Genomic DNA, 72,089 nt, shown 5'->3' with positions numbered 1-72,089 from the left:
ATAACCTCTCACATGGCCTGTATCCTCTCCTGTATATAACCCCTCACATGGCTTGTATCCTCTCCTGTATATAACCCCTCACATGTCTTGTCTCCTCTCCTGTATATAACCCCTCACATGTCTTGTCTCCTCTCCTGTATATAACCCCTCACATGGCTTGTATCCTCTCCTGTATATAACCCCTCACATGGCTTGTATCCTCTCCTGTATATAACCCCCTCACATGGCTTGTATCCTCTCCTGTATATAACCCCTCACATGGCTTGTATCCTCTCCTGTATATAAGACCTCACATGGCTTGTGTCCTCTCCTGTATATAACCCCTCACATGGCTTGTATCCTCTCCTGTATATAACCCCTCACATGGCTTGTATCCTCTCCTGTATATAACCCCTCACATGGCTTGTATCCTCTCCTGTATATAACCCCTCACATGGCTTGTATCCTCTCCTGTATATAAGACCTCACATGGCTTGTATCCTCTCCTGTATATAAGACCTCACATGGCTTGTGTCCTCTCCTGTATATAACCCCTCACATGGCTTGTATCCTCTCCTGTATATAACCCCTCACATGGCTTGTATCCTCTCCTGTATATAACCCCTCACATGGCTTGTATCCTCTCCTGTATATAAGACCTCACATGGCTTGTGTCCTCTCCTGTATATAACCCCTCACATGGCTTGTATCCTCTCCTGTATATAACCCCTCACATGGCTTGTATCCTCTCCTGTATATAACCCCTCACATGGCTTGTATCCTCTCCTGTATATAACCCCTCACATGGCTTGTATCCTCTCCTGTATATAACCCCTCACATGGCTTATATCCTCTCCTGTATATAACCTCTCTCATGGCTTGTATCCTCTCCTGTATATAACCCCTCACATGTCTTATCTCCTCTCCTGTATATAACCCCTCACATGGCTTGTGTCCTCTCCTGTATATAACCCCTCACATGGCTTGTATCCTCTCCTGTATATAACCCCTCACATGGCTTGTATCCTCTCCTGTATTTAACCTCTCACATGGCCTGTATCCTCTCCTGTATATAACCTCTCACATGGCTTGTGTCCTCTCCTGTATATAGCCCCTCACATGGCTTCTATCCTCTCCTGTATATAACCCCTCACATGGCTTGTATCCTCTCCTGTATATAACCCCTCACATGGCTTGTGTCCTCTCCTGTATATAACCCCTCACATGTCTTGTATCCTCTCCTGTATATAACCCCTCACATGGCTTGTGTCCTCTCCTGCATATAACCCCTCACATGTCTTGTCTCCTCGCCTTTATATAACCCCTCACATGTCTTGTCTCCTCTCCTGTATATACCCCCTCACATGGCTTGTATCTAGAGATGGGCGAATCTGTTGAAATTCGTTTTGACCCAATTCGCCAAATTTTTTGAAAAAATTTGATTTGACCCGAATTGAATCATGGCGAATCACGTTAAAAACAGGCATTTCCTGGCTGGAGAAGAGGACCTGCTGGAGAAGCTCCACCTCTGCACCACAGCCTAATGCCTACAAAGTCTCCACATCCACCACACAAGGTGTAGAGAGTCCTGCACTGAGACTGACACAGCAGAGGACTAGAGACAGCCCAGAGGAGAAGAGGACCTGCTGGAGAAGCTCCACCTCTGCACCACAGCCCCAGAGGAGAAGAGGACCTGCTGGAGAAGCTCCACCTCTGCACCACAGCCCCAGAGGAGAAGAGGACCTGCTGGAGAAGCTCCACCTCTGCACCACAGCCCCAGAGGAGAAGAGGACCTGCTGGAGAAGCTCCCCCTCTGCACCACAGCCTAATGCCTACAAGGTCTCCACATCCACCACACAAGGTTCCTGCCTGCCCTCCATTACCATCCAGTGCCTGAATCCTGCAGCCACAAGCAGAGGCCTGAGTGCAGTTACTCAGAGTTGTGAGTAGACTTTATTGTTAGTAAGGAGTTTGCAAGAGAATTATTTCCAAGTGTACTGAAAGTATTAAGTGCACCAACATTACAGAAAGCGCGCCATCGTCTGCGGCAACAGGGCTCCAACGATTGGACTGTGTAAATTGCAGGAGTATAAGAGTATAATCCTCTGCAGGTAGAGAGTGCATGTTGTCACCCGCAGAGTGTGTGATAGTGACCAGGCCCGGCGCCAGCACTCAGCCAACCCGGGCAAGTGCCGGGGGCCCAGGGGTTCTGGAGGGGCCCATTCTGGCCCCCAGATCAATTGTACCAGTGTCGCTATAAGACACTGGTAAAATTGATCACCATCCGGATCGATCACTTTTCTGCCTCTATGCTGCGCTGGTCGGGAGCGCAGTGGGGGGTTCAGTGTGTCCGCAGGGGGAGGGAGGGTTCAGTGTGTCCGCAGGGGGGTGAGGGGGTCAGTGTGTCCGCAGGGGGAGGGGGGGTTCAGTGTGTCCGCAGGGGGAGGGGGGGGGTTCAGTGTGTCCGCAGGGGGAGGGGGGGGGTTCAGTGTGTCCGCAGGAGAAGGGGTGGTGGTCAGTGTGTCCGCAGAGGAGGGGGGATGGTCAGTGTGTCCGCAGGTGGAAAGGTGGCAGTGTGGCCACTGGAGGGCGGCCCAAGGAGGGGCCCACTAAGGCTCTGTCTCCCAGGGGCCCACTAAAACCTGGAGCCAGTCCTGATAGTGACAATTGTCATTTGTGTTGTATTCTGATTTATCCCCATTGTTCCTCACAGAGCTCTTTATTTAAAGGGACCCCCCTGCACCATTATACCAACCAGTGCAGTTACCCTTTGTTGCCACTAGCAGTACACCCTACTTTATTCCTGTTTATGCTTTTCCCTGTTTGCATTCATTGCACTTGGCCCATACCTAATTCCTTCCTTTACAATAAACCTGCCAAGTTGTTTTACCCTTACCTATTGTGAGTGTGTGTTAAGCTTAGGCAGGGGTTTCCTGAGTCAACCCCTGGCAGAAGGGGAAAACCCTCCTGCTTACCTACAGAGCTCTGAAGGGGTGTTACATCTGTTCATACAGGCGGTCTAACATATGGAGGCTGGAATTCCAACAGGTAGAAACATTGCATATCAGACTATGTTGGGGGAGGCCGTTCTGCCACAGCAACTCGAGGAGTGTGTGCTTGGCTTTGTAAGAATGGTTGAAGTGCATGCACAGTGTCCTGGCCATTTATAGAATGTCTTGCAGATGGGTGGAAGACTTCAGAACCCTTTAAAAACCAGATTGAACATGTGCGCCATGCACCTGTCATCCCTCCTCGGTGCAGCTAGGACACCTTGTTCCTCCCATTTTCACCATGGCTCCGATTTGCAGTTGTCATGGATTAAGCCACACATTGATTTCTTCTTGCATTACGTGGAGTAGTTCCTCCCTTGTGTGACTTTGTTCGCCCCGGCAAACCAGGTGTAAAACTGCGTGACACCGCTGTACCCTGCACATGTGGTATGATGGAGCAGCACTTAGACTTGTTCAGGCTGAGTTGGTGGTGAAGAAGGAGGAGGCAGACATTGGCGCAGGAGCAGCAGTTTGACAACGTGGAGAAGAAAGCGCCGTCTCCTGTTCAAGTTGTTGGTGTGGCTGGGCGGGAAGCACATTCATCCATTGGGCCGCCAAGGACATGTACTGGTCCTGACTGGCCCACCTTCTGTTCTACATATTAGTGAAGAGCTGGTACTGCCTTCTTGGAAAATAAATTTTGGCTTTGAACTCTGTCCACAACTGCAGTACCAACAACTTGGACAGGAGCACGTTCAGCTTCTGCACCTTAGGATGGGTGGACGCATACAGTTGTCTCTTTGTAATCGCCTCCCTCAATGACTGCTGGCACCATGCGTAGCGAGGAGCATCTGTACCGGGAGAAGTTGTCAAAGACAAACAGCTCCCGTTGGCAGAGGTGCCAGAGCCTTGACTGGCTGAAATGGCATGTGTGCCACTAGGTGCTGCTGCTATTGCTGCGGCGGCAGGATGCACCTCCACATCTGAATCACTTTTTTCCCAGACCATTAGATGGTGACGCTGCATGTGTTGAGGCGGGGCCATGGTGCCAACGTTAGCTCCCTGGCCACGCTTCACTTTTTGCCCGTAGATTCTACATATACACATGCTCGGCTCCACCGCCGAGGTGGTGATTTTACTGCCAACACTCTGCACTAAGTGACTACTACCGCCGCTGCCTCACTGAGCCCCTGTGCCACTGCTTACTTGGACCTGCGAATGGGGATTTGTACCCCGCGGACGTTTGGCTCCCATCCTCACACTGCTGCCACCCTGCTGACTCACGGCCCAAGTAGCGACTTGTTGCCTGCTTTGCTGCCTGATATGGAAGCTGACTCCCTCTTCTCCTGATGATGATGATGCCCTTGCTTCAACCGGCTCCCAAGTGCGATCGGCTACATCCTCATCGATTTGTGTTTCGTTGTCACTGCTATTCTCCTCAATGATCTTAGTATGCACAGCTTGACTACTTGCCAGTGCAACATAACCTCCCGTGCCACTCTCCACATCTCTACTTTCCCGCCTACTGCACGAAGCAGCAGATGTCTGCCCCACCTCTTCACTGCCAAGCAGCTGCTGACTGTCCTCAAAAAATTCAGACCACCTAGTAGTTCTCTTGCTGAGAGAAATGAACTGGATAGAGGCTGGTTGACCACAGGTAAGGGCCGCTGACCTGCTCCTGGGCCATATAACTGACGAAGCCACAGACTATTGTTTTATGTGAGGAAGTGGATGACCAAGTGGTTAACCAATCGAGAACCTTTGGGTTGTTAATCAACATACTGCCACTAAATGACACCGGCAGTTCTGGCCTCACAGAGACACCCTGGCTGCGAAGTCCCCTTACTGTGCTGCCACCTCTGCCTGCTCCTCCTGCCACCTCTCTTTCTGACATATTGGTTAATCAACTATGTTGATTTGACACAAATTTCTTGATATCAACTTTAGCAACAAAAAAAGAATTGAAATTTGGGGATTACAGAACCCCAGGACTTTGAGCAAAAATCACTCCATCAGCTACTGCGTACAAGCAGCTGGATGCTACAGACAGAACATGAAAATGGCCATATATTTTTATAGGGCTGTGACATCACAATCGCTGATTGGCTTACATGTTTGCACATGTGATCGAGGGTGTTCCTTTCTTCTTCCCAGAGTTCACTGCCCCATACAGTATAACACATTGGGGGTCATTTACTAAGGGCCCGATTCACGTTTTCCCGACGTGTTACCCGAATATTTCCAATTTGCGACAATTTTTCCTGAATTGCCCCGGGATTTTGGCCCACGCGATCAAATTGTGGCGCATCGGCGCCGTCATGCACCAGCACTGTGCATGCATTCACCGAATCCACCGCAGAGAACGCGCCGCTGGATCACGAATGGACCGGGTAAGTAAATCTGCCCCATTGTGCTCATTGCCATTTTGATAATAAAGTGAAAAAGAATTTGTTCCCACAAATCACCGTAAAATTCCGATTCGTGCTGAACCGAAGTTTTCCTGAAGTTCGGAATGAATTCTACTTCCTTAGAATCAATTCGCCCATCTCTACTATCTACCCGACCCAGGGGCGGACTGGGAATATAAAATGGCCCTGGAAAAAACTATAAAAGTGGCCCCATTTTATGGGCGGAGTCAAAACAAGTGGGTGTGGTCAGATAATGTGGGTGGGGTTACTACAGACAAATTGTTGGTAGATGGCCTTAATGCAAAACAAGAACATCTTTTGCTAGTAAGTGAATCTAATGCGCAAAGAATGTGACCTGTGGATCAGTAAATGATGCAAATACACAGCCCGATAAGCCTTAAATACCTTTCCCCTGTGCCATACATGTACAATTCAAAGAAAGAATATATACTCCTATGTTCAGGAATAATGCTACAAAAACACATTCAATCCTGTCTTCTATATACAAAATAAAACTACTACAATACCTTCTCCCATATACAAGCCAACTACTATAATACTGCCCCCTATGTACAAGAATATAACTACTATAATACTGCCCCCTATGTACAAGACTATAACTACTATAATACTGCCCCCTATGTACAAGAATATAACTACTATAATACTGCCCCTATGTACAGGAATATAACTACTATAATACTGCCCCCTATGTACAAGAATATAACTACTATAATACTGCTCCCTATGTACAAGACTATAACTACTATAATACTGCCCCCTATGTACAAGAATATAACTACTATAATACTGCCCCTATGTACAGGAATATAACTACTATAATACTGCCCCCTATGTACAGGAATATAACTACTATAATACTGCCCCCTATGTACAAGAATATAACTACTATAATACTGCCCCCTATGTACAAGAATATAACTACTATAATACTGCCCTCTACGTACAAGAATATAACTACTATAATACTGCCCCCTACGTACAAGAATATAACTACTATAATACTGCCCCCTATGTACAAGAATATAACTACTATAATACTGCCCCCTATGTACAGGAATATAACTACTATAATACTGCCCCCTATGTACAAGTATATAACTACTATAATACTGCCCTCTACGTACAAGAATATAACTACTATAATACTGCCCCCTACGTACAAGAATATAACTACTATAATACTGCCCCCTATGTACAAGAATATAACTACTATAATACTGCCCCCTATGTACAAGAATATAACTACTATAATACTGTCCCCTATGTACAAGAATATAACTACTATAATACTGCCCCTATGTACAGGAATATAACTACTATAATACTACATATATATATATACACAGAAGCGAACATGAAAAAAAAATCAGTATTTATCATATACAACTACAGAAAACACATGAGATCCTCACCTATTGCATCCAGTGACATCAGGTGACGTATCCCCGGATTGTTCTCGTTCCTCTTCTCCATTAGTTCCACCATCACCTTGTCTCTTCCTCCAGGTACACAGCATTCCTGCAGAGTTTACCACACAGACGTCTTATGTTCTGCACTTTTCCATTGTCCCTTCTTCTGCTACCACCAATACTGTGCCCCAAATACTGTAATAGAGCCCCCTGAAATATTAGTACCACACAAATAGTGCCCCATAATGTAACATACTGTAATGGTAAGGATATTTTATTTCTTCTTTCTCTCCTTTAACCCCCTTAACCCCCCCACCCCCACCCCAGTATTGATAGAGCTCCTACAATGACCCTGATGTAATAATAATGGCCCCAGCCTACCCAAGACATAGAATTTATGCCCCCAGCCTACCCCAGACATAGAATTTATGCCCCCAGCCTACCCCAGACATGGAATTTATGCCCCCAGCCTACCCCAGACATGGAATTTATGCCCCCAGCCTACCCCAGACATAGAATTTATGCCCCCAGCCTACCCCAGACATAGAATTTATGCCCCCGGCCTACCCCAGACATAGAATTTATGCCCCCAGCCTACCCCAGACATAGAATTTATGCCCCCAGCCTACCCCAGACATAGAATTTATGCCCCCAGCCTACCCCAGACATGGAATTTATGCCCCCAGCCTACCCCAGACATAGAATTTATGCCCCCAGCCTACCCCAGACATAGAATTTATGCCCCCGGCCTACCCCAGACATAGAATTTATGCCCCCAGCCTACCCCAGACATAGAATTTATGCCCCCAGCCTACCCCAGACATAGAATTTAATGGCCCCAGCCTACCCCAGACATCAAATTAATTGCCCCAGCCTACCGCAGAAATAGAATTAATGCCCCCTGCCTGCCCCAGACATAGAATAATGCCCCCCCCCCCAGACATATAATAATGCCCCTTGCCAGCCCCAGATATAGAATAATCTCCCCCCCGCCCCAGACATATAATAATGCCCCTTGCCAGCCCCAGATATAGAATAAGCCCCCCCCCCAGACATATAATAATGCCCCTTGCCAGCCCCAGATAAAGAATAATCCCCCACCCCAGACATATAATAATGCCCCCTGCCAGCCCCAGATATAGAATAATCCCCCACCCCAGACATATAATAATGCCCCTTGCCAGCCCCAGACATACAATAATCACCCACCCCACCCCAGACATATAATAATGCCCCCTGCCAGCCCCAGATATAGAATAATGCCCCCCCCCCCCGCCATATAATAATGCCCCTTGCCAGCCCCAGATATAGAATAATCTCCCCCCCGTCCCAGACATATAATAATGCCCCTTGCCAGCCCCAGATATAGAATAATCTCCCCCCCGCCCCAGACATATAATAATGCCCCTTGCCAGCCCCAGATATAGAATAAGCCCCCCCCCCAGACATATAATAATGCCCCTTGCCAGCCCCAGATAAAGAATAATCCCCCACCCCAGACATATAATAATGCCCCCTGCCAGCCCCAGATATAGAATAATCCCCCACCCCAGACATATAATAATGCCCCTTGCCAGCCCCAGACATACAATAATCACCCACCCCACCCCAGACATATAATAATGCCCCCTGCCAGCCCCAGATATAGAATAATGCCCCCCCCCCGCCATATAATAATGCCCCTTGCCAGCCCCAGATATAGAATAATCTCCCCCCCGTCCCAGACATATAATAATGCCCCTTGCCAGCCCCAGATATAGAATAATCTCCCCCCCGCCCCAGACATATAATAATGCCCCTTGCCAGCCCCAGATATAGAATAAGCCCCCCCCCCAGACATATAATAATGCCCCTTGCCAGCCCCAGATAAAGAATAATCCCCCACCCCAGACATATAATAATGCCCCCTGCCAGCCCCAGATATAGAATAATCCCCCACCCCAGACATATAATAATGCCCCTTGCCAGCCCCAGACATACAATAATCACCCACCCCACCCCAGACATATAATAATGCCCCCTGCCAGCCCCAGATATAGAATAATGCCCCCCCCCCGCCATATAATAATGCCCCCTGCCAGCCCCAGATATAGAATAATCCCCCACCCCAGACATATAATAATGCCCCTTGCCAGCCCCAGACATACAATAATCACCCACCCCACCCCAGACATATAATAATGCCCCCTGCCAGCCCCAGATATAGAATAATGCCCCCCCCCCCGCCATATAATAATGCCCCTTGCCAGCCCCAGATATAGAATAATCTCCCCCCCCGTCCCAGACATATAATAATGCCCCTTGCCAGCCCCGGATAAAGAATAATCCCCACCCCCACCCCAGACATATAATAATGCCCCCTGCCTGCCCCAGACATATAATAATGCCCCTTGCCAGCCCCAGATATACAATAATCCGCCCACCCCCACCCCAGACATATAATAATGCCCCCTGCCTGCCCCAGATATAGAATAATCCCCCCCCCCCTGCCCCAGACATATAATAATGCCCCCTGCCTGCCCCAGATATAGAATAACCCCCCCCCCCAGACATATAATAATCCCCCCCTTCCCCAGACATATAATAATAATAATTCCCCCCTGCCAGCCCCAGATACAGAATAGTCCCCTCTCCCCAGACATATAATAATGCCCCCTGCCCAAGATAGATAGAACAATGCAATCCCCCGCCCCAGGCATAATTAATGCTACCCATTCTATAATTAAAAAAAAACAAAACAAACATAATACTCACCTCTGGCGCAGGTTTCTTCCCGTCTCCGGTCTTCTGTAGCTTGGTGTAGAGGCGCGGGATAGTGACGTCACTGCTCCGCGCCTCCACACCAAGCCGCGGAGCTACGGAGGGCCGGAGAGCTGACAGCTGGTAAGTGTCAGCGCTCCTCCACGCTACACAGGTCGCGCAATGATGTCAGTTGCGCGACCTGTGTAGCTGCCTGTATACACAGACGCAGAAGCAGCGGTGCTGCGCTGCATCTGTGTACTAATCAATAGTACCTGCATCGTACGATGCAGGTACTATAGATTAAATCAAAAGTTGTAGGAAGTGCGGACCGGCCCCGGACCAGCTCCGGACCGGCCCCAGACCAGCCCAGGACCGACCGGCCCACCGGGAAAATTCCCGGTGGGTACAATGGCCAGTCCGCCCCTGACCCGACCTCATATTTGCTGGACTTCTCGCTTGATGTCCATTAGCTTGCTTATTACCAGATGTAGAACTTTTTCAATTATCTTTTGCATAGACTCGAGCAAGATGTGTAAGAAGTCTTGTTGTGTGGGTCTTGTATCTGTATCTCCATCTGAAGAACCACCAGCTTCTGAAGGTTCAATGGATGGAGCTGGAGAACCATGTCGGTGGCTTTTTGGAAAGTGATTTATTTTTATTTTAGGTTGCGAAAAGATCTGCCTTGTTGCCTTTATCCAACATGCAGAAGAGTGGTCCAAGATAGCCTGGTGGGATTCTGAGAGATTACGGAAGTTGAAGACGTATTCCTCCATGCATGCCGAGGGGCGTCTCAGTTCGGGTTTAGAAGCTCATCCTTTTAATGTCACTGAGGTAAACAAATGGTATTATAGCAGATGTAGACATAGAGCATGGGGAGTCAGGGTCCACTTTCCTGATTGTCAGGGCTCGGTGTCAGTGAACCCCCTGGACCACCATGGACGAAGACACAAGTCGACACCTGGGACCGGAATCTTAGTGGCACCCGGTCTTCACCAGAGACCGCCAAAATTATGGGCAGCAGCATGGCCATGACAGAGGCAAGAGAGTGGCATGGCGACATACCCTAAATGGACTCAGGCTTCAAACCAATTTTAAAAATTCCTTTTGGCGAGGATAACGTGTAGCACTGTATGTATCAGTATTTGGCCTGGTAATGCGGCAGAGAGGAACCAAAGGAGGACAGCAAGAAGCGCTGAAATGACTTCCTATGTGAACAAAAGGTTGACGGTATATTTAGGCGATAACACAGCATGGCAGCGACAGAGTGACCAAGTTCCATAACGTATCTGGTGAAACACTCGAAAAATGAGCCTGACACAGCTCGTTTGCTAAGGGGACGACATGTGGAGGCAGCTATGGAGATGACTTTTGGAGGCAGCTATGGAGATGACTTTTGGAGGCAGCTATGGAGATGACTTTTGGAGGCAGCTATGGAGACGACATGCGGAGGCTGCTATGGAGACAACGTGTGGTGGCAGCTATGGAGACAACGTTTGGAGGCAGCTATGGAGACGAAGTGTGGAGGCTGCTATGTAGACGACGTGTGGAGGCTGCTAGGTAGGCAAAGGGGAGGGTTATGGCACCCGAGGTGAATGTAAGGAGGTGAGAAAAGAGGAGTGAAAAGATAGATTTTAGAGGTAAAAGGTTATAGTAGTAGATTAAAGTTGCTGCAGTTAAAACTATGTTAGTTGGATCTTGGGATGGAGCTGGCGGTCCGCTGCCAGGCGAGCTTTCGTCTGTCCAAGCCCCTGCCTTTTGGCTCCTCCCCAGCCAAAATTGACCTGGGGGCCCGAATTGTTTACTTTGAAAAAATTCTCATTTTTAAAGCAGGTGGGGTCATTTGAATACTTCATCTACGAATAATGGAATAGCATAGCGGTTGTTAAAACAACCCAAAATTTTGCTGGACACAGCTAGTTTGCTAAGGGGATGACGTGTGGAGGCAGCTATGCAGACGACTTTTAAAGGCAGCTATGGAGACAAAGTGTGGAGGCAGCAATGGAGACAATGTGTGGAGGCAGCAATGGATACAACGTGGGGAGGCAGCTATAAAGACGGCGTTTGGAGGCAGCTATAAAATTGATGTATGGAGGCAGCTATAAAAACGACGTGTGGAGGCTGCTATAAAGATGGCGTGTGGAGGCTGCTATGGAGACAATTAAATTTGGATAGTGCCTGTATGTGGCAGTCCAAAAAAAGTTTTCAAAACAGAGGACCGGATAGGTGGCCCTCCAAAAAAATTAGATAGATAGAGTGCCTGTATGTGGCAGATCAAAAAAGTTTTCAAAACAGAGGAGCGGGTAGGTGGCCCTCCAGAAAAATTAAATAGATAGAGTGCCTGTATGTGGCACTCCCAAAAATTGTTTAAAACAGAGGACCGGGTAACTGGCCCTCCAGAAAAATTAAATACATAGAGTACTATAGCTAGAGCCAGTTGGCCCTGGCAAAAAATAGCCAGTTTCCTCTGCTTTAGTGTACAAAGCGGAGGAGAAGGAGGACAATGAGGAGGAGGAGTGCATGCATTATTCAGGTTGAACTTCTTTCACCTGGTGGAGAATGGAAATCCTGAGAAATCCAGACTTTATTCATCATGATAAGCGACAGCCTGTCAGCGCTGTCAGTCGACAGGCGTGTACGCTTATCGGTGATGATGCCACCAGCTGCACTGAAAACCCGCTCGGACAACACACTAGCGGCAGGGCAGGCAAGAACCTCCAAGGCGTACAGCGTCAGTTCGTGCCACATGTCCAGCTTTGAAACCCAGTAGTTGTAGGGAGCTGTGTGATCATTTAGGACGATGGTATGGTCAGCTACGTACTCCCTCACCATCTTTCTGTAAAGATCAGCCTTACTCTGCCGAGACTGGGGACAGGTGACAGTGTCTTGCTGGGGTGACATAAAACTGGCAAAGGCCTTGTAAAGCGTACCCCTGCCAGTGCTGGACAAGCTGCCTGCTCGCCTACTCTCCCTCGCTACTTGTCCCGCAGAACTACGCACTCTGCCGCTAGCGCTGTCAGAAGGGAAATACTGTTTCAGCTTGTGCACCAGGGCCTGCTGGTATTCATGCATTCTCACACTCCTTTCCTCTCCAGGGATGAGAGTGGAAAGATTTTGCTTGTACCGTGGGTCCAGGAGAGTGAACACCCAGTAATCGGTGCTGGAATAAATTCTTTGAACGCGAGGGTCACGGGATAGGCAGCCTAGCATGAAATCTGCCATATGCGCCAGAGTCCCAACGCGTAAGAATTCACTCCCCTCACTGGCCTGACTGTCCATTTCCTCCTCCTCCAACTCCTCTTCTTCTGCCCATACACGCTGAACAGTTAAGGACTGAACAATGGTCCCCCTTCTGTCTCGCCAACATTCTCCTCCTCTTCCTCCTCATCCTCCTCCACCTCCTCCGATGTGCGCTGAGAAACAGACCTAAGGGTGCTTTGGCTATCAACAAGGGAATCTTCTTCCCCCGTCTCTTGTGACGAGCGCAAAGCTTCCGACTTCATGCTGACCAGAGAGTTTTTCAACAGGCCAAGCAGCGAGATGGTGAGGCTGATGATGGCGGCATCGCCACTGACCATCTGTGTTGACTCCTCAAAGTTACTCAGCACCTGACAGATATCAGACATCCACGTCCACTCCTCATTGTAGACTTGAGGAAGCTGACTGACCTGACTACCAGTTCTGGTGGAAGTTGACATCTGGCAGTCTACAATCGCTCTGCGCTGCTGGTAAACTCTGGATAACATGGTTAATGTTGAATTCCACCTCGTGGGCACGTCGCACAACAGTCGGTGAGCGGGCAGTTTGAGGCGGCGCTGCGCTGCCCTGAGAGTGGCTGCTGGACTTCCTGAAATGCGCACAGATGCGGCGCACCTTCGTGAGCAAATCAGACAGATTGGGGTATGTCTTGAGGAAACGCTGAACTATCAGATTTAACACATGGGCCAGGCATGGCACATGTGTCAGTCTGCCGAGTTGCAGAGCCGCCACCAGGTTACGGCCGTTGTCACACACAACCATGCCTGGCTTCAGGTTCAGCGGTGCCAACCACAGATCAGTCTGCGCCGTGATGCCCTGTAATAGCTCTTGGGCAGTGTGCCTTTTATCGCCTAGGCTCAGCAGTTTGAGCACCGCCTGCTGTCGCTTAGCGACGGCACTGCTGCTGTGCCTAGAGCTACCGACTGATGGCGCCATGCCCACGGATGGTAATTCGGAGGAGGAGGTGGAGGAGGGGTGGGAGGAGGAGGAGGCATAGTAGGCCTGAGAGACCTGGACCGAGGTAGGCCCGGCAATCCTCGGTGTCGGCAGTATATGACCAGCCGCAGGGTCAGACTCGGTCCCAGCCTCCACCAAGTTAACCCAATGTGCCGTCAGCGATATATAGTGGCCCTGCCCCGCAGCACTCGTCCACGTGTCCGTGGTCAGGTGGACCTTGTCAGAAACGGCGTTGGTCAGGGCACAGATGATGTTGTCTGACATGTGCTGGTGCAGGGCTGGGACGGCACATTGGGAAAAGTAGTGGAGGCTGGGGACCGAATACTGAGGGGCGGCCGCCGCCATGAGGTTGCGAAAGGCCTCGGTTTCTATCAGCCTATAGGGCAGCATCTCCAGGCTAAGCAATCTGGAGATGTGGACGTTGAGGGATTGGGCGTGTGGGTGGGTTGCACTATACTTCCTTTTGCGCTCCAGTGTCTGGGGTATGGAGAGCTGAACGCTGGTGGATGCTGTGGAGGATCGTGGAGGCGATCAGGTTGCACACCACAGTCCGTCGGTCATCCGGTGTTTCTTTAAAGAACCTCCAGACTTCCAAAAATCTAGCCCTCCCCACGGGAGCTTGACTACGTGAAACATTTGGCGCTGTTGCACCAGCTCTGGCCCTGCCTCTCCGTCTGGCCCCACCACTGCCTCTTCCAACCTGTTCTGCTATAGGACTCAGAAGCACTGTGTTCATCCGGCCTATCAACCCAGCTTGGTCTGTCACCTCATCATCCTCCGATCCCTCAGTCTACTCCCCCTCGGACTTCCTGCCCTGACAACAACTTCACCACTGTCTGACAACAGTGTCTCCTCATCGTCGGACACCTCTTTACACACTTCTTCCACTACGTCAAAAATGTCATCATCACACACAGACTGCGACTGGTGGAAAACCTGGGCATCGGAAAAGAGCTCAGCAGCAACCGGACAAGTGGTTTGTGACTGTGGGAAGGGTCCAGAAAACAGTTCCTCAGAGTATGCCGGTTCAAATGCCAAATTTTGCTGGGAGGGGGCAGACTGGGGGGGAGGAGGCTAAAGTGGAGGAGCTGGAGGAGTGCCGATTTTGGTGACAATGGTGGACTGCGTGGAAGACTGACTGGTGGACAAATGGCTAGAAGCATTGTCCGCAATCCACGACATCACCTGTTCGCACTGTTCTGGCCTCAACAGTGCTCTACCACGAGTCCCAGTAACTTGAGACATGACAGCAGGTGGTGTCTCACCCCACCCAGGACCATGGCCTCTGACCCCTGCAGTAGTTGGACGCCCACGTCCACGCCCTCGTCCTCTACCCCTATCCTCGGGTTCAACATTTTCAAAATTAAAGTGTAAACTGTAAATTTTTGGGGATTTTTTTTTTTTTTTAATGTTTTTATTGTGTTTTTTTTTGTGTGTTTTTTTTTTTTACAAAACGATGCTATCCTATTGCTATGGCTAGTTTCTAACCTACACTGACAGCACACAACTGGATTTTGTGCTGTGCCTGATGACTTTGAGTTATAAAAAAAATAAAAGTAAAAAAATAAATCAGCAGACTGTGCCTAATTCAATCAAACCCCTAATAAATTGTCCCACTTTGGTGTTTGAGGTGGATATGTGTGTCACAAAGAGCTAAACACAACGGTCACAAGTCTCCCTGCAAATTCCTCACATATGGTACTAGCTGCACTACTAGTGCCAGCAAGCCCAGCCACAAGCAAACAAAAAAAAAATAAAAATAAACGTTATTGTAGCCCTAAGAAGGGCTGTTGGGTTCTTGTAGAATCACTCCTGCCTAACACTATTCTAATAGAACACCCTAACGCTTTCCCTGACCAGCAGCAGCTCTCTCCCTAGCGGCATCCAGACAGAGAATGATCCGAGCTCTTTTTGGGCTCTTTTTTAAACTTTTGAACTCTTCAAATTTTTGAACAAATGCTCATAAGACAAAAATGACTTAATAAATAACATTCGCCGTATGTCTGCTTTGTGCTGGAAATATTTTTTTAAATTCTTTTGTATCTGTAGGAAGGTAGAAGGCTTTGAAGTTTAGTAGATATTTTTAAGAAAATGTCCAAATTCATTTTATTAAGGGCAATTTCATTTCTCAAGTGATTTTAATGGACGTTAACAACAGAAAACACATAAATTACACCATTTAAGAAACTACACCCCTTAAATTATTCAAAATGTCTTTAAGGAGCTTTATTAACCCTTTAGATTTTCTTCAAAGTTAAATCAAAATGTAGAGGAGAGCACAGATGGGAGAGGTCTGCAGCTGGGCAGTGAAGGGGTTAATTGTATATGGTGTGGTGTGATTTATGGTGTGGAGGGTCATTGTTGGCAACTGATCTCCTTCCTCTGTGAAGGAGAATGAGGAGATCAGATACTGATAAGGTGAGTTCAGCCAGGGAGTGCTGCTTTCTGCCGGGATTTGTCTGTCTGTACTAACTGACCAGTCACAGCAATCACTTGGGGGGGCTGCCATTCTGCCGCCTCTGATATCCGCCGCCTGAAACAAGATTTTCATCCTGCCTCATGGCAGATGCGGCCACACATGCGCGTTTTTGTCAGGCACGGCTCTTCCCTTCTTCCTTACACTCATTCCTTCTCGCTTCCTAAACCAGCGGTGCTCCGATACGCCTTCTCCTGGGCCCAGTATGAGATACTCCCTGATGTCTTGTCTTGCACTCCAGATTACTTTGATGTACTAATTTGTCTCATCATTTTACTGTTTTATGCCCATCTGTCACCCCTATGGTCTCCTATGTCATTGTTTTTTGGGTCTCATTATACCATGTTCATAGACTTTACTTATCATGTTATTACTCGTAGTCCCTTATATCTGGTACATACTGGGGAGCATTTACTAAGGCTTTGTGCCGCATTGCGATGCACTTTTTTCAGACTGTCTTCTATTTTCAAGGGGAAAATGGCAATAGCTGGTGTGTTGTGATTGTGTCACACGCAACCCTTTTTTTTGGCTTCCATGGGACACAATTTATGGGGCGTGGCATCAGACCATCCGACTGATTTGGACTGAGCGCAGGATTTAACTTTCATATTGTGTCGCAAGACCAAGCCCTTACATGCACCAGGAGGAAGAATTCCAGGGACCTGAGCGGGGAAGAGACACATGCAGGATATCAGGCACAGGATCTTAGTGACCCCCCGCACAGCGCATTATACACGGACAATGCACTTACATGCACCAGAAAGAGGAAGGTGAACTCCAGGGACCTGAGCGGGGAAGCGACACATGCAGGATATCGGGCGCAGGAGCTTAGTGACTCCCCGCACAGCGCATTATACATGGACAATGCACTTACATGCACCAGGAAGAAGAAGGTGAACTCCAGGGACCTGAGCGGGGAAGCGACACATACAGGATATCAAGAGCACGATTTAGTGACTCCTCGCACAGCGCATTATACACAGACAATGCACTTACATGCACCAGGAAGAAGAAGGTGAACTCCGGGGACCTGAGCGGGGAAGCGACACATGCAGGATATCGGGCACAGGAACTTAGTGACTCCCCGCACAGGGCATTATACACAGACAATGCACTTACATGTGCCAGGAAGAAGGTGAACTCCAGGGACCTGAGCGGGGAAGCAACACATGCAGGATATCGGGGGCAGGATCTTAGCGACTCCCTGCACAGCGCATTATACACGAACAATGCACTTACATGCACCAGGAAGAAGAAGGTGAACTCCGGGGACCTGAGCGGGGAAGCGACACATGCAGGATATCGGGTGCACGATGTTAGTGACTCCCTGCACAGCACATTATACACAGACAATGCACTTACATGCACCAGGAAGAAGAAGGTGAACTCTGGGGACCTGAGCGGGGAAGCGACACTTGCAGGATATCAGGAGCACGATTTAGTGACTCCCCGCACAGCGTATTATACACAGACAATGCACTTACATGCACCAGGAAGAAGAAGGTGAACTCCGGGGACCTGAGCGGGGAAAAGACACATGCAGGATATCGGGGGCAGGATCTTAGTGACTCCCCGCACAGCGCATTATACACAGACAATGCACTTACATGCACCAGGAAGAAGAAGGTGAACTCTGGGGACCTGAGCGGGGAAGCTACACATGCAGGATATCGGCGCAGGATCTTAGTGACTCCCCGCACAGCGCATTATACACGGACAATGCACTTACATGCACCAGGAAGAAGAAGGTGAACTCCGGGGACCTGAGCGGGGAAGAGACACATGCAGGATATCGGACACAGGATCTTAGTGACTCCCCGCACAGCGCATTATACACGGACAATGCACTTACATGCACCAGGAAGAAGAAGGTGAACTCCGGGGACCTGAGCGGGGAAGCAACACATGCAGGATATCGGGCGTACGATCTTAGTGACTCCCCGCACAGCGCATTATACATGGACAATGCACTTACATACACCAGGAAGAAGAAGGTGAACTCCAGGGACCTGAGCAGGGAAGTGACACATGCAGGATATCGGAAGCAGGATCTTAGTGACTCCCCGCACAGCGCATTATACACGGACAATGCACTTACATGCACCAGGAAGAAGAAGGTGAACTCCGGGGACCTGAGCAGGGAAGAGACACATGCATGATATCGAGCGCAGGATCTTAGTGACTCCCCGCACAGCGCATTATACACGGACACTGCACTTACATACACCAGGAAGAAGAAGGTGATCTCCAGTGACCTGAGCGGGGAAGCGACACATGCAGGATATCGGGCGCAGGATCTTAGTGACTCCCCGCACAGCGCATTATACACGGACAATGCACTTACGTGCACCAGAAAGAAGAAGGTGAACTCCGGGGACCTGAGCGGGGAAGCGATACATGCCGGATATCGGGTGCACGATCTTAGTGACTCCCCGCACAGTGCATTATACACGGACAATGCACTTACATGCACCAGGAAAAAGAAGGTGAACTCCGGGGACCTGAGCGGGGAAGCGACACATGCAGGATATCGGGTGCAGGATCTTAGTGACTCCCCGCACAGCGCATTATACACGGACAATGCACTTACATGCACCAGGAAGAAGAAGGTGAACTACAGGGACCTGAGCGGGGAAGTGACACATGCAGGATATCGGTGCAGGATCTTAGTGACTCCCCGCACAGCGCATTATACACGGACAATGCACTTACATGCACCAGGAAGAAGAAGGTGAACTCCGGGGACCTGAGCGGGGAAGCGACACATGCAGGATATCGGACGCACGATCTTAGTGACTCCCCGCACAGCGCATTATACACGGACAATGCACTTACATGCACCAGGAAGAAGAAGGTGAACTCCGGGGACCTGAGCGGGGAAGCGTCACATGCAGGATATTAGGCGCACAAGTGAATCATGGCATAGCGCATTATACACGGAAAATGCACTTTCGGTAAGTAAATGTGCCCCACTATACATCTGGATGTACGTTGCTTTTATGTTGTATGTAATACGCCCAGTGCTGTCATTTATCCTTTTTCCTTTTGCATTGTTCACAGTTTACGTTGCAATAAAGATTTGTCTCAAATTGCAAACAAGTCATTGGTGTCTATTTGTTCTGTCTATGGAAGTAGAATGACCTCCCAGAGCACCCACGATCCAGTATAGGAGTGTGATTGGATTTTGTTATCTGGCTACTTGGAACAGAACATAAGAAAGGTAAATGTGTGAGTATCAACAAGCACAATGGGGCTCATTTACTAAGGGTCCGTGGACCACGATTCTGACGGGTTTCCCGAATAATTCCTTTTTGCGCTGATTTGCCCCAGGATTTTGGCACACACGATCAGAATGTTGCGCATCGGCGCTGGCTTGCATGCGACAGAAATCGGGGGGCGTGCCGTCGGACAACCGACGGATTCTGACGAACCACGGAATTTAAAAACTAAATTGTGTCGCAAGATCAAGCACTCATATACACCGGGAAGAAGAAGGTGAACTCCGGCGGATCTTAGCGGCAGCTCCAAACAACGCACGGCGGGATCGCGACGGGACCGGGTAAGTAAATTTGCCCCAATGTGTAATAGTATCTGAAATGGCAGCAATTACAAAATAAACTGGAATAGTTTTTGGCCTGTACTTGGCTTTGTGCCTAAGAGAACACAAGATATGCAAATGATGCAGGGGTATCAGAAGGCTCACGGGGTAATACTAGAACCTACACGATAACTGGACGAGTTTCTGGTAAATGGAAGCACTTTCCTCTTTTCCAATTACCTACCGGCACTGATGAGTTGTAACCTAACACTAGAAATCTTCACTGTCCAGTTGACTCTTGTCCCTGACCACAACTATCCTTTGTTAAAATTCCCAACCGAGTACCAACAATATCCAATTCTTCTTCTTACTAGCCCTAAATCTCTCCCAGGCAGATATGGCTGAATCGCCCAGGTCTACTCCGCTTAAGGTCCTCATTGCTTCCCGATGAGCCTCTGCCTGGTGTTCATCTCCGGAGTGACCAGGATGATGTAACACTTGGGGATGAAGATACAGCCCAGCAGCCCTGCACTAGAGGTCAGGATGGCAAATACCTCCACCGCCACCATGTATTTGCCCTTGGTGCTGAGATATGCTGGGATGAAGGAGATCCACACACTGCAGACCAGCAGCATGCTGAATGTGATGAGCTGGGCCTCATTGTAGCTGGCCGGTAACTTCCTCACCAGGAAAGCCACAAGGAAACTGAATAAGGACAATAATCCCATGTAACCAATCAGAATGTAGAAAGCCACCGCAGAACCTTCATTACAGCGTAGTTTCATCTTCTTACTGTCTGATTGCAGGTCATAGTCTGGAAATGGTGGAGAGGAGATCAGCCAGACCATGGATATGATGAGTTGTCCCACCGAGCAGAGGACAACTACACTGATGGGTACACCAGACCCCACCCAGTCTTTTAACTTGCTCCCAGGCTTGGTGGCCCTGAAGGCCAACACAACCAAGAAGGATTTAGCCAGAACACAAGATACAGACACTGTGAAAAAGATCCCAAAGACGGATTGTCTCAGCAAACAGGTAATTGCCATGGGACGTCCAATGAATAATAAGGAGCAGAGGAAGGAGAAGAGTAGAGACACCAGGAGGACATAGCTGATCTTCTGGTTATTGGCCTTCACTACCGGAGTCTGGTGATATTTCCAGAAGATCCCCAGCACAGCACAAGTCATCATACAAAGGATAATGGAGAGAAGAGCCAAACACATTCCCAGTCCATCATCATAGGAGAGAAATTCAGTGGTCTTCAGGAGGCAGGAAGTTCTCATCTCATTGGAGTAGTGATCTTCAGGACACTTCACACATTCATCTGCGTCTACAATATAAGATAAGATAATCCTTTATTAGTCCCACAGAAGGGAAATTCACAGCATTACAGTAGAAGAGAGAATACAGAGAGCGCAGGACAAACAATGACAGAACAAAAGGGATAAAAAGACAAATAGAAGAAGAGAAGCAATGATCGGCAGTTTGGTATTCAGTCAGTCTGTGGATGGGACCTGCAGGGACGGGTTAGGTGATGGCACAGGTTGGACCTTGTTTGTACAAGTGTAAAGTTATGAGAAAAGTAATTGAAGACAAAGGAAACTACATATGCAGAAAACATTCTGTCCTTACTACTTTGAAAACTGGTTTACTCCTTTTATGGCAGCTTTGATTGTTTTTAGCCACACTCATCTGTCTCCTGTGGACTCTGAACTGGTTTACTAACAGTTGACCTGGTGTGATCGACAGAATCGTCGCTGTCTGTCTGATGTCAGAGAACTGATCCAATCATCTTATAGACTGGGGTTCTGGCATCTCATAAAGGCTTTATTTACTACTGGTCTCTGCACATGATAGTATTGTACTGAGGCAGCTACTGTTTATTCTCTTTTCCATAGTTTTGGACGTTTGCTTGATTCTCTGACTATCATTCTGCCTTGTGATTTTGTATTGCATTATTTGGCAATTATTGCTCTTTCTTTGTCTTCATGTTTGCACTTGGCTTGTAACAGTCTTACACACTTGATCCTTTGCCTTCACGTATGTGTATATTTTATCAAGATGGAAGATTAGTATTTTTATAATCCTGGTTCCTGGAGTCCTTTATTGTTCTTCTTCCTTGACTACCCGCAGCCCAGGACCTCCCATGTTAGTGAAACGGCATCCATTGAAAACAGATGAGCTGACCTTCAGTGTGTGTTGTGTGTTGACGTTGGCACTTTGGTTCGGAAAAGGATTGTCGACCAGTTGACATGTACTGCTTACCCTGAATTACAGTTTGGGTGTTATTTGGCCTCAACATCATCCAACATTTTTGACAAAATAGAACCTCTATTAGGTCTAAAATTTGTGGGGAAGATCTGCACTGAATACACGGTAATTGGGGTCTTTGTGTTGATATTTATATACACTTCTACTAGTCTGCATTATGGGATCTACCCAGACACATTTAGTTCCTCACCTGAGGTGTTGGAGATCTCCCCCTCAGAACATACGACACAACTGTAGCAACAAATGTGGAAGCTCTCGGTCCTCTTCCGGTATCCGGGTTCACAACTCTCACTACACGATGATCGAGGGATCTGGAATGATTGGAAAGATAGTGGTTTGTTCATGGAAAGTGAGCTGAAGCTTCCTTAGAGGTAGGTTGGAAAAAGCATGGGACCCTTGAAAAAAACGTAGGCTAGAATAGATATGGACGCCGTACTGACTAAGACAATCTATGATCACTGCACTGAGGACTTGGGGTCAGACAATCTTAGGGACGTGATACAACTAGATAAATGGAAGCTCTCTGCATACAACTCAGGACTTGCTTTCTATTATTCTGTGCATCCAACATAAGCCCCCGAATAGGCACATGGGCTACCCCCCCTTTACCCTTACCCCCCAATCCCACCATTCATGGTCCTTTACCCCTCACCACTTCTTTCCCATTGGTTATAGGCAGGCATGTTATACTGGAAGATCTGGCCAGCGCTTGGTTCTAGCAATGATGTTACTTATATTGTACGTGGTATAGGCATCTGTGTAGCTTTGAACTTGATGAAGGAACACTATTTGTTTTTATCCTGTTCTTTATACATTTTTGTGTATTATTGTATATATGTCCTTCTTACCAATTTTTTGTAAATATTTAATCTGAAAACTGTTTGTCTTGTGTCTGCAATGCACATCATTGTATTAAATCTTTTAAAGCCTTATAGGACTCTGCTTGTAGACTTAAAGGAAATCTACCACCAGGATGAAGAATTGTACACCCAGCACAGTGACATACTGGTGTGTCCCCCTCTGGCAGGATCCACTCTTCTTTTAGCTTTTTAAGTTATTAAGCCAACAAAAGTTTTTAAAAAGTATGCAAATGAGTCTGAGGGGCTCCAGGCTTTATTGACATCTATTGAGCCAGGAGTCCCTCTGACTCATTTGCATAATTTTTAAAGCCATTTTTTTCTTTAAAATAAGGACATGAGAAGCTAAAAGAAGATCGGACCCTACCAGAGGGGGCACACACCTGTATGTCAGTGTGCTTGGTTTACAATAATTCATCCTGGTGGTAGAAAAAAGCGTACTAGGAGCTTCTTACTAAATCATGTATACGCCGGAGCAGTGTGAACTTGGTCTGGTGTTCTGAGGGCTATGGCAGTAGCGTGTTTGCTAGTGTTATCGGAGGGTTCTGATAAAGCTAGCAGTTTAATTTTCTAATAATGGGCTCGTGCCTTAGTAAGCAGCTCCTGGGCGCTTTGTTAGGGTGACAGGACCTCTTTAAAGACGTTAAGTTTTTTAGGGATAGAGATAATGATAATAATTTTGAGGAGTTGTGTAACTAATTGGGTTATGTATATTTAGTGTTGTTGAGGGATTTATGTAGATAGATGTCCTGTGTTTTTAATGTAAATGTCAGGAACCAGCGGTAGTGGACCCACTGGACCACCACGTCGATGACGTAAGCCATCACCTGGGACCGGAGTCTAACTGGTACCCGGTTTTCACCAGAGCCCGCCGCAAGGGGGTTGGACTTTTTGCGGCGTGGTACCACCAGGTTGTTCCACAGGCGCGACCTTGTCTTGTGGCTGCCAAGGCGTAGTACAGAATCGTCAGGCAAACTCGTGGTTGGGGACAGGCAGGAGGTCGAGACCGGAGGCAGCACAGGATCAGAGTCGGGGACATAGCGGTAATTCAGGACAGGCAGCACAGGATTGGAGGTGGGGATGTATCGGCAGGTCAGGACAGGCAGCACAGGATTGGAGGTGGGGATGTAGCGGCAGTTCAGGACAGGCAGCACAGGATTGGAGGTGGGGATGTATCGGCAGGTCAGGACAGGCAGCACAGGATTGGAGGTGGGGATGTAGCGACAGTTCAGGATAGGCAGCACAGGATTGGAGGCGGGGACGTAGCGGTAGGTCAGGACAGGCAGCACAGGATTGGAGGTGGGGACGTAGCAGTAGGTCAGGACAGGCAGCACAGGATTGGAGGCGGGGACATAGCGGTAGGTCAGGACAGGCAGCACAGGATTGGAGGTGGGGACGTAGCGGTAGGTCAGGACAGGCAGCACAGGATTGGAGGCAGAGATGTAGCGGTAGGTCAAGACAGGCAGCACAGGATTGGAGGTGGGGATGTAGCGGCAGGTCAGGATAGGCAGCACAGGATCAGAGTCGGGGACATAGTGGTAGGTCAAGACAGGCAGTACAGGATTGGAGGCGGGGACGGAATTGAGGTCACAATAAGAAATCAGGATAATCACAAGGAGCATGGAACAAAGCTTTTTCTTAGGCATGGAAGCACAAAGATCTATCAGGGATCTTTGTGATTCTACACAGGAAGGGGCTGGGAATTTATCTAGGCAGGCAGCCAGCGCCAATACTCGGCCCAGGACAAGGGAGTGAGTGCGCTGGACCGCGGGGAGCAAGGAGACCGCCGCTGGAGCCAGGAGAGGTGAGTCAATGTCCGGCAGGCTCCGGGGGCATAGTAAAGCGCACGGGATATGGATTGCAGGGGCACCGTGACAGTATACCTCTCTTACTTTACATTCTGGTGCCATGCTGGATTTTCACCTTCTGTTCTGCCAATAGTTAATCGCAGACAGGAAAATGGCCGCCTACACTTGTGAAGCGGTGCTATGGAAATGGGGAAGACGCCTCCTGCTCTACTGAAGACGCAGCTAATATCCTTTACAAATCATAGGGGACAAATACAAATATAATAGAACATGACAGAGCACAAACATTTGTATGGAACAAGAAGAGTGAGGTCCCTGCTCGCAAGAGCTTACAGTCTATGAGTGTCAAGCTTCGAGGTTGTGGATCCTCTGGACCACTGCGGACGATGACACAAGCCACAACCTGGGACCGGAGTCTAAGTAGTACCCGGTTTTCACCAGAGCCCGCCGCAAAACAGGTTGGTCTTGCTGCGGCGTGGTACCACCAGGTCGTTCCACAGGCGTGACTTGTCCGCAATGGCAACCAGGGTCGAGGTACAGAAACGGCAGGCAATCTCGTAGTCGGGGACAGGCAGGAGGTCAGAACGGGCAGCACAGGATCGGAGTCAGAGACGAAGCAAAAGGTCAAGGCAGGCGGCAAAGGAGCAAAGTCAAAGGCAGAAATGGGGTCACAACGGGAATACACAGAAACAGCACAGGCATAAACAAGCTTTTTCTAGGGTACAGGGCACAATGATCCGGCAGGGATCACAGGAAGAGGCAGGGATAAATAGATTACCTGAAATGGCCAGCGCCAATTAGTGGCATGCTGGCCCTTTAAATCTGCAGAAGTTGGTGCGCGCGCGCGGCCTAGGAGCCGTGGATGCGCGCACGGCCGAGGACGAAGGAGCAGCGACAGCTGGAACTGAAGAGACCAGGGCAGGAGCCGTAAGTTGCGCTTGCGGCACGCGAGGGGCGAGAGGCGCCGGTGACCCCACCATCCGCGATATGGATCGCGGGACCACCCGTGACAGTACCCCCTCTTCGGCCTGCCCCTCTTCCTGGGCTGAAGGAATCTTTGCAAGAGGTCCTGGTCCAAGATATTGTCCTCAGGCTCCCAAGATCTCTCCTCAGGCCCGAACCCCTTCCAGTCAACCAAGAAGAACCGCTTACCCCTCACTGTCTTCATATCCAGGATTTCCTTAACCTCATAGATGTCAGAGGAGTCGGCCACAGAACCAGGAGGGGAGAGTTGTCGGTAAAAGCGGTTCAAGATAACAGGCTTAAGCAAGGAAACATGGAAGGAGTTCGGGATGCGCATGGTGGGAGAGAGACGCAGCTTGTAGGAGACTGGATTGATGCGATTCAGCACCTCGAAGGAACCCAGGAAACGAGGACCAAGCTTGTAGCCAGGAATCTTAAGTCGGGCATACTTGGAGGACAACCAGACTTTGTCATCAGGATTGAAGACAGGAGAAGGCCTGCGTCTTTTATCGGCCTGGGACTTGATTCTAGCCGAAGCCTGTAGTAAGGAAAGACGAGTTTGTTCCCAAATGGTCTTAAAGTCCCACACCAATTCCTCAACAGCAGGAACTCCTGGCACGGCAGGGGTAGAGGAGGGCGGGGATGCATTCCATAATTAACAAAAAAAGGCAGTACAGGATTGGAAGCGGGGACGGAATTGAGGTCACAATAAGAAATCAGGATAATCACAAGGAGCATGGAACAAAGCTTTTTCTTAGGCATGGAAGCACAAAGATCTATCAGGGATCTTTGTGATTCTACACAGGAAGGGGCTGGGAATTTATCTAGGCAGGCAGCCAGCGCCAATACTCGGCCCAGGACAAGGGAGTGAGTGCGCTGGACCGCGGGGAGCAAGGAGACCGCCGCTGGAGCCAGGAGAGGTGAGTCAATGTCCGGCAGGCTCCGGGGGCATAGTAAAGCGCACGGGATATGGATCGCAGGGGCACCGTGACAGTATACCTCTCTTACTTTACATTCTGGTGCCATGCTGGATTTTCAACTTCTGTTCTGCCAATAGTTAATCGCAGACAGGAAAATGGCCGCCTACACTTGTGAAGCGGTACTATGGAAATGGGGAAGACGCCTCCTGCTCTACTGAAGACGCAGCTAATATCCTTTACAAATCATAGGGGACAAATACAAATATAATAGAACATGACAGAGCACAAACATTTGTATGGAACAAGAAGAGTGAGGTCCCTGCTCGCAAGAGCTTACAGTCTATGAGTGTCAAGCTTCGAGGTTGTGGATCCTCTGGACCACTGCGGACGATGACACAAGCCACAACCTGGAGTCTAAGTAGTACCCGGTTTTCACCAGAGCCCGCCGCAAAACAGGTTGGTCTTGCTGCGGCGTGGTACCACCAGGTCGTTCCACAGGCGTGACTTGTCCGCAATGGCAACCAGGGTCGAGGTACAGAAACGGCAGGCAATCTCGTAGTCGGGGACAGGCAGGAGGTCAGAACGGGCAGCACAGGCATAAACAAGCTTTTTCTAGGGTACAGGGCACAATGATCCGGCAGGGATCACAGGAAGAGGCAGGGATAAATAGATTACCTGAAATGGCCAGCGCCAATTAGTGGCATGCTGGCCCTTTAAATCTGCAGAAGTTGGTGCGCGCGCGCGGCCTAGGAGCCGTGGATGCGCGCACGGCCGAGGACGAAGGAGCAGCGACAGCTGGAACTGAAGAGACCAGGGCAGGAGCCGTAAGTTGCGCTTGCGGCACGCGAGGGGCGAGAGGCGCCGGTGACCCCACCATCCGCGATATGGATCGCGGGACCACCCGTGACAGTACCCCCTCTTCGGCCTGCCCCTCTTCCTGGGCTGAAGGAATCTTTGCAAGAGGTCCTGGTCCAAGATATTGTCCTCAGGCTCCCAAGATCTCTCCTCAGGCCCGAACCCCTTCCAGTCAACCAAGAAGAACCGCTTACCCCTCACTGTCTTCATATCCAGGATTTCCTTAACCTCATAGATGTCAGAGGAGTCGGCCACAGAACCAGGAGGGGAGAGTTGTCGGTAAAAGCGGTTCAAGATAACAGGCTTAAGCAAGGAAACATGGAAGGAGTTCGGGATGCGCATGGTGGGAGAGAGACGCAGCTTGTAGGAGACTGGATTGATGCGATTCAGCACCTCGAAGGAACCCAGGAAACGAGGACCAAGCTTGTAGCCAGGAATCTTAAGTCGGGCATACTTGGAGGACAACCAGACTTTGTCATCAGGATTGAAGACAGGAGAAGGCCTGCGTCTTTTATCGGCCTGGGACTTGATTCTAGCCGAAGCCTGTAGTAAGGAAAGACGAGTCTGTTCCCAAATGGTCTTAAAGTCCCACACCAATTCCTCAACAGCAGGAACTCCTGGCACGGCAGGGGTGGAGGAGGGCGGGGATGCATTCCATAATTAACAAAAAATGGGGCGAAACCCGCGGATGTAGAGTCCAAGGAGTTATAAGAGAACTATGCCCATGGTAACAGAGTGGACCAATCGTCCTGACGGGCAGAAACAAAATGGCGTAGATAGCAGCCCAAGGTCTGATTAACTCTTTCCACTTGTCCATTAGACTGGGGGTGATAAGCGGAAGAGAAGTCCAATTTCACCTGAAGTTGGTTGCAGAGAGAACACCAGAATTTCGAGACAAACTGAACCCCACGGTCAGAGACGATGTGCTGGGGAAGTCCATGGAGTCTGAAGATGTGATGGAAAAACTGGCTGGCAAAACGCGGAGCAGATGGTAAACCTGGAAGAGGGACAAAATGGGACATCTTCGAAAATCAGTCAGTCACCACCCAGATAACGGTATTGCCAGATGAAGGCGGTAGGTCCGTAATGAAGTCCATGGCGATATGAGTTCAAGGACAGCTGGGTATCGGCAACGGCAGAAGAAGACCAGCAGGCTTGAGACGTGACGGCTTATTCCGGGGACAGGAAGCACATGAACCCACAAAGTCCCGAACGTCCTTGGCCAGATCTGGCCACCAGTAAAACCGGGAAATGAGGGTGATAGAACGCTGCACCCCAGGGTGCCCAGCCACACGTGAGCAATGTCCCCAAGACAGAATCTTCCTATGTAGAGCAGGTTGTACGTATGTCTTGCCAGGGGGTAGTTGACGAAGATCCACAGGCGAAGCCAGTACCAGTCGGTCAGGAGGGATGACATGCTGAGGAGCCGGTTCCTCCCCAAGGACATCCGAGGCACGAGAAAGGGCGTCAGCCTTGATGTTCTTCTCGTCAGGGCGGAAATGAATGAGGAAATCGAACCAGGTGAAGAAGAGTGACCAGGGGGCTTGACGTCGATTGAGTCACTGAGCAGTTTGGAGGTAGAGAAGGTTCTTGTGGTCCGTATAAATGCTGACCGGAAACCGAGTTCCCTCCAGGAGGTAACACCACTCTTCTAAGGCGAGCTTAATCGCCAACAGTTCACGATCTCCTATGGAATAATTCCTCTCAGGTGACAGTTCGACCTTTGGAACCCTTCTTGGAGCACTGCACCGGCCCCTACCGAGGACGCATCTACTTCCAGATGGAAAGGCTTCTTTGTGTCGGGACGTACCAGTACTGGGGCTGAAGTGAACTTGGACTTTAAGTTTGTGAAGGCCTCCTCAGCAGATGAATGCCAGATTCGGGGGTTAGCACCCTTCTTGGTGAGGGCCACAATAGGGGATACCAGCGAGGAGAAGTGTGGGATGAACTGCTGGTAGTAATTCGCGAAGCCTAGAAACCGCTGTATAGCGCGTAGTCCTACTGGACGGGGCCACTGAAGAACCGCAGACAACTTTGCAGGATCCATCTGGAGGCTTCTGTCAGAGATAATATAGCCAAGAAACGGGATACTCCGCTGATGGAATAGACGCTTTTCTAGTTTGGCGTAGAGGCAATTGGCCCTTAAACGACTAAGGACTTGCCGTACATGAACTTGGTGGGTCTCAAGGTCCGGAGAGAAAACCAGGATATCATCCAATAGACATAAAGCAAGTCTCTAAAAATGTCGTTAACGAATTCCTGGAAGACGACTGGTGCGTTACAAAGTCCAAACGGCATTACTAGGTACTCGAAATGTCCATCACGGGTATTAAAGGCGGTCTTCCACTGATCTCCCTGGCGGATACGAATGAGATTGTAGGCCCCTCGAAGATCCAATTTGGAGAAGATCTTAGCTCCATGAAGACTATCAAACAACTCCGGGATCAGCGGCAGTGGATAGCGGTTCTTAACTGTGATCTTGTTAAGTCCGCGGTAGTCAATGCACGGTCGGAGTGACCCGTCTTTCTTGGTCACGAAGAAAAAACCTGCACCAGCCGGAGAATAGGACTTATGAATGAATCCCTTTTGCAGGTTTTCCTTGATATAGTCAGACATGGCTGCTGTTTCAGGTACTGAGAGGGGATACACACGACCCCGCGGAGAAGAGGGGTGAGGACGGTGAGGCGGCAACGTCTCGGCTTGCTTCTTTGAGAAGATGTCAGAAAAGTCCTGATAGCAAGCAGGAAGACCCTCCAGGGCCTTGGGAGCCACAGAAGAAACCAGGACTGGTACTGGAAGAGACATATTCGCACAGCGAGACTGACAATTAGGTCCTCACTGAAGGATCTCCCCCGACTTCCAGTCAAGAACGGGTGCGTGGAGCTGCAACCATGGTAGGCCCAACAGGATGGAGGAGGTGGAGCGTGGAAGTACATAAAAAGACAAACTCTCCCTGGGTTCAATGGCTGGAAGACTAGCCGGGGTAGCGGGAGCAGTCACAGGAACCTGTTGTTGGCTAGCTGTTGCTGCAGCATGGTGGTAACATGTTCCAGTTGTTCACGTTGGGTGGCAATCTCCCTGGATTGCTGGACCACGAAGGTAGCCAGAGTCTGCCGAGTGGGAAGCGGAACCTCGGCGGGATCCATGGCCGGATCTTACTGTCAAGCTTCAAGGTTGTGGATCCTCTGGACCACTGCAGACGATGACACAAGCCACAACCTGGGACCAGAGTCTAAGTGGTACCCGGTTTTCACCAGAGCCGGCCGCAAAGCAGGTTGGTTTTGATGCGGCGTGGTACTACCAGGTCGTTCCACAGGTGTGACTTGTCCACAATGGCAGCCAAGGTCGAGGTACAGAAACGGCAGGCAATCTCGTAGTCGGGCACAGGCAGGAGGTCAGGACGGGCAGCACAGGATCGGAGTCAGAGACGTAGCAATAGGTCATGGCAGGCGGCAAAGGAGCAAAGTCAAAGGCAGAACCAGGGTCACGGGAATACACAGAAACAGCACGCGGCATAAACAAGCTTTCTCTAGGGCACAGGGCACAAAGATCCGTCAGGGATCACAGGAAGAGGCAGGAATAAATAGATTACCTGAAATGGCTAGAGCCAATTAGTGGTGCGCTGACCCTTTAAATCTGCAGAAGTTGGTGCACGCTCCCTAGGAGCCTGGGACGTGCGCGCACGGCCGAGAACGAAGGAGCAGCGGCAGCCGGAACTGAAGAAGAGCCGGGACCCGTAAGTTGCGCTTGCGGCGCGCAGGCGAGGGGCGAGAGGCACGGGTGACCCTGCGATCCGTGATGAGGATGAGGGGAGGACACAAGAGCTTACAGTCTATGAGGATGAGGGGGTGACACAAGAGCTTACAGTCTATGAGGATGAGGGGGTGACACAAGAGCTTACAGTCTATGAGGATGAGGGGGTGACACAAGAGCTTACAGTCAATGAGAATGAGGGGGTGACACAAGAGCTTACAGTCTATGAGGATGAGGGGCTGACACAAGAGCTTACAGTCTATGAGGATGAGGGGGTGATACAGGAGCTTACAGTCTATGAGGATGAGGGGGGCACAAGAGCTTACAGTCTATGAGGATGAAGGGGTGACACAAGAGCTTACAGTCTATGAGGATGAGGGGGTGACACAAGAGGTTACAGTCTATGAGGATGAGGGGGGACACAAGAGCTTACTGTCTATGAGGATGAGGGGGTGACACAAGAGCTTACAGTCTACAAGGATGAGGTAGGACACAAAAGCTTACAGTCTATATGGATGAGGGGGAGACACAAGAGATTACAGTCTATGAGGATGAGGGCTGACACAAGAGCTTACAGTCTATGAGGATGAGGGGGTGACACAAGAGCTTACAGTCTATGAGGATGAGGGGGGGGCACAAGAGCTTACAGTCTATGAGGATGAAGGGGTGACAGAAGAGCTTACAGTCTATGAGGATGAGGGGGTGACACAAGAGCTTACAGTCTATGAGGATGAGGGGGGACACAAGAGCTTACAGTCTATGAGGATGAGTGCGGTGACACAAGAGCTTACTGTCTATGAGGATGAGGGGGTGACACAAGAGCTTACAGTCTACAAGGATGAGGGAGGACACAAAAGCTTACAGTCTATATGGATGAGGGGGAGACACAAGAGATTACAGTCTATGAGGATGAGGGGTGACACAAGAGCTTACAGTCTATGAGGATGAGGGGGGACACAAGAGCTTACAGTCTATGAGGATGAGGGGGTGATGCAAGAGCTTACAGTCTATGAGAGGAGGGGGACACAAGAGCTTACAGTCTATGAGGAGGAGGGAGGACACAAGAGCTTACAGTATATGAGGAAGAGGGGATGACACAAGAGCTTACAGTCTATGAGGATGAGGGGGTGACACAAGAGCTTACAGTCTACAAGGATGAGGGGGGGACACAAGAGCTTACAGTCTATGAGGATGAGGGGGAGACACAAGAGCTTACAGTCTATGAGGATGAGGGTGTGACACAAGAGCTTACAGTCTATGAGGAGGAGGGGGGACACAAGAGATTACAGTCTATGAGGAAGAGGGGACACACACGAGCTTACAGTCTATGAGGATGAGGGGGTGACACGAGAGCTTACAGTCTATGAGGATGAGGGAGGACACAAGAGCTTACAGTCTATGAGGGTGAGGGGGGACACAAGAGCTTACAGTCTATGAGGATGAGGAGAGGACACAAGAGCTTACAGTCTATGAGGATGAGGGGGACACAAGAGCTTACAGTCTCTGAGGATGAGGGGGAACACAAGAGCTTACAGTCTATGAGGATGAGGGAGGACACAAGAGCTTACAGTCTATGAGGGTGAGGGGGGACACAAGAGCTTACAGTCTATGAGGATGAGGAGAGGACACAAGAGCTTACAGTCTATGAGGATGAGGGGGACACAAGAGCTTACAGTCTATGAGGATGAGGGGGGACACAAGAGCTTACAGTCTATGAGGAGGAGGGGGGACACACGAGCTTACAGTATATGAGGAAGAGGGGGGACACAAGAGCTTACAGTCTATGAGGAAGATGGGGGTGACACAAGAGGTAAAATAATGGTCCAGCCATTCTTCATAAGGGAATAGAACAAAAATATTATAAATGGAATTGCTGTCGCTTGACCCAGTCATCAGCCGCATTTTATATACAAGGTCCAGGGTGAATGGGACTGCAGAGAAGTCTGGTGCCTGCTGGTTGCGGGAAAAACAGATGGGAGGATGACACAGGACGGGTTAGTAAAAAATAAAGAGATAAAACTTCATGCAGTTAATGAGTGTTATAGGCTTGCCTAAAGAAATGGGCTTTAAGAGCACGTTTGAAACTTTGGAGGTTAGGTATTAGTCTAATAGTCCGGGGCAGAGCATTCCATGGAATTGTTGCAGCTCTAGAGAAGTCTTGGAGACGCGAGTGGGAGGTCCGCAGTAGGGTAGAGGTTAATCTAAGATCACTGGCGGATCTAAGAGCACGAGTTGGGCGATAGCCTGAGATAAGAGAGGAAAGGTAGGGGGGTGCAGCATTATACAGAGCTTTGTGTAAGGGGGTATTATTTTAAACTGTATTCGAAAGGAGACTGGCAGCCAGTGCAGCGACTGGCATGAACTGGAGGCATCTGTGAAGCGTTTAGTCTGAAAGACGAGCCTGGCTGCTGCATTAAGAATCAATTGGGGAGGAGAGAGTTTAGCAAGTGGAAGACCGGTTAGTAGGGAGTTACAGGAGTCTAGACGAGAGGTAAGCAACAGTCAGCATTTTACAGGTTTCAAATGTGAGAAATGGTCGGATTCTAGAGATGTTTCTGAGATGCATCCGGCAAGAGCGAGCGAGAGATTGAATGTGTGGCTCAAAGGAGAGGTCGGAGTCCAACACAACCCCAAGATAGCGGGCCTACTGCTTTGGGGTTATGGTGACCCCACAGACTGATATGGAGAGGTTAGGAAAGGCTCTGTTAGTAGATGGTGGAAAGACAAGAACTTCAGTCTTAGAAAGATTAAGTTTCAGGAAGAGAGAGGACATGATGTTAGAGACAGCAGAGAGACAGTCACTAGTGTTCTGGATTAGGCCAGGGCTGATGTTACATGCAGAAGTATACAGCTGGGGACATCAGCAGAGAGATGATACTGGAAACCAAATCTGCTGATGGTTTGTCCAATGGGGGCAGTATAGAGGGAGAAGAGAAGAGGACCTAGGACTGATCCCTGAGGAACCCCGACACTGAGAGGAAGATGAGAAGAGAAAGATCCAGAAAAGGAGACAATGAAAGTGCGGTCAGTGAGATGGGAAGAAAACCAAGAGACTGCAGGGTCCTTCAGGCCAATGGAGCAAAGCCTCCTGAGGAGGAGCCGGTGGTCCACAGTATCAGACGCTGCCGATAGATCCAGAAGAACAAGGAGCGAATAGTCACCTTTGGATTTTGCAGTGAGGAGATCATTGGAGACTTTAGAAAGAGCAGTTTCAGTAGAATGCATAGAGCAGAAACCAGATTGTAGGGGGTCAAGGAGCGAGTTAGCTGAGAGAAACCGGGAATGTCGAGGATAGACCAGGCGTTCCAGGAGTTTGGAGATGAAAGGGAGGTTAGAAATTTGTCGGTAGTTTGCAGCCCTGGATGGGTGCAGAGAAGGTTTCGTTAGTAATGGAGTAACAGCTTGAAAGAAGAGGGAACGACACCAGAAGAGAGAGAGAGGTTGTAGATTTTAGTGAGGTGAGAAGTGACTGCTGGGGAGAGAGACTGTACCAGATGTGAGGGTATGGGGTCACTGATGCAGGTAGTGGGGTGAGGGTATGGGTCACTGATGCAGGTAGTGGGGTGAGGGGATGGGGTCACTGATGCAGGTAGTGGGGCGAGGGGATGGGGTCACTGATGCAGGTAGTGGGGTGAGGGGATGGGGTCACTGATGCAGGTAGTGGGGCAAGGGGAAGGAGTCACTGATGCAGGTAGTGGGGCGAGGGGATGGGTCACTGATGCAGGTAGTGGGGCGAGGGGATGGGGTCGCTGACGCAGGTAGTGGGGTGAGGGAATGAGGTCACTAATGCAGGGAGTGGGGGCGAGGGGATAGGGTCACTGATGCAGGTAGTGGGGCGAGGGGATGGGATCACTGATGCAGGTAGCGGGGCGAGGGGATGGGGTCACTGATGCAGGTAGTGGGGCGAGGGGATGGAATCACTGATGCAGGTAGTGGGGCAAGGGGATGGGGTCACTGATGCAGGTAGTGGGGCGAGGGGATGGGGTCACTGATGCAGGTAGTGGAGTGAGGGGATGGGGTCACTGATGCAGATAGTGGGGCGAAGGGATGGGGTCACTGATGCAGGTAGTGGGGAGAGGGGATGGGGTCGCTGATGCAGGTAGTGGGGTGAGGGGATGGGGTCACTAATGCAGGTAGTGGGGCGAGGGGATAGGATCACTGATGCAGGTAGTGAGGCGAGGGGATGGGATCACTGATGCAGGTAGCGGGGCGAGGGGATGGGGTCACTGATGCAGGTAGTGGGGCGAGGGGATGGAATCACTGATGCAGGTAGTGGGGCAAGGGGATGGGGTCACTGATGCAGGTAGTGGGGCGAGGGGATGGGGTCACTGATGCAGGTAGTGGAGTGAGGGGATGGGGTCACTGATGCAGATAGTGGGGCGAAGGGATGGGGTCACTGATGCAGGTAGTGGGGAGAGGGGATGGGGTCGCTGATGCAGGTAGTGGGGTGAGGGGATGGGGTCACTAATGCAGGTAGTGGGGCGAGGGGATAGGATCACTGATGCAGGTAGTGAGGCGAGGGGATGGGGTCACTGATGCAGGTAGTGGGGCGAGGGGATGGGGTCACTGATGCAGGTAGTGGGGCGAGGTGATGGGGTCACTGATGTTGGTAGTGGGGCAAGGGGATGGGGTCGCTGATGCAGGTAGTGGGGTAAGGGGATGGGGTCACTGATGCAGATAGTGGGGCGAAGGGATGGGGTCGCTGATGCAGGTAGTGGGTTGAGGGGATGGGGTCACTGATGCAGGTAGTGGGGCGAGGGGATGGGGTCGCTGATGCAGGTAGTGAGTTAAGGGGATGTGGTCACTAATGCAGGTAGTGGGGCGAGGGGATGGGATCACTGATGCAGGTAGTGAGGCGAGGGGATGGGGTCACTGATGCAGGTAGTGGGGCGAGGGGATGGGGTCACTGATGCAGTTAGTGGGGTGAGGGGATGGGGTCACTGATGTAGGTAGTGGGGCGAGGGGATGGGGTCGCTGATGCAGGTAGCAGGGCGAGGGGATGGGATCACTGATGCAGGTAGTGGGGTGAGGGGATAGGGTCACTGATGTAGGTAGTGGGATGAGGGGATGGGGGCACTGATGCAGGTAGTGGGGCGAGCAGAGGATAGGAGCCTAGCCACTTCTTCCTCTGTGACTGGCTCTAAGGAAGAGGGTGAACAGGGTAAGATACCAGAGTAAAGGGGAATTATGGAGTTAGTGGCCTGAGAAATTATTTCCTGGCAAATGCAGTCGATTTTATCTTTAAAGCAGGTGGCAAGATCCTCAGCCCCGAGGTCTGTGACCGGTGGCTGTACCTCTGGTGTTAGTAAGGAGTGAAGAGTATTGAAGAGCCTTTTGGAGTTGTTAGAGAGAGAAGATATTGGATTAGTAAATAGACCTGTTTAGCGAGATGGAGAGCAGAGTTATAGGATTTGAGCATAAATTTAAAGTGAAGAAAGTCAGCGGAATTGCCTGATTTTCTCAACAGAGGTTCGGCACTCCTGGAGCACTTACGAAGGAAATGGGTTTGTGCCGTGTGCCAAGATTGTCTACATCTGTGTCCAAAGGCTCGAACAGACGGTGGTGCCATCTTGTCTAGGGCACTTTTGAGAACATCATTATAATGATTAGTAGCCAGGTTAGGACAGGAGAGAGAGGAAATGGTGGACAGCGATGGCTGCACAGTTTCTATGAGGTGGGGAACACTAATGGCACGTGGGTTCCGGTATGTGTGATAAATGGACTTATTCTGTACAGGACAAGAACTATTTACAGTAAAAGAGAGAAGGTTCTGGTCTGAAAGTGGAAAGTCATTGTTAGTAAAGTCAGAGACAGAAGAGAGTCGGGCAAAGACCAAGTCAAGGACGTTTCCCTCTTGATAGGTAGGAGAATCAGAGAGTTGTACGAGTCCCAGAGAGGTAGTAAGTGATAAATGCTGAGAGGCTGAAGAGGAGATGGGGCTGTTCATAGGGATATTAAGGTCTCCATGGATGAGTGTTGGGAATTCACACAATAGAAAGTGAGGAAGCCTGGAAGCAAAGTGGTCAAGGAACTGGTAGGTTGAGCCGGGAGGACGGTAAACTCATGGAGAGAGAATGGGCAGAAAAGTCTGAGGGTGTGAACCTCAAAGTGTGTGAGTTATAAAAAGCAAAGTCTGGAACATCATAAGATAGGCTTCTGCTGACCTTGGGGCCACCAGAGTTGTAGAGAAAAGCAAGATGGACCCAGAAGAAGAATCAAACTGCAAATTATGAGCGGTGGCCTGTCCTTCATAAACAGAAGAGAAGGTAACTCACCCCGGTAAAGCTCTGGTGCCAGGAGATGTGACTGTCATTGATGACCAGCCGCTGGTCCTCAGGAGCTGAGAGGTTGTAGGTTCCCACATCAACAGCAAGAGCCTGAGCATCTTCTACAATAGTGGAAAGTTCCTCTCTCCAGTCACTAGACTTAAGGAACCAGTTCTGGAGCTGAAGATCTCTGGGGACCTCTCCATATTCATTAAAATAAATGTCATCCCCGGAGACAGAAGTAAAATGAAGCCTCTTCAGATATCTATTGAGCTGATAGTAAAGACACCAAACACAAGAGTAAAGTGTATATATATATACCATGGTATGAGATAAAATAGCACATTATCAGTCAGAATATCATCATACACAAAGGTTTCCTACTGTCTTGTTCCCAGGACAATCAGTATATAACTCATTCAGTAGAGAATTGCAGAGAATCCTGCTCAGAGTGGATCCGGCACTGATACTGGTAATGTTATTATACAGACAAGTGCTTACTGGTGCAACTGAGTCTAACTGGTGCTGCAATATACTAAATACCTCCTATCATGGTATTAACAAAGAAATACAAACAAATGTGGGTTCTGTGTATCGCGCTCCTCCAATATGAAATGATAGTTTTTACCTTTTGCTGTGGTGTTCTATTCCCGTCCAACAACCTGGAGGGGAAGTGAGCGGTAGATGCACTGTTTCTCCTTCCAGCCCCGGCCGGTGAACGCGTTCGGATGTGTGTGGACACTGTTCGAAGTTCTCCTGTGTCTGCTTCGGTGACGCCACCACTAGAGCTACGGAAAGAAATGAGGAACAAATTTCGGAGACAGGAACGGTATCCTTCGTCAGGGATCGTTACACTCGTTCAGAGGTGTCCTTATATAGCTACTTGTCCTCACCTTTGAACTTCTCACAGCTGCTACTGAGTGCACCCATCAGAGGTAAGTCTCTAAAAAGCAAATATTTCTATTCCACTGTTTAGTCCCACCGGGGCAAGGGTATTTAGGGTGTAGATCCATCTACTTTCAGCTCTCGACATTTTGTTGATGAAGTTTCCCCCCCTTTGATCAGGGGGGATGATTGCAATACCGAAGATGGAAGTTCCGGATAATTGTCCTGAGTGTTTCTCCATGAAGTGTCCGGACAGCAGGTGCCCTTTGTTCTTTTTCCTTATGTTCCGTATGTGTTCATTTATTCTCTTATAGAGGGGGCATATTGTTCTTCCTACGTATCATTTTTCACACTTACATTTTAGTCCATATATCACCCCTTTGGTACTTTTTGGTACTTTTAATTTCAAGGTTTTACACATAGAACACCTTTTACATGGGAAGAATCCATTTGGCATTTGCATCTCAAAGATGGTTTTGTTTGTATTTTTTGGCGACACCTTTTTATTCTTTTTTTTTTTTAATGTGAAAAAGTTTTAAAGGGATCCTGTCATAAGAAATTGGCCTAATAAACCCCCACCAGTACGTTGTCAAGCTGCTGAACAGCCTCCAGACCACGTCTCCCTCATGACCCAGCCCATCATCCAGAAAACCTTGAAACGAGATGCAAGCTGGATGCATAAAGTCAAGTAGGCGGAGAGCCAAACACCGAAGTCAAGCTCTCCCCACCTCTGAACACCCCTTCCTATGCGATAGACATCATGCGCCAGACTTCAGGAGATCTGATCAATGATGTCCCTTGACGCAGGACCATCTATTACAGAAAAGGGGGTGCTCTAAGGCAGGGGGAGCCCGACCCCAGTGCCAAACTCTCCGCCCCCTCAACTTCTCAAAATCAACCCACATCTCACTTCAAAGCTGATTTTCTGGATGATGCCACCACCCTGGGCCACGGAGGAAACACCCTCCAGAAGCTGCCCAGCCCCCCGCCAACCCACTGCTAGTGATCCCCCAGGCCAACCTCTTTTTTTTTTAATTAAAATTTTTATTAAATTCTTACAACATAACAAAGGTAAAGACATACCGATGACCCAATGGGCCACCTTACAGTCATTACATACAAATGAGCACGGTCGTATTACAACTAGGTTTTACAATTCACACTTAGTCATGCTAGATATTAGTGTTCATTTGTCTCAATCCCGCTAGAACCCCGTTTAGGGCCTACTGATACGGACCAAGAGGGGGGTCCAGCAGGGCTTCATATACATTGGCAATGTAATTTTCAATTCCGCCTTGGGAGGCATGTAAGGTCCAGTATTTTCAATACAGAACATAACATATATTAGGTAAACAATTTAGTAAACAGTCAAACGTACTAATAAGCGTATAATCAGGCCTAAAGGTAGTTACAAGTTCCTTGTTATTCTTGGTAATTGCAATTGAAAAGTTTTAAGCTTATTTGTTTGTATTGCAATATCCTATTGACCTGGATGATTACTTCACCTAGTTTTGGACAATCTGGATCTTTCCAATGTCTTGTGAGGACCATTTTAGTGGCAAGGAGTATATGGGCCATTATGGTTCTGGTTTTGGATGGTAATTCCTTTAAGCCTATTAGAAGGAGTGCAGTAGCAGGAGGAGGGGTGATGTTTCTTATGCCAAGATTATGGAGTAATTCGAAAGATTGATGCCAGAGTCCCTGAATTTTGGGGCACTCCCATAATGTGTGTAGTAGGGTCCCCTTTTGTCCACAAATGCTCCAACATCCCGGGGGTAAAGAAGGGAAAATTTTGCTTAGTCTCTCTGGGGTGAAGTACCACCTCATGTGTGTCTTTACTATTGCCTCAATGTGGGAGATGCTACGAAAGGTGCTGTGGATTAATGATAGAGTTTGTTGCCATTGGGTAATTGTATATGTGGAGTTAAGATCTTTTTCCCATGCTAGCATGTGTGATGGAATAGAATCCATTTTCTATTGTGTTCACATACCATGTGTTTACCATGCTTAGTACCATCCCCCACGTACACAGATCATTTTACACTGATACATCCTGTTCAAGGCAGAGGAATGTGACGCATGCTCAGTAGGTTCCTTTGTGCCAAGAACCTATAAAAACTGTCTGCTACCTAAATAAATTGGAATCCTCTCAAACAACATGTGAAGGTCTGAGTGGTTCACCGAGCAGCTCGTACTATACAATGATTTGGAACCACATCACATCAGAGATGGGGATATTTCCCTGACACATGTATGGGAGTTTCCCCATTTTATTCTTATTCTCTAGGCAGTTATAGAAGAAAGTTCTTCCCTTTTTCTCCAAGGGCATACCCTCTAACCAGGAGTGCACCTGTTCACCAGCACATTTTTGCTTGCTGAATTTATTTTGTAGAAAGTTGCGGATTTGTGCAAGTAAAAAATTCTTGGCTAGTGAGGTGAAAGGTTTCAGTTTCCCCTCTTCAATCAAGAGCTCTAAAAAGCAAAGTCTGGAACATCATAAGAAAGGTTTCTGCTGATCTCGGGGCCACCAGAGTTGTAGAGAAAAGCAAGATGGACCCAGAAGAATCAAACTGCAAATTACGAGCAGTGGCCTGTCCTTCATAAACAGAAGAGAAGGTAACTCACCCCGGTAAAGCTCTGCGTTCTCGATCCCCTGTTTCTTCCAGTTGGTTAGGTTTATTCCTTGTATGAAAGTTTTTTATTGGCTTGACTGGATGTGATTAGTGTTTTCCATGCTTGGTCAGTAGCTTGAGTTGTAAGAAATGGGGACGGAGGGGGTTTAATCTGCCATAAAATATTGATTATTCTCATTTGTAAAGGGAACTTATTGTTTAGGTGCTGTTCTATTGTGGTCCATTTGATGTTGTCCGAGTGTTTCCGCCAGTGTCTTGATTGGTCTAGTATTGCTGCTGTATATTAGTCTTTAACTTCTGGTACTCCTAATCCTCCACATGTTTTGGGTCTGACTAAGGTGTGAAACGAAACTCTGGGTTTGGTGTCTTTCCAAATAAATTTTCTAATTATAGATCTAACTCTCTTAAAATAAGCTTCCGACGCAGGGATGGGGAGAGTCAGAAGAGATAGAGGAGTTTGGGGAGGGTCATCATCTTGAAAGCTGCTATTCTTCCGCACCAAGATAAAATTCCTTTGGAAAATTCTGCTAACTCTTTTCCTATTTTATCTAGCATTGGGACATAGTTGTGTTTAACTAGATCGGCCGTTGGATATGCCAGCTCGATTCCCAGGGACGTGATGTGTCCTTTTTCGCAATCTACTAAGTAGTCGTTTTTTAATTATTTAATTGTTGTTGGGTGTATGTTAATCAGTAGTATTTGGGATTTACTTTTATTTACTTTATAGTACGAGATATTCCCAAAAGCGTTTAGTATCTCAAAGATATGTTGTAGTGATGTTTCCGGATTTGAGGATGTAAGGATTATATCATCTGCAAAAAGGGTGATTTTATGCTCCTCTTTGCCTCTCTGATGGCTTCCGCTGAAGGTTCAATTGAAAGAACGAAAATTATGGGGAATAGAGGGCATCCTTGCCTAGTGCCATTCACTTGGGATAGCGTGCCTGCTGATGGACATGAGTAGAGAGCTCTAATAGCCATCAGTATATGGCCTTCCAGACCAAATTTTTGAAAAACATAATCCCAATTAACCCTGTCAAACACCTTTTCGGCATCCACTGTGAGAAATGTGGCAGGAAGATTGTTAATGTCACAGTTTTGGAGGATATTAATCAGTTTTCTTGTGTTGTCCGACGCTTGCCTACCTGGGGTGAACCCTGACTGGCCGTAAGCTATAATGCCTGGTATGACTTTCTTAAGCCTATTTGCTAATATTTTTGCATAGAGCTTAATGTCCTCATTCAATAGGGAGATGGGGCGGAAATTACACAATTTATCCGCCGGTTTCCCTTGTTTCGGGAGAGCCACTATAAGTGCTGAGAGCATTTGTTTGCGACGCTTTTTCGAATAGTCTACGTAGATATGGAGTGAGAATATTAGCATATTTTTTGTAGTAGAGACCAGGAAGACCATCTGGTCCAGGGGCTTTGTTAGATTGGATGCTCTTAAGAGTATTAAGGATTTCCTTTACGCTGATGGGAGTGTTACGTTTTTCAAGGTTTTCTGGTGAGATTTTGGGGAGTTTATCTAGGAATTGTCGGACAAGTGTCGTTATGTCCTTGTCGAGATTATATAGTTCTGCGTAGTAGGCCATAAATGCGTTCGCTATGTATCTCTTTTATTCTATCCCATAATTATTTTTTATATGATAATAAATTTTATCTACAAACATGGGGCTCGGCCATGGGGACCAAGTTGGCTCCGTGCTATGCTAATCTGTATGTAGGCCGATGGGAGGAAACTGCCATCTATGCCGATATGACGGCACGGACACACTTGTCCCTATGGCATCGTTTTATAGACGATATTGTTTTTATATGGAAAGGGGGTGAACATTGTATTACAATTTTTTAATGAAATTAATAAAAATGAGTTTTATCTACATTTCACTCCCACATCTAGTAAAGAATCTGTCAACTTTCTGGATCTCACAATATTCATCAAGGATGGAAAAATCCTCACAAAATCCTACAGAAAACCAACTGACAGCAACAGTTACATACCACTAGACGGCTGTCACTTATCCTGTTTGGCTACAAAACATCCCCCAAGGCCAATTTACAAGAATACGTCAGAATTGCACAGATATTGAGGACTATTGGAAGGAGGCTGAGGTTCTATGAAAAAAGTTTGAGGAGAAAGGGTATAATGAAAAAGAACATAGCAGACATTACAAGAGAAAAAACACCAAAAGCACAGACCGAATCCCCAGAAATGAAGATCCCCTTTTTAATTAATCATACGGTACATGGGGGCTTATTTAAGAAGATCATCAAAAGACACTGGGACATCCTTAAGGAGGATAAGGTCATAGGTGAGATAATCCCTGAAAACCCCTCCTTCACTTTTAAAAAAGCAAAACATTTAGGAAATCTAATAGCCCCCACCATCAAAAAATACAAACAAAACCATCTTTGAGATGCAAATGCCAAATGGATTCTTCCCGTGTAAAAGGTGTTCTATGTGTAAAACCTTGAAATTAAAAGATCCAGTCCATGAGGTAAAAATGTGCGGGTGCCAAGTCTCCTTTCCAATTAAAAATAAAATAAATGGCCGTACCAAAGGGGTGATATATGGACTAAAATGTAAGTGTGAAAAATGATACATAGGAAGAACAATACGCCCCCTCTATAAGAGAATAAATGAACACATACGGAACATAAGGAAAAAGAACAAAGGGCACCCGCTGTCCGGACACTTCATGGAGAAACACTCAGGACAATTATCCGGAACTTCCATTTTCGGTATTGCAATCATCCCCCCTGATCAAAGGGGGGGGGGGAAACTTAATCAACAAAATGTCGAGAGCTGAAAGTAGATGGATCTACACCCTAAATACCCTTGCCCCGGTGGGACTAAACAGCGGAATAGAAATATTTGCTTTTTAGAGACTTACCTCTGATGGGTGCACTCAGTAGCAGCTGTGAGAAGTTCAAAGGTGAGGCCAAGTAGCTATATAAGGACACCTCTGAACGAGTGTAACGATCCCTGATGAAGGATACCGTTCCTGTCTCCGAAACACGTAGGAAATTTGTTCCCTGTTTGTTCCAGTAGCTCCAGTGGTGACGTCACCGAAGCAGACACCGGAGAACTTCGAACAGTGACCACGCACATCCGAACGCGGTCACCGGCCGGGGCTGCTCCGGATCCGTGGCAGGAGAAACAGTGCATCTACCGCTCACTTCCCCTCCAGGTTGTTGGATGGGAATAGAACACCACAGCAAAAGGTAAAAACTATCATTTCATATTGGAGGAGCGCGGTATACAAAATCCACATTTGTTGGTAATGTTATTAATATGTTGCTTTGTGTCTTTTCTTTAGATGTTCACACCTGATCCCCTGTCGGAGGCCTCTTTCAGGAGTGGAAAACGGAAGAAAAAAGACGAACACAGAAGGGGTCATTTACTAAAGGCCCGAATCACGTTTATCTGAATATTTTCGATTTGTGCCGATTTTCCCTGAATTGCCCCCAGATTTTGGCGCACACGATTGGATTCCGGCGCATTGGCGCCGGCATGCACGCGACACAAATCAGGGGGCGTGGCCGTAAGAAAACCAGACGGATTCGGAAAAACCGCCTCATTTAAGAAAAAAAAAAGTATCGCTTGACACGCACTTACCTGCACCCAGCGTAGGACGGTGAACTCCAGTGAACTCCGACGGACTTCAGTCAACATTGACACCTGGTGGACATCGGGCGCACTACCTTTGTGAATCGCCGGAAGACCCAAATCCTCCGCAGAGAACGCGCCGCTGGATCGCGACAGGACCGGGTAAGTAAATCTGCCCCAGAATGTTTAGTAAGTGTGAGCAACCACTGCCTGAAGAGGCTGGTACTAATGTGTGTCTGTCTCGCTCGGCCTCTGTAGGATCTAACCCTTTAAGGGCTGAGGCTGAGGATGATTATGAGGATCTATATCTCCTCCGGCGGTGGAGGAGGCGGTAAAGGCGGTGAAGGCCAGGGGATAACAGGAATGGAAGGCTCCTTCTAAGCATCTGGTTCCAGGTGACAAATTCAATTTGTCCTACAAATTGGATCCCCAATTCAGTTCAGAATGGGAATCAGTTCCTAAAATGGATCTACCAGTGATTAAGCTTTCAAAAAGGTTGTTTTTTCCCTCTGAAGAGGCCATATTACTGCCAGACCGAGTGGACAGAAGGACAGAAGCTTTTTATAGGAAAACATTTGCACCTGCCTCAGCAGCCTGTAAGGTAGCTCAGGCCTCTGTACCGGTGGCTAGGGTACTAAGGATCTGGCTCAGCCAACTCACTCAGGATCTCAAAGATAATGGGGCTCATTTACTAAGGGTCAAAATCTTGCACTTTCGTCGGGTTTCCAGACGATTTCCGCTTTGCGACGAATTCCCCCGGGATTTTGGCGCACGCGATTGGATTGTGGCGCATCGGCGACGGCTTTCACGCCTCAGAAATCGGGAGACGTGGCCTCCGGACAACCCGACGGATTTGGCAAGACCGCGGAATTTAAAAAAGAATTTGTGCCGCTAGATCAAGCACTCACGTACACCGGGATGAAAGAGGTGAACTCTGGCGGACCTCGGTGCAGGTCCCGGCAGACCCGAATCAGTGTCGGACAACGCGCCGCGGGATCGCGACTGGACTGGGAGTACCTCATCAATTTCAAAACATAAAAAATTTCAAACCCGACAGGGAGGCAACTTCTATAAGAAGAAGCCAGTCAATCCTAAACCCTCAGAATTATGCCACCAGAATCCGGTCACAGACTAGGTCTATTCTCTGCAGCCTGGTTAAGGATTTCCTCAGACATGTGGGTTCAGTGTAACGCTACACTGAGAAGATTGGTCAAAGATATCATCACAGAATGTTGTATCTTATCAGGCAGAGAAGTCCCATCACAGATTAGAGCACGTTCCACCAGATCCACCTTGATGTCTTGGGAAGAATTTGGGAAAATTCCATTACAACAGATCTGCCAAGCGGCAACGTGGGCATCACTATCCACTTTCAGAAAACACTAGAGGTTGGACGTCCAGGCCTCAGAGGGTTCGGCATTTGGTAAAGCGGTGCTAAGCAAGGCACAAGATCCCACCCAATGAACACGGCTTTGTAACCCATTATGTGCTGCCGAACAGACGATAATTTGCTTACTCGACCCTGGAGTCCGTGAGGCAGTACAAGTGCCCATCCTAATAAACATTATATACTGCTTGGTATCATACAGAGGTGCACGGGTCTTCTTACTGGTGTACTGGTGCACGAGTCGTCTTACTGGTGTACTGGTGCACGGGTCTTCTTACTGGTGTCCTGGTGCACGGGTCTTCTTACTGGTGTCCTGGTGCACGGGTCTTCTTACTGGTGTCCTGGTGCACGGGTCTTCTTAATGGTGTCCTGGTGCACAGGTCTTCTTACTGGTGTCCTGGTTCACGGGTCGTCTTACTGGTGTCCCGGTGCATGGGTCTTCTTACTGTTGTGTTCTGGTGCACAGGTGTTCTTACTGGTGTCCTGGTGCATGGGTCGTCTTAATGGTGTCCTGGTGCACGGGTCTTCTTACTGGTGTACTGGTGTACGAATTGTCTTACTGGTGTCCTGGTGCACGGATCTTCTTACTGGTGTCCTGGTGTACGAATTGTCTTACTGGTGTCCTGGTGCACAGGTCTTCTTACTGGTGTCCTGGTGCACGGGTCTTCTTACTGGTGACCTGGTGCACGGGTGTTCTTACTGGTGTCCTGGTGCACGGTTCTTCTTACTAATGTCCTGGTGCACGGTTCTTCTTACTGGTGTCCTGGTGCACGGGTCTTCTTACTGGTGTCCTGGTGCACAGGTCTTCTTACTGGTGTCCTGGTGCATGGGTCTTCTTACTGGTGTCCTGGTGTACGAATTGTCTTACTGGTGTCCTGGTGTACGAATTGTCTTACTGGTGTCCTGGTGCACAGGTCTTCTTACTGGTGTCCTGGTGCACGGGTCTTCTTACTGGTGTCCTGGTGCATGGGTCTTCTTACTGGTGTCCTGGTGCACAGGTCTTCTTACTGGTGTCCTAGTGCACGGTTCTTCTTACTGGTGTCCTGGTGCACAGGTCTTCTTACTGGTGTCCTGGTGCACGGGTATTCTTACTGGTTTCCTGGTGCACAGGTCTTCTTACTGGTGTCCTGGTGCTTGGGTCTTCTTACTGGTGTCCTGGTGCTTGGGTCATCCTACTGGTGTCCTGGTGCACGGGTCTTCTTACTGGTGTCCTGGTGCACGGGTCTTCTTAGTGGTGTCCTAAAGCACAGGTCTTCTTACTGGTGTCCTGGTGCACGGGTCTTCTTACTGGTGTCCTGGTGCACGGGTCTTCTTACTGGTGTCCTGGTGCACGCTTCTTCTTACTGGTGTCCTGGTGCATGGGTCTTCTTACTGGTTTCCTGGTGCACGGGTCTTCTTACTGGTGACCTGGTGCAAGGGTGTTCTTACCGGTGTCCTAGTGCACGCTTCTTCTTACTGGTGTCCTTGTGCATGGGTCTTCTTACTGGTGTCCTGGTGCACGGGTCTTCTTACTGGTGTCCTGGTGCACGGGTCTTCTTACTGGTGTCCTGGTGCACAGGTCTTCTTACTGGTGTCCTGGTGCACGGGTCTTCTTACTGGTGTCCTGGTGCACGCTTCTTCTTACTGGTGTCCTGGTGCATTTGTCTTCTTACTGGTGTCCTGGTGCATTTGTCATCTTACTGGTGTCCTGGTGCACGGGTCTTCTTACAGGTGTCCTGGTGCACGGGTCTTCTTACTGGTGACCTGGTGCAAGGGTGTTCTTACTGGTGTCCTGGTGCACGGTTCTTCTTACTGGTGTCCTGGTGCACGCTTCTTTTTACTGGTGTCCTGGTGCATGGGTCTTCTTACTGGTGTCCTGGTGCACGGGTCTTCTTACGGGTGACCTGGTGCACGGGTGTTCTTACTGGTGTCCTGGTGCACGGTTCTTCTCACTGGTGTCCTGGTGCACGGGTCTTCTTACTGGTGTCCAGATGCACGGGTCTTCTTACTGGTGTCCTGGTGCACGGGTCTTCTTGCCTCTTTATAGATGTGGAAAGCTATTGGTTAATTGTTGAATACTGCTTATTCACATGTTCTCTTCTGGTTTACACCTAGGGGAGTTAACCCATTATGTGCAGCCTCACGGACTCAAGGAAAAGGAAATTTCGGTAAGCAAATTTCCACCCTTACATGGTATCACCCTTACATGGTATCACCCTTATATCGTATCAGCCTTATATCGTATCACCCTTATATCGTATCACCCTTATATCTTATCACCCTTATATCGTATCACCCTTATATCGTATCACCCTTACATGGTATCACCCTTATATCGTATCACCCTTACATCATATCACCGTTACATCATATCACCCTTATATTGTATCACCCTTACATCTTATCACCCTTACATCGTATCACCCTTACATCGTATCACCCTTATATCGAATCACCTTTATATCGTATCACCCTTATATAGTATAACCCTTATATAGTATAACCCTTACATCGTATCACCCTTACATGGTATCACCCTTATATCGTATCACCCTTACATGGTATCATCCTTATATCGTATCACCCTTACATCATATCACCCTTATATCGTATCATCCTTACATCGTATTATACTTACATCTAGAGATGAGCGAACATACTCGTCCGAGCTTGATGCTTGTTCAAGCATTAGCGTACTCGAAACTGCTCATTGCTCGGACGAATACTTCGCCCGCTCAAGAAAATGGCATCTCCCGCCGTTTTGCTTTTTGGCGGCCAGAAACAGAGCCAATCACAAGCCAAGAGACTCTGCACTCCACCCAGCATGACGTGGTACCCTTACACGTCGATAGCAGTGGTTGGCTGGCCAGATCAGGTGACCCTGGAATAGACTAGCCCCTGCCTGTGCAACACCCTCGCCGATGCAATGGCGAAGGAGTGCTTGCGAATACGTCCCACAGCATGTCATCACATCACACAGGGGATATTGCAGTGGTAGCTCCTGCCTGGCAAGGCAGGAGTTAAGTGTTTTGTATGATTCAAGATCTGTCGTCCAATCACTTGTATTGCATTCTGTCTAATGTAAGCTGAGATGTAATTGGAGGAGCAGCCACCACCTGACCAGGAGAGTTACAAAACCCCTGGCCAGGAATGTTCTAGAGAGCAGTCTCTCTCAGGAGAGAGAAGAAAACAGCTTAGTCTGAGCTCAGCTCAGATCAGAACAGCTAGAGACTAGTTTTAGCCTAGCTCAGATGAGAAGAAGCAGACTGGGTTACCCCAGTCCAGACTCTATTCAGCCAGCATACCATACCAGAGCAGGAAGAGCCTAGCCCCTGCCTCTGAAGAGTGGAGCTAATAGATAAGAGTTAGTGAGGAAAGGTGTATCATCCTACCTTCAAGGGTGATACCTGAAGCACTCCAGGACAAGCTGAAGCTTCCTATTAGGACACAGCTACCTCCCAGCCTGCCCTCTGCATCCAGGCTGGCGATCTACCTCCTGTGGCTTCCTCCAACTGCATCTCAGTACTCCACCATTCTGTTAAAGGCACGTTGCTGCAGTTCCTGTAAGTTCCAATAAAGAACTGTAAGTTGTTTTTGTTCAACCTCTGCCTCCGTCTGGTCCCTGCTACTACGGCTGCCATCATCACAGGCACCCTGTCCACCACACAGAGACTCATACTCTAGACACCAAAGGGTTGCCCCAGGGAGATCCGCTATAGCAGCCTCTCCCTCATCATTTCTTGCCAACACCACCCTGCTGGAGACCTGCCAGGCTGTAGGACAGCCCTCCGGTTCCCCATACCAAGCACCGTGACACTAGCGTGCCTAGGCCGCAACCGCCAGCCACTCAGGTACTGCGGGCCCTGGCTGACTCCAGGCCCCGAGAAAAGGCTAGGCCCCGGTGAGGGATGTTGCAAGTGGCGTCACGAACAGGATTGATACTTCTGTGCCTTATTTCGGCATTAAAGACTATCCTTTATTGAAAAGACTGTGCTGCCTAACCCTGCTGCCATCCGGGTTTAGGCCCAAGTGATTGTGTGTTTCTGGATTGAACTGTGTTAATGCTGCCACGTGCTGTCGAGCGCCGCTCCAGCACTCAAGAGGTTAATCCCTGCAAGAACTGTACCAGTTCTGCTACATCCGGCGCTGCCGCGCCTGAAGATTTTACCTCAGAAACTGTGGCGCAGCAATTAATTCCAGCCCGCCAAAACCTTCACTGGCGGGAAACCCAGACGACACACCAAGCTCCACCCACGCACGAAGGGTGCGAACCCCGCCTCCTGTGGCACAGGAAAAATTAGAGCCCGCCACAGCTCTTGGCGGGAAGGACTTGGACTCCTCCCTCTGTCACGAAGCGGACTTCCTGCCCCGGCTCAACAAAACGCCAGAACTCGTGCGGATCTTGAACAGTGAGGTCAGCATCATGTGGGGTCCTCCGCCATTCCCTTCCGTGGAGCGTCCCGAGTTCTTCGAGGTTTTGGAGACCATGGTTGTGGTCTCTGCTCAGCCGGTCCGGAGGCCCTTTGCTGGGCACCGGCTGCATCGAGGACTGACCCGAGCCTTCGTCACCAGGAGGTATGTCGAGACAGTGACGGAGTACCAATTACCACCTGGGCGGTTCCTCGTGCCTCTCCCGGTTACCATGCCCGTACCGCGGGCCCACGTGGAGGCGCCACGTGGGGAGGCCCCGACTCCTGTTGAGCCAGCGCCTGGGCCTACTGCTGCTGTGCCACCTGCTCCGAGGCCTACTGTCCCTGCTGTTTGGCCTGCTAGCCCTGCTGTGACAGTTCCTGATCCTCCGGCTGCTCCTGCTCCTGTTCCGGCACCTGCCCGACAACCACGGAGATCCGAGCCTGCACCGGAGCCACGAGCCCCAGCACTGGCACCTCCGCAGCCTCGAGGCCGAGGTGAGGCCGTCCGCCAGAGACTCCGAGACGCTGTTTCAGAACAGCGACGCCGCGAGAAGGAGGCCCAGCGTTACATGGCCGGCCGGTCTGCAGCTGGAGCCTGGGTGGAACAGAATTGCACCACCGGCATGGTCCGGTACTTCGACCGGCAGCGTGGCTATGGCTTCGCCACCCAGGACTACACCGGACGGGAGGTATTTATTCCCTGCCGGTCCGTCAAGAGGCCTGACCTTCCGGAAAGGCTTCACAATTTGAGACCAGGAGTGTGTATTGAGTTCTCCCTGCAGGAGGGGCCCGAGGGCCATGGGCGGCTGGTGTGATCCGGATCCCGGACTCCGACGAGGACCGCTACCCATCGTACGATGAGCTGTATGAGGACGACAAGTGGCCGGAATCCCCGAACACCTCTTCTTCCTCGGCTGCGAGTCCCCGGGCGGTGACCCACGTGAATGCTCCATCCACGGTGATCGTGAGTACGGGTCCCATTGCCATCCATGGGCCGGGCATGATCCAGGGTGCCACCCCCACCGTCTCCCCTGCCGGGAGCATTGCCAGATCCCGCGGCTCTTCCGTGGGAGAAGACATCCCGGCTGGTGAGCCTGTCCGGAGACTCCGACTAGGCCCACATCTCCACTTGCCGGTTACCAGTGGGGTGATGACCCGGCCCCAGAAGAACCGGAGCTGGAAGGAGCCGCAGCGCTGCCGCAGGTCCCTATTTATTTCTTTCTGGACCCCTCCGTGGTCCCTGGCTCTGTTGAGCCCCCGGCTGGAACAGCCGACACCCCGGGCGACAGCGCTCCTCCCCCTTAAGGTCCGGAGGATGTTGCTGCACCTGCAGTACCCGCTACTGCCACCGGGTGTCCCCAGCCGACACCTTCCCCCGCTGAGGATGCGCAGGATTCCCTGCTGGAGCTGGATCCTGTCTCTGCTGAACCCAGCGATGCCGAGTAACCCCTGATGGGCTGAAAGCCTTCTTCAGGTACTGTGTACATATGTATATTTATTTCCATTATCCCTACAGAGCCAGAAACTGTCCTGCGACTCTCACCCTTATTTATCTCAGTCAAGAGATTTTCTACTGTCATGTGCTATGATAGCACCTCTTCCTCTGCCACAGCAGAGATTCCTTCAAAGGACTCTGTCCCTCTACACATAGAGGAGACCCTTTGCATCTTTATGGTACTTTTCACCACATCAAGGGCTGTACCCAGAAGATGGAATTTTCTATTAAAGACCTTCTGTGAGACTTTTGCCAACTCCAAGGAAAAGTTGCTACTTCATTGACTTATTTTTATATTGCACTTAATGCCTTCCTTTTAGGTATGGACATTCTGCATGCACTTTTATGCCTTTTCCTTTTCAGGTAAAGAGACATTTTATCCTGCTACCCTGAGTAGCCTACCTCTGTAACGTTTGTAACGTTTTATGATGTGTACCCATTGAGCTCCTAAGCCAATGAGAGTTTACAACTTGTTTGCACACTGTCATTTATGTCAGTAGTTTGCACTAACCTTTTATAGGCTTTTCAGGTTGTAGTGTGACTGTGTCGGACCATCTCTATGTAAAACCCTGACCGCTACCTTATCCCTCAAACCGAGGCTTGCACGTGGGGGTAGTCCGTAAACTGCGGGTCCTTAGGGGACCGGGGGTGTTACAGAGATAGCTCCTGGATGCCGCTCATACAAGGGTAAGAATGTTAGTCGGCAGGTACTTGTACATTGTATAATGCTTAATTGTGTCACATATGCCAATGTAATGCATATACACACACTATATATTTGTCGACAGGGAAGAAGTGTTTACATAACAAATATACAGGCCTTGGTGCAAGGAGTGGATTACAGGACATGACACCACACCTTTCCTACTGTACAGTTCGGTTTAATGGCGTTAGCGACCAACTGTCATACTTAGCATTTACATGTCTTTGTCTTAGTCTGACACCAACCCAGGTGCCTGTCTCCAGGACCATGGGTGGTTTGTCCCTACATCTCACATAGCCTGCACTTCCCAGAAGTGCCCTTATCTACCTCTGCGCCCCAACCATCTGTAGTCGAGCCGAGGGCGGCTCTTTCAATTGCCCCGGGGGTATGCAACACCCTCGCCGATGCAATGGCGAAGGAGTGCTTGCGAATACGTCCCACAGCATGTCATCACACAGGGGACATTGCAGTGGTAGCTCCTGCCTGGCAAGGCAGGAGTTAAGTGTTTTGTATGATTCAAGATCTGTCGTCCAATCACTTGTATTGCATTCTGTCTAATGTAAGCTGAGATGTAATTGGAGGAGCAGCCACCACCTGACCAGGAGAGTTACAAAACCCCTGGCCAGGAATGTTCTAGAGAGCAGTCTCTCTCAGGAGAGAGAAGAGAACAGCTTAGTCTGAGCTCAGCTCAGATCAGAACAGCTAGAGACTAGTTTTAGCCTAGCTCAGATGAGAAGAAGCAGACTGGGTTACCCCAGTCCAGACTCTATTCAGCCAGCATACCATACCAGAGCAGGAAGAGCCTAGCCCCTGCCTCTGAAGAGTGGAGCTAATAGATAAGAGTTAGTGAGGAAAGGGGTATCATCCTACCTTCAAGGGTGATACCTGAAGCACTCCAGGACAAGCTGAAGCTTCCTATTAGGACACAGCTACCTCCCAGGCTGCCCTCTGCATCCAGGCTGGCGATCTACCTCCTGTGGCTTCCTCCAACTGCATCTCAGTACTCCACCATTCTGTTAAAGGCACGTTGCTGCGGTTCCTGACGGTTCCAATAAAGAACTGTAAGTTGTTTTTGTTCAACCTCTGCCTCCGTCTGGTCCCTGCTACTACAGCTGCCATCATCACAGGCACCCTGTCCACCACACAGAGACTCATACTCTAGACACCAAAGGGTTGCCCCAGGGAGATCCGCTATAGCAGCCTCTCCCTCATCATTTCTTGCCAACACCACTCTGCTGGAGACCTGCCAGGCTGTAGGACAGCCCTCCGGTTCCCCATACCAAGCACCGTGACACTAGCAAGCCTAGGCCGCAACCGCCAGTACCACTCTGGTACTGCGGGCCCCGGCTGACTCCAGGCCCCGAGAAACGGCTAGGCCCCGGTGGGGGATGTTGCACCTGCGCTGCTCGGATCATTCTGTGTCTGGATGCCGCTAGGGAGAGAGCTGCTGCTGGTCAGGGAAAGCGTTAGGGTGTTCTATTAGAATAGTGTTAGGCAGGAGTGATTCTACAAGAACCCAACAGCTCTTCTTAGGGCTACAATAACGTTATACTTTTTTTTTTTTATTTGCTTGTGGCTGGGCTTGCTGGCACTAGTAGTGCAGCTAGTACCATATTGTGAGGAATTTGCTGGGAGACTTGCTACCGTTGTGTTTAGCTCTTAGTGACACACATATCCACCTCAAACACCAAAGTGGGACAATTTATTAGGGGTTTGATTAGAATTAGGCACAGTCTGCTGATTTATTTTTTTTTTACCTTTATTTCATTTTATATCTCAAACTCATCTTGCAAAGCAGTGTGCTCTCATTGTAGGCTACAAAATAGCCATAGGAGAACCCCAACGGCTTACTTAGGCCTACAATAGCGTTATATTTTCCTTTTTTTTTTGTTAGCTTGTGGCTGGGCTTGCTGGCATTAGTTGTGCAGCTAGTACCATCCTGTGAGGAATTTGCTGGGAGACCTGCGACCGTTGTGTTTAGCTCTTAGTGACACGCATATCCACCTCAAACACCGAAGTGGGACAATTTATTAAGGGTTTGAGTAGAATTAGGCAGAGTCTGCTGATTTTTTTTTTTTTAACTTTATTTCATTTTATAGCTCAAACTCATCTTTCAAAGCACAAAATACAGTTGTGTGCTGTCAGTGTAGGTTAGAAACTAGCCATAGCAATAGGATAGCATTGTTTTGTTAAAAAAAATAAAAAACTAAAAAATAATAAACACAAAAATTTTTTTTTCAAGTTTACACTTTAATTTGGAAAATGTTTAACCTGAGGGCTAGGGGTAGAGGACGAGGGCGTGGACGTGGGCGTCCAACTACTGCAGGGGTCAGAGGCCGTGGTCCTGGGCAGGGTGAGACACCACCTGCTGATGGGGGAGCAGGGGAACGCCGCAGAGGTACACTCCCTAGGTTCATCATGTCTCAAGTTACTGGGACTCGTGGTAGAGCACTGTTGAGGCCAGAACAGTGCGAAGAGGTGATGTCGTGGATTGCGGAAAATGCTTCTAGCCATTTGTCCACCAGTCAGTCTTCCACGCAGTCCACCCATGTCACCGAAATCGGCACTCCTCCAGCTCCTCCACCTCAGCCTCCTTCCCCCCAGTCTGCCCCCTCCCACAAAAATTTGGCATTTTAACCGGCATACTCTGAGGAACTGTTTTCTGGACCCTTCCCACAGTCACAAACCACTTGTCCTGCTGCTGCTGAGCTATTTTCCGATGCCCAGGTTTTCCACCAGTCGCAGTCTGTGGGTGATGATGACATTATTCACGTAGTGGAAGAAGTGTGTAAAGAGGTGTCGGACGATGAGGAGACACAGTTGTCAGACAGTGGTGAAGTTGTTGTCAGGGCAGGAAGTCCGCCAAATGTTGCCCGTAGTCAAGCTCCCGTGGCGAGGGCTAGATTTTCAGAAGTCTGGAGGTTCTTTAAAGAAACACCGGATGACCGATGGACTGTGGTGTGCAACCTTTGCCAAACCAGGATCAGCAGGGGTTCCACCACTACTAGCTTAACTACCACCAGTATGCGCAGGGATCTGAATGCTAAACACCCCACTCAATGGCACCAAGCCCGTTCACCTCCGGCTGGGCACACCACTGCTCCTTCCCCTGTGTCATCTGCTAGTCAGCCCCCTGCCCAGAACCCCGGCCCAAACACCTCCCGTGCGAAAACCCCATCTTCGCCTCCACGATCCTCCACAGCATCCACCAGCTCTCCATACCCCAGACGCTGGAGCGCAAAAGGAGGTATAGCGCAACGCCCAAGCCCTCAACGTCCACATCTCCAAGTTGCTTAGCCTGGAGATGCTGCCCTATAGGCTGGTAGAGACCGAGGCCTTTCGAAACCTCATGGCGGCGGCCGCCCCTCGGTATTCGGTCCCCAGCCGCCACTACTTTTCCCGATGTGCCGTCCCAGCCCTGCACAAGCACGTGTCAGAGAACATCCTCCGTGCCCTGACCAACGCCGTTTCTGACAAGGTCCACCTGACCACGGACACGTGGACGAGTGCTGCCGGGCAGGGCCACTATATATCGCTGACGGCACATTGGGTTAACTTGGTGGAGGCTGGGACCGAGTCTGACCCTGGGGCTGGTCATATACTGCCGACGCTGAGGATTGCGGGGCCTACCTCGGTCCAGGTCTCAAAGGCCTACTATGCCTCCTCCTCCTCCCACCCCTCCTCCACCTCCTCCTCTGAATTACCATCCGTGGGCATGGCGCCATCAGTCGGTAGCTCTAGGCACAGCAGCAGTGCCATCGCTAAGCGACAGCAGGCGGTGCTCAAACTGCTGAGCCTAGGCGATAAAAGGCACACCGCCCAAGAGTTATTACAGGGCATCACGGCGCAGACTGATCTGTGGCTGGCACCGCTGAACCTGAAGCCAGGCATGGTTGTGTGTGACAACGGCCGTAACCTGGTGGCAGCTCTGCAACTCGGCAGACTGACACATGTGCCATGCCTGGCCCATGTGTTAAATCTCATAGTTCAGCGTTTCCTCAAGACATACCCCAATCTGTCTGATTTGCTCACGAAGGTGCGCCGCATCTGTGCGCATTTCAGGAAGTCCAGCACAGATGCTGCCACTCTCAGGGCAGCGCAGCGCCGCCTCCAACTGGCCGCTCACCGACTGTTGTGCGACGTGCCCACGAGGTGGAATTCAACACTAACCATGTTATCCAGAGTTTACCAGCAGGGCAGAGCGATTGTAGACTGCCAGATGTCAACTTCCACCAGAACTGGTAGTCAGGTCAGTCAGCTTCCTCAAGTCTACAATGAGGAGTGGACGTGGATGTCTGATATCTGTCAGGTGCTGAGTAACTTTGAGGAGTCAACACAGATGGTCAGCCGTGATGCCGCCATCATCAGCCTCACCATCCCGCTGCTTGGCCTGTTGAAAAACTCTCTGGTCAGCATGAAGTCGGAAGCTTTGCGCTCGTTACAAGAGACGGGGGAAGAAGATTCCCTTGTTGATAGCCAAAGCACCCTTAGGTCTGTTTCTCAGCGCATTTCGGAGGAGGTGGATGAGGAGGAAGAGGAGGAGAATGTTGGCGAGAGAGAAGAGGGGACCATTGTTCAGTCCTTCACTGTTCAGCTTGTATGGGCAGAAGAAGAGGAGTTGGAGGAGGAGGAAATGGACAGTCAGGCCAGTGAGGGGAGTGAATTCTTGCAAGTTGGGACTCTGGCGCATATGGCAGATTTCATGCTAAGCTGCCTATCCCGTGACCCTCGTGTTCAAAGAATTTATTCCAGCAACGATTACTGGGAATTCACTCTCCTGGACCCACGGTACAAGCAAAATCTTTCCACTCTCATCCCTGGAGAGGAAAGGAGTGTGAGAATGCATGAATACCAGCAGGCCCTGGTGCACAATCTGAAACACTATTTCCCTTCAGACAGCGCTAGCGGCAGAGGGCGTACTTCTGCGGGACAAGTAGCGAGGGAGAGTAGGCGAGCAGGCAGCTTGTCCAGCACTGGCAGGGGTACGCTTTACAAGGCCTTTGCCAGTTTTATGTCACCCCAGCAAGACACTGTCACCTGTCCCCAGTCTCGGCAGAGTAGGGCTGATCTTTACAGAAAGATGGTGAGGGAGTACGGAGCTGACCATACCATCGTCCTAAATTATCACACAGCTCCCTACAACTACTGGGTTTCAAAGCTGGACATGTGGCACGGACTGGTGCTGTACGCCTTGGAGGGTCTTGCCTGCCCTGCCCCTAGCGTGTTGTCTGAGCAGGTTTTCAGTGCAGCTGGTGGCATCATCACCGATAAGCGTACACGCCTGTCGACTGACAGCGCTGACAGGCTGACGCTTATCAAGATGAATAAAGCCTGGATTTCTCCGCATTTCCATTCTCCACCAGGTGAAAGAAGCTGAACCTGAATAATGTATACACTCCTCCTCCTTCTCCTCCTCTTTGTGCACTAAAGCAGAGGAAACTGGCTATTTTTTTGCCAGGGCCAACTGGCTCTGGCTATAGTACTCTATGTATTTAATTTTTCTGGAGGGCCAACTACCCTGTCCTCTGTTTTAAACAATTTTTGGGAGTGCCACATACAGGCACTCAATCTATGTAATTTTTCTGGAGGACCAGCTACCTGCTCCTCTGGTTTGAAAACTTTTTTGGACTGCCACATACAGGCACTCAATTTATTTAATCTTTTTGGAGGACCAGCTACCTGCTCCTCTGGTTTGAAAACTTTTTTGGACTGCCACATGCAGGCAATATCCAAATTAAATTGTCTCCATAGCAGCCTCCACACGTTGTCTTTTTAGCTGCCTTCACACGTTGTCTCCATTGCTACCTCCACACGTCATCGCCATAGCTGCCTCCAAAAGTAGTCCATATAGCTGCCTCCATACATGGTCCCCTTATCAAACGAGCTGTGTCAGGCAGAATTTTGGATTGTTTTCATGGCTTCCATGTTAACTTTGTCGCCACCCTGCTGTGTAATCCACAAAATATACTGGCAAACTTTTATCATTTACCGATATTATTTCAGCGCTTCTTGCGCATCTGTTTACATTCCCCTCACCCGCCAGAACCCAAACTTATAAGAACGCTACTACACTTGATCTTATACAAAAGGTTCTTAGAAGTGCTGTTTGGGGAGTAGCCTAGAGACAGGGGCTTGGATTGGCGAAAGCTCGCCTGGCAGTGGAGCGCCAGCTCCATCCCAAGATCCAACTAACATAGTTTTAACTGCAGCACCTTTAATCTACTACTAGTTCACTGCCTCCATACATGGTCCCCTTATCAAATGAGCTGTGTCAGGCAGAATTTTGGGTTGTTTTTATGGCTTCCTCATCAAACTTGTTAACTTTGTCGCCACCCTGCTGTGTAATCCACAAAATATACTGGCAAACTTTTATCATTTACCGATATTATTTGAGCGCTTCTTGCTCACCTCCTTTGGTTCCTCTCTGCCACCCTTTGGTTTTAAGCCTGAGTCCATTTGGGGTATGTTGCCAAGACACTCTCTAGCCTGCCGCTGCTGCCGCTGCCTCTGCATAGTCCCCTTTAGTGTCAGGGTCAATTATTGGATGTTTTAGATGCTATCTAGCCTCATTCGGTCACTCTGTCATGGCCATGCTGTTGCCCATAATTTTGGCATAATGGTACGATTAAGCAGCCTCAGAGGCATCCATGCATGCTGCCCCAGCTGTTTCCTGTCCATTTCCATGGTGTTTCCATCCTTTTCTGAGGTTCCCAGGTGTTTGGCCAAGCTTCCCTGTGCAGAGCCTTGGTCCCCTTGAAAAAAGCTCGAGTCTCCCATTGACTTCAATGGGGCTCGTTATTCGAGACGAGCACTCGGGAAAAGTTCGTCTCTAATAACGAGTACCCGAGCATTTTAGTGCTCGCTCATCTCTACTTACATCGTATCACCCTTACATCGTTTCACCCTTACATCGTATCACCCTTGCATCGTATCACTCTTATATCGTATCACCCTTATATCATATCACCCTTACATCGTATCACCCTTACATTGTATAACCCTTACATCATATCACCCTTACATCGTATCATCCTTATATCGAATCACCCTTATATCGCATCACCCTTATATCGTATCACCCTTATATCATATCACCCTTACATCATATCACCCTCACATTGTATCACCCTTATATCATATCACCCTTACATCGTATCACATCCTTACATTGTATCACCCTTATATCGTATCACCCTTATATCATATCACCCTTACATCATATCATCCTTACATCGTATCACCGTTACATCGTATCACCCTTATATCGTATCACCCTTATATCGTATCACCCTTATATCGTATCACCCTTATATCATATCACCCTTATATCATATCACCCTTATATCATATCATCCTTACATCATATCACCCTTACATTGTATCACCCTTATATCATATCACCCTTATATCATATCACCCTTACATCGTATCATCCTTACATTGTATCACCGTTATATCGTATCACCCTTACATCGTATCATCCTTACATTGTATCACCCTTATATCGTATCACCCTTATATCATATCACCCTTACATCGTATCATCCTTACATTGTATCACCGTTATATCGTATCACCCTTATCATCGTATTACCCTTACATCGTATCACCCTTATGTCGTATCACCCTTACATCGTATCACCCTCATCATCGTATCACCCTCATCATCGTATCACCCTTATCATCGTATCACCCTTATCATCGTATTACCCTTATATTGTATCACCCTTATATCGTTTCACCCTTACATGGTATCGTATCACCCTTACATCGTATCACCCTTACATCGTATCACCCTTACATCGTATCACCCTTATATCATATCACCCTTATATCATATCACCCTTACATCGTATCACCCTTATATCGTATCACCCTTACATCGTATCACCCTTATATCATATCACCCTTACATCGTATCACCCTTATATCGTATCACCCTTACATGGTATCACCCTTACATCGTATTATCCTTACATCGTTTCACCCTTATATCGTATCACCCTTATATCATATCACCCTTATATCATATCACCCTTACATCGTATCACCCTTACATCGTATCCTCCTTACATCATATCACCCTTACATCGTATTTTCCTTACATCGTATCACCCTTACATCGTATCACCCTTATATCGTATCACCCTTACATCGAATCACCCTTACATCGTATCACCCTTATATCATATCACCCTTATCATTGTATCACTCTTACATCGTATCACCCTTATATCGTATCACCCTTATATCATATCACCCTCATCATCGTATCACCCTCATCATCGTATCACCCTTATCATCGTATCACCCTTATCATCGTATTACCCTTATATTGTATCACCCTTATATCGTTTCACCCTTACATGGTATCGTATCACCCTTACATCGTATCACCCTTACATCGTATCACGCTTACATCGTATCACCCTTATATCATATCACCCTTATATCATATCACCCTTACATCGTATCACCCTTATATCGTATCACCCTTACATCGTATCACCCTTATATCATATCACCCTTACATCGTATCACCCTTATATCGTATCACCCTTACATGGTATCACCCTTACATCGTATTATCCTTACATCGTTTCACCCTTATATCGTATCACCCTTATATCATATCACCCTTATATCATATCACCCTTACATCGTATCACCCTTACATCGTATCCTCCTTACATCATATCACCCTTACATCGTATTTTCCTTACATCGTATCACCCTTACATCGTATCACCCTTATATCGTATCACCCTTACATCGAATCACCCTTACATCGTATCACCCTTATATCATATCACCCTTATCATTGTATCACTCTTACATCGTATCACCCTTATATCGTATCACCCTTATATCATATCACCTTTACATCGTTTCACCCTTATATCGTATCACCCTTATATCATATCACCCTTATATCATATCACCCTTACATCGTATCACCCTTACATCGTATCATCCTTATATCATATCACCCTTACATCGTATTATCCTTACATCGTATCACCCTTACATCGTATCACCCTTACATTGTATCACCCTTACATCGTATCACCCTTACATCGTATCACCCTTACATCGTATCACCCTTATATCGTATCACCCTTATATCGTATCACCCTTACATCGTATCACCCTTATATCGTATCACCCTTACATTGTATCACCCTTATATCGTATCACCCTTACATCGTATCACCCTTACATCGTATTATCCTTACATCGTTTCACCCTTATATCGTATCACCCTTATATCGTATCACCCTTACATCATATCACCCTTACATCGTATCACCCTTATATCGTATCACCCTTATATCATATCACCCTTACATCGTATCACCCTTACATCGTATCATCCTTACATCATATCACCCGTACATCGTATCACCCTTATATCGTATCACCCTTACATCGAATCACCCTTACATTGTATCACCCTTACATCGTATTATCCTTACATCGTATCACCCTTACATCGTATCACCCTTATATCGTATCACCCTTACATCGTATCACCCTTACATCGTATCACCCTTATATCGTATCACCCTTACATCGAATCACCCTTACATTGTATCACCTTTACATTGTATCACCCTTATATCGTATCACCCTTATCATCGTATCACCCTTATATATTATCACCCTTATATAGTATCACCCTTATATAGTATCACCCTTATATAGTATCACCCTTATCATTGTATCACCTTTATATCATATCACCCTTATATTATATTACCCTTATATCGTATCACCGTTATATCGTATCACCCTTATCAATATGATACAATATGACTCCGTCAAGTCTAATCTATGTAATATATTGGGGCAGATTTATCAAGCTGTCTGAAAGTCAGAATATTTCTAGTTGCCCATGGCAACCAATCACAGCTCAGCTTTTATTTTACCAGTGCTCATGAATATTTTAAAAGGGAGCTGTGATTGGTTGCCATGGGCAACTAGAAATATTCTGACTTTCAGACAGCTTGATAAATCTGCCCTATTGTGTTGATCCAGAAGAAGGCAAAAACCCTGCAAGGCCAATTGTTATTTGACCGAAGCACGGAAAATTCCTTCCTTATGCAAAACCTCAGTATTACACAGAACCATCAGTCACCTGACATAGTGTGAAGGTCTCAGATGTGCGCAACACTGAACTCCAATGCACTTCACATACTTCTTCCACGAATGTAGTGGTGAGAGTGGAACCAGATCACTCAATCCCTACACTTCACACATGGGCCAAAAATAATCATCAAAATCAGTGCAGTGTCCTGTGTGGTGTGCAGAGGGCGCCAGATTCAGGATTTCTTGTGCCCAGCGACTGCTGTTTACAGGAATACCAGTGTGAAATGGCCAGCATCACTGGGAATAATCTTCTATGGAGCCAGGTGGGCTCTGCTGCAGCAGTAGCAATCTCTATGGTAGCAGCACATAGAGATACATAAATCTATAAGTCCTAAGACAGACAGAAGATGTGTAAACTCTCTCACCAGGAACTTTCTAGGGTTCCAGGCAATCATTAGTCTGGTAACCCACATGGAGCTGGCAGGTTACATAGAGATTTCACACCTAAGTGGCAGACACGGTGTGAAATACTCTCTCTGGATCATGGGTGGCAGCAATGTACTGATAAATTCCTAAAGAGATTGACCCAGCCTTAAAAGTTCTATAAAATTAAAGGTTACCAGGAGATGTCTTCAGTACCTTTCCAGCCACAACCAAAGGAGGTTAACTGGGTCCTGAATTTAGTAAAGGTCTTTCCAGTGGGACATTACCCTCTCATCACTACACTCCTGGAAGAAGCAAGTATGCGAAAGCATAGTGTAATATGAACCTTAATGGCCCCTAAATAGTATAATGCCCCATTACTTTGGCCAACCCGCCCCCCATGGAACCCCCTTCCCCCAGCAGCCTCCTGTCCTGTATCCTCCTCTTGTCCTCCAGCTGTCTTCTCCTGTCATCCAGCCTCCTGTCCTGTATCCTCCTCCTGTCCTCCTCCTTCTGTCCTCCTCTCCTTCAGCAGCCTCCTGTCCTCCAGCAGCCTCCTGTCCTCCGGCATCCTCTTGTCCTCTATACTCCTCCTGTCCTCTATCCTCCTTCTGTCCTCCAGCTGTCTCATCCTGTCCTCCAGCCTCCTCCTGTCCTCCTCCTTCTGTCCTCCTCCTCCTTTCCTCCAGCAGCCTCCTGTCCTCCGGCATCCTCTTGTCCTCTATACTCCTCCTGTCCTCCTCCTCCTCCTGTCCGCCTCCAGCTTCCTCCTCCTGTCCTCCAGCAGCCACTTGTACTCCTACAGCCTCTTCATGTCCTCCTCCTGTCCTCCAGCCTTCTCCTATCCTCTAGCCTTCTTCAATTCTCCAGCCTCTTCTTGTCATCCTGCAGCATCCTGTCCTCTTTGCTCCTCCTGTCCTCCATTCTTCTCCTGTCCACCAGCCTCCTCCTCCTGTCCTCCAGCCTCCGTCTGTCCTTCAGCGTCCTCCTCCTGTCCTCTATCCTCCTCTTGTCCTCCAGCCTCCTACTTTCCTCCTCCAGCCTCCTCCTCCTGTCCTCCAGCAGCCTTCTGTTCTATATCCACCTCCTGTCTTCCAGCCTCCTCCTGTCCTCCAGCAGCCTCCTGTCCTCCAGCAGCCTCCTGTCCTCCTCCAGCTTCCTTCTCCTGTCATCCAGCAGCCTCCTGACGTATATGCTCCTCCTGTCTACCAGCCTCCTCCTGTCCTATATCATCCTCCTGTCCTGTATCCCCCTCTTGTCCTCCTGCAGCCTCCTCCTTCTGTCCTCCAGCCTTCTCCTGTCCTCCTCCTGTCCTCCAGCCTTCTCCTATCTTGTAGCCTCCTTCAATTCCCAGCTTCCTCCTGACATCCTGCAGCATCCTGTCCTCTTTGCTCCTCTTGTCCTCCAGCCTTCTCCTATCCTCCAGCCTCTTCCTGTCCTCCTCCAGCCTCCTCCTCCTGTCATCCAGCCTCTGCCTGTCCTTCAGCATCCTCCTCCTGTCCTCTATCCTCCTCTTGTCCTCAATCCTCCAGCCTCCTCCTCCTGTCCTCCAGCAGCCTTCTGTCCTATATCCACCTCCTGTCTTCCAGCCTCCTCCTGTCCTGCAGCCTCCTCCTGTCCTCCATCCTCCTCCTGTCCTCCAGCCTAATCCTGTCCTCCAGCATCTTCCTGTTGTCCGGAATTTTCTTTTCCTCTTCCAGCCTCCTCCTCCTGACCTCCAGCCTCCTCCAGCCTTCCTATGTCCTCCAGCAGCCTCCTGATCTCTATCCTACTTCTGTCCTCCAGCAGTCTCCTGACTAGAGATGAGCGAACATACTCGTCCGAGCTTGATGCTGGTTGGAGCATTAGCGTACTCGAAACTGCTCGTTGCTCAGACGAATACTTCGCCCGCTCGAGAAAATGGCAGCTCCCGCCGTTTTGCTTTTTGGCGGCCAGAAACAGAGCCAATCACAAGCCAGGAGACTCTGCACTCCACCCAGCATGACGTGGTACCCTTACACGTCGATAGCAGTGGTTGGCTGGCCAGATCAGGTGACCCTGGGATAGACTAGCCCCTGCCCGCGCTGCTCGGATCATTCTGTGCCTGGATGCCGCTAGGGAGAGAGCTGCTGCTGGTCAGGGAAAGCGTTAGGCTGTTCTATTAGAATAGAGTTAGGCAGGAGTGATTCTACAAGAACCCAACAGCCCTTCTTAGGGCTACAATAACGTTATACTTTTTTTTTTTTATTTGCTTGTGGCTGGGCTTGCTGGCACTAGTAGTGCAGCTAGTACCATATTGTGAGGAATTTGCAGGGGGACTTGCTACCGTTGTGTTTAGCTCTTAGTGACGCACATATCCACCTCAAACACCAAAGTGGGAAAATTTATTAGGGGTTTGATTTCAATTAGGCACAGTCTGGCAGTTTCTTTTTATTTTACGTTTATTTTTTCATAACTCAGCGTCATCTCATCTGGCATAGCAGTGTGCTTTCATACTTGGCTAGAAAATAGCCATAGGAGAATCCAAACGGCTTACTTACGCCTACAATAGCGTTATATATATTTTATTTCTGGTTGATCTGCTGGTGGCTGTAGTTGCTGCAGTGCATATGCTAGCCAATTGTCAGGAATTTGGAGTGAGACTTGCGACCGCTGTGTTTAGCGCTTAGTGACGCACATATCCATCGCAAAGACCGAAGTGGGAAAATTTATTAGGGGTTGGATTTCAATTAGGCACAGTCTGCCATTTCCTTTTTATTTTACGTTTATTTTTTCATAACTCAGCGTCATCTCATCTGGCATAGCAGTGTGCTTTCATACTTGGCTAGAAAATAGCCGTAGCAATAGGATAGCATCGTTTGGTTTTAAAAACTAAAAAACACACAAAAAAAAAAAAAACACAAAAAAAAGGTAAAAAAAAAATTAAAGTTATAACTCTCATTTTCAGAATGTTTAACCCGAGGGCTAGGGGTAGAGGACGAGGGCGGGGACGTGGGCGTCCAACTACTGCAGGGGTCAGAGGCCGTGGTGTTGGGCGGGGTGAGACACCACCTGCTGATGAGGGAGCAGGGGAACGCCGCAGAGCTACACTCCCTAGGTTCATGTCTGAAGTTACTGGGACTCGTGGTAGAGCACTGTTGAGGCCAGAACAGTGCGAACAGGTGATGTCGTGGATTGCCGACAATGCTTCGAGCAATTTGTCCACCAGTCAGTCTTCCACGCAGTCCACCCATGTCACCGAAATCGGCACTCCTCCAGCTCCTGCACCTCAGCCTCCTCCCCCCCAGTCTGCCCCCTCCCAGCAAAATTTGGCATTTGAACCGGCATACTCTGAGGAACTGTTTTCTGGACCCTTCCCACAGTCACAAACCACTTGTCCGGTTGCTGCTGAGCAATTTTCCGATGCCCAGGTTTTCCACCAGTCGCAGTCTGTGGGTGATGATGACCTTCTTGACGTAGTGGAAGAAGTGTGTAAAGAGGTGTCCGACGATGAGGAGACACGGTTGTCAGACAGTGGTGAAGTTGTTGTCAGGGCAGGAAGTCCGAGGGGGGAGCAGACTGAGGGATCGGAGGATGATGAGGTGACAGACCCAAGCTGGGTTGAGAGGCCGGGTGAACACAGTGCTTCTGAGACGGAGGAGAGTCCTCGACCAGAACAGGTTGGAAGAGGCAGTGGTGGGGCCAGACGGAGAGGCAGGGCCAGAGCAGGTGCATAAGCGCCAAATGTGTCACGTAGTGAAGCTCCCGTGGCGAGGGCTCCCGCGGCGAGGGCTAGATTTTCAGAAGTCTGGAGGTTCTTTAAGGAAACACCGGATGACCGACGGACTGTGGTGTGCAACCTTTGCCAAACCAGGATCAGCAGGGGCTCTACCACTACTAGCTTAACTACCACCAGTATGCGCAGGCATATGAATGCTAAACACCCCACTCAGTGGCACCAAGCCGTTCACCTCCGGCCGTGCACACCACTGCTCCTTCCCCTGTTTCAGCTGATAGTCAGCCCCCTGCCCAGGACCCTGGCACAAAAACCCCATCGTCGCCTCCACGATCCTCCACAGCATCCACCAGCGTTCAGCTCTCCATACCCCAGACGCTGGAGCGGAAACGGAAATATGGTGCAACCCACCCGCACGCCCAAGCCCTTAATGTCCACATCTCCAGATTGCTTAGCCTGGAGATGCTGCCCTATAGGCTAGTAGAGACCGAGGCCTTTCGCAACCTCATGGCGGCGGCCGCCCCTCGGTATTCGGTCCCCAGCCGCCACTACTTTTCCCGATGTGCCGTCCCAGCCCTGCACCAGCACGTGTCAGACAACATCATCCGTGCCCTGACCAACGCCGTTTCTGACAAGGTCCACCTGACCACGGACACGTGGACGAGTGCTGCCGGGCAGGGCCACTATATATCGCTGACGGCACATTGGGTTAACTTGGTGGAGGCTGGGACCGAGTCTGACCCTGCGGCTGGTCATATACTGCCGACGCCGAGGATTGCGGGGCCTACCTCGGTCCAGGTCTTTCAGGCCTACTATGCCTCCTCCTCCTCCCACCCCTCCTCCACCTCCTCCGAACTACCATCCGTGGGCATGCCGCCATCAGTCGGTAGCTCTAGGCACAGCAGCAGTGCCGTCGCTAAGCGACAGCAGGCGGTGCTCAAACTGCTGAGCCTAGGCGATAAAAGGCACACCGCCCAAGAGCTATTACAGGGCATCACGGCACAGACTGATCTGTGGCTGACACCGCTGAACCTGAAGCCAGGCATGGTTGTGTGTGACAACGGCCGTAACCTGGTGGCGGCTCTGCAACTCGGCAGACTGACACATGTGCCATGCCTGGCCCATGTGTTAAATCTGATAGTTCAGCGTTTCCTCAAGACATACCCCAATCTGTCTGATTTGCTCACGAAGGTGCGCCGCATCTGTGCGCATTTCAGGAAGTCCAGCACAGATGCTGCCACTCTCAGGGCAGCGCAGCGCCGCCTCCAACTGCCCGCTCACCGACTGTTGTGCGACGTGCCCACGAGGTGGAATTCAACACTAACCATGTTATCCAGAGTTTACCAGCAGCGCAGAGCGATTGTAGACTGCCAGATGTCAACTTCCACCAGAACTGGTAGTCAGGTCAGTCAGCTTCCTCAAGTCTACAATGAGGAGTGGACGTGGATGTCTGATATCTGTCAGGTGCTGAGTAACTTCGAGGAGTCAACACAGATGGTCAGTGGCGATGCCGCCATCATCAGCCTCACCATCCCGCTGCTTGGCCTGTTGAAAAACTCTCTGATCAGCATGAAGTCGGAAGCTTTGCGCTCGTCACAAGAGACGGGGAAAGAAGATTCCCTTGTTGATAGCCAAAGCACCGTTAGGTCTGTTTCTCAGCGCATATCGGAGGAGGTGGAGGTGGAGGAGGATGAGGAGGAAGAGGAGGAGAATGTTGGCGAGACACAAGAGGGGACCATTGTTGAGTCCTTCACTGTTGAGCGTGTATGGGCAGAAGAAGAGGAGTTGGAGGAGTTGGAGGAGGAGGAAATGGGCAGTCAGGCCAGTGAGGGGAGTGAATTCTTACGCGTTGGTACTCTGGCACATATGGCAGATTTCATGCTAGGCTGCCTATCCCGTGACCCTCGCGTTCAAAGAATTTATTCCAGCACCGATTACTGGGTATTCACTCTCCTGGACCCACGGTACAAGCAAAATCTTTCCACTCTCATCCCTGGAGAGGAAAGGAGTGTGAGAATGCATGAATACCAGCAGGCCCTGGTGCACAAGCTGAAACAGTATTTCCCTTATGACAGCGCTAGCGGCAGAGGGCGTACTTCTGCGGGACAAGTAGGGAGGGAGAGTAGGCGAGCAGGCAGCTTGTCCAGCACTGGCAAGGGTACGCTTTACAAGGATTTTTCCAGCTTTATGTCACCCCAGCAAGACACTGTCACCTGTCCCCAGTCTCAGCAGAGTAGGGCTGATCTTTACAGAAAGATGGTGAGGGAGTACGTAGCTGACCATACCATCGTCCTAAATGATCACACAGCTCCCTACAACTACTGGGTTTCAAAGCTGGACATGTGGCACGAACTGGCGCTGTACGCCTTGGAGGTTCTTGCCTGCCCTGCCGCTAGCGTCTTGTCCGAGCGGGTTTTCAGTGCAGCTGGTGGCATCATCACCGATAAGCGTACACGCCTGTCGACTGACAGCGCTGACAGGCTGACGCTTATTAAGATGAATAAAGCCTGGATTTCTCATTATTTCCAATCTCCACCAGGTGAAGGAAGCTCAACCTGAATAATTTATCCACTCCTCCTCCTCCTCATTTTCCTCCTTCTCCTCCTCTTTGTACACTAAAGCAGAGGAAACTGGCTATTTTTTGACAGGGCCCACTGGCTCTAGCTATAGTACTTTATGCATTTAATTTTTCTGGAGAGCCACCTACCCGGTCCTCTGTTTTAAACAATTTTTGGGAGTGCCACATACAGGCACTCAATCTATTCAATTTTTCTGGAGGGCCACCTACCTGCTCCTCTGGTTTGAAAAGTTTTTTGGACTGCCACATACAGGCACTCAATCTATTCAATTTTTCTGGAGGGCCACCTACCTGCTCCTCTGGTTTGAAAACTTTTTTGGACTGCCACATACAGGCACTCAATCTATTTCATTTTTCTGGAGGGCCACCTACCTGCTCCTCTGGTTTGAAAACTTTTTTGGACTGCCACATACAGGCACTATCCAAATTAAATTGTCTCCATAGCAGCCTCCACACGTTGTCTCCATTGCTACCTCCAAAAGTCGTCCATATAGCTGCCTCCATACATCGTCCCCTTATCAAACGAGGTGTGTCAGGCAGAAATTTGGGTTGTTTTCATGGATTCCACATCAAAGTTGTTAACTTTGTCGCCACCCTGCTGTGTTATCCACAAAATATACTGGCAAACTTTTATCATTTACCAATATTATTTCAGCGCTTCTTGCGCATCTGTTTACATTCCCCTCACCCGCCATATCCTAAACTTATAAGAACGCTACTACACTTGATCTTATACAAAAGGTTCTCTTAGAAGTGCTGTTTGGGGAGTAGCCTAGAGACAGGGGCTTGGATTGGCGAAAGCTCGCCTGGCAGCGGAGCGCCAGCTCCATGCCAAGATCCAACTAACATAGTTTTAACTGCAGCACCTTTAATCTACTACTAGTTCACTGCCTCCATCCATGGTCCCCTTATCAAACGAGCTGTGTCAGGCAGAATTTTGGGTTGTTTTCATGGCTTCCATGTTAACTTTGTCGCCACCCTGCTGTGTAATCCACAAAATATACTGGCAAACTTTTATCATGTACCGATATTATTTGAGCGCTTCTTGCTCACCTCCTTTGGTTCCTCTCTGCCACCCATTGGTTTGAAGCCTGAGTCCATTTAGGGTATGTCGCCATGCCACTCTCTAGCCTGCCGCTGCTGCCGCTGCCTCTGCATGCCGTCCCCTATAGTGTCAGGGTCAATTATTGGATGTTTTAGATGCTATCTTGCTTCATTCTGTCACTCTGTCATGGCCATGCTGTTACCCATAATTTTGGCATAATGGTGCATTTAAGCAGCCTCAGAGGCATCCATGCATGCTGCCCCTGCTGTTTCCTGTCCATTTCCGTGGTGTTTCCATCCTTTTCTGAGGTTCCCAGGTGTTTGGCCAAGCTTCCCTGTGCAGAGCCTTGGTCCCCTTGAAAAATGCTCGAGTCTCCCATTGACTTCAACGGGGCTCGTTATTCGAGACGAGCACTCGAGCATCGGGAAAAGTTCGTCTCGAATAACGAGTACCCGAGCATTTTAGTGCTCGCTCATCTCTACTCCTGACCTCTATCCTCCTCCTGTCCTCCTCTAACCTTTTCTTGTCCTCTAGCCTCCTCCTATCCTCCTCCAACCTCCTCCTTCTGTCCTCCAGCCTCCTCCTGTCCTCCAACAGCCTCCTGTTCTGTATCCTCCTTCCGTCCTCCAGCCCCCTCATAAAGTCATCCAGCCTCCTCCTGTCCTCTATCCTCCTTCTGTCTTCTATCCTCCAGCCTTCTCCTCCTGTCCTCCAGCAGCATCCTGTCCTCTATCCTCCTCCTGTCTTCCAGCCTCCTCCTGTCCTCCAGGCTTCTCCTGTCCTGTATCTGCCTCCTGTCCTGTATACTCCTTCTTTCCTCCAGGCGCCTCATGTCCTATATCCTTCTCCTGTCTTCTAGCCTACTCCTAACCTCCTCAAGCCTGCTCCTCCTGTCCTCCAGCAGGCTCCTGTTCTCCAGGGTCTTTCTGTGCTCCTCCAGCCTCCTCCTCCTGTCCTCCTGCCTCCCCAAGTCCTCCAGAAGCCTCCTGACCTCTATCCTACTCCTGTCCTCCAGCAGCCTCCTGACCTCTATCCTACTCCTGTCCTGCAGCCTCCTCCTGTCCTCCTACAGCCTCCTCCACTCGTCCTCCACCCTCTGCCCTTCACCAGCAGTCTCCTCCTGTTCTCCAGCCTCCTCCTGTCCTGTATCCTCCTCCTGTCCTCCAGCAGCCTCCTGTCCTGTATCCTCCTCCTGTCCTACAGCTTCCTCCTGTCCTACAGCCTCCTTCTGTCCTACACCCTCCTCCTGTCCTACAGCTTCCCCCTGTCCTACAGCCTCCACCTGTCCTACAGCCTCCTCCTGTCCTACAGCATCCTCCTATCCTATATCCTCCGCCTGCCTTCCAGCCTCCTCCTGTCCTGTTTCCTCCTCCTTTCCTATATCCTCCTCCTGTCCTGTATCCTCCTCCTGTCCTGTATCCTCCTCCTGTCCCCCAGCCTCCTGCTGTCCTCCAGCATCCTCCTCCTGTCATTTATCTTCCAGTACCCTCCAGTCCTCCTCTAGCCTCCTCCTCCTGTCCTCCAGCAGCCTCCTATCCTATATCTTCCGCCTGCCTTCCAGCCTCCTCCTGTCCTCCAGCCTCCTCCTTTCTTATATCCTCCCCCTGTCCTGTATACTCATCCTGTACTCCAGGCTCCTCATGAGTGACCTCATCACCCTGGCCACTCAGATTGACATCCG

General features: G+C 49.2%; 1 protein-coding gene across 1 annotated transcript; it reads right to left on the bottom strand.

The window, feature by feature from the left end:
• Window positions 1–20,212: 20,212 nt before the first annotated feature.
• LOC140116347 (vomeronasal type-2 receptor 26-like) lies at window positions 20,213–44,105 on the bottom strand. The gene is made up of 6 exons (XM_072132874.1): window positions 43,994–44,105; window positions 42,875–42,959; window positions 38,103–38,262; window positions 37,484–37,747; window positions 22,243–22,363; window positions 20,213–21,111 (listed from the first exon to the last, which is right to left on the bottom strand). Exons 1-6 carry the CDS (start codon window positions 44,103–44,105, stop codon window positions 20,213–20,215), a joined length of 1,641 nt encoding a protein of 546 aa, XP_071988975.1.
• Window positions 44,106–72,089: the final 27,984 nt, after the last annotated feature.

The sequence above is a fragment of the Engystomops pustulosus genome, chromosome 2, assembly GCF_040894005.1.
Source record: "Engystomops pustulosus chromosome 2, aEngPut4.maternal, whole genome shotgun sequence".
In the NCBI taxonomy this organism is placed as follows: domain Eukaryota; kingdom Metazoa; phylum Chordata; class Amphibia; order Anura; family Leptodactylidae; genus Engystomops; species Engystomops pustulosus.
Note: the sequence above shows the minus strand (reverse complement) of the source record. Positions and strands in the feature narration are given on the sequence as shown.

Excerpts from the sequence above, each read along its gene's own strand:
- LOC140116347 (XM_072132874.1), bottom strand. The coding sequence starts at position 44,105 with ATGTGCGTGGTCACTGTTCGAAGTTCTCCGGTGTCTGCTTCGGTGACG. Across the intron at positions 37,748-38,102 it reads ATAGAACACCACAGCAAAAG|CTCAATAGATATCTGAAGAG; the intron begins GTAAAAACTATC and ends CTTTACTATCAG. Across the intron at positions 22,364-37,483 it reads GGCACCAGAGCTTTACCGGG|ATCCCTCGATCATCGTGTAG; the intron begins GTGAGTTACCTT and ends CAATCATTCCAG.